The sequence below is a fragment of the Lissotriton vulgaris genome, chromosome 10 (assembly GCF_964263255.1).
Source record: "Lissotriton vulgaris chromosome 10, aLisVul1.2, whole genome shotgun sequence".
Taxonomy (NCBI): Eukaryota; Metazoa; Chordata; class Amphibia; order Caudata; family Salamandridae; genus Lissotriton; species Lissotriton vulgaris.
This window is the reverse complement of record NC_141698.1, coordinates 848835387-848907475: the sequence shown is the minus strand read 5'-3', so window position 1 is coordinate 848907475 and position 72089 is coordinate 848835387.

The window sequence follows — 72089 nt, the reverse complement described above, 5'->3', positions numbered from 1 at the left end:
CATTGCTTTTGTGTTCAGGTGTCAGAAAAAAAGATGTAAAGTAATAAAGTTACTCGAAAGGGTAAGTTACCTTAGTGAATCAGGCCCATCTTTTTCATACTTATGGCTAAAAATGGAGGGAACTTTTTCAGTTAAGAAAGACTACTTTTTTTCTCCCATTCTGTGTGCCTGAAAAACTGACTAACACAATTCCGCTAAATCCATACCTGCCAAGGACTTTGAGGATTGAGGCACAGGAGGAGCCCAGCGAACACACGAGAGGCCAGTTAGCATCTTTTTCACTCACCGCCATCACCAGGCACGCCACCGCCGCTCCGGGACTCCAAATCCCTGCAGCCTTAGCGGCGGCGGCGCGTTCCCTGACGCACGATCAAGGCGCCAGGAGGGGCGTTAAAAACAGCAAGCCCTCGGTGAAGCGGGGGGATTCCACTAAATCCATACCTGCCAAGGACTTTGAGGATTGAGGCACAGGAGGAGCCCAGCGAACACACGAGAGGCCAGTTAGCATCTTTTTCACTCACCGCCATCACCAGGCACGCCACCGCCACTCCGGGACTCCAAACCCCGGCAGCCTTAGCGGCGGCGGCGCGTTCCCTGACGCACGATCAAGGCGCCAGGAGGGGCGTTAAAAACAGCAAGCCCTCGGTGAAGCGGGGGGATTCCACTAAATCCATACCTGCCAAGGACTTTGAGGATTGAGGCACAGGAGGAGCCCAGCGAACACACGAGAGGCCAGTTACCATCTTTTTCACTCACCGCCATCACCAGGCACGCCACCGCCACTCCGGGACTCCAAATCCCGGCAGCCTTAGCGGCGGCGGCGCGTTCCCTGACGCACGATCAAGGTGCCAGGAGGGGGGTTAAAAACAGCAAGCCCTCGGTGAAGCGGGGGGATTCCACTAAATCCATACCTGCCAAGGACTTTGAGGATTGAGGCACAGGAGGAGCCCAGGGAACACACGAGAGGCCAGTTAGCATCTTTTTCACTCACCGCCATCACCAGGCAAGCCACCGCCGCTCCGGGACTCCAAATCCCGGCAGCCATAGCGGCGGCGGCGCGTTCCCTGACGCACGATCAAGGCGCCAGGAGGGGCGTTAAAAACAGCAAGCCCTCAGTGAAGCGGGGGGATTCCACTAAATCCATACCTGCCAAGGACTTTGAGGATTGAGGCACAGGAGGAGCCCAGCGAACACACGAGAGGCCAGTTAGCATCTTTTTCACTCACCACCATCACCAGGCACGCCACCGCCGCTCCGGGACTCCAAATCCCAGCAGCCTTAGTGGCGGCGGCGCGTTCCCTGACGCACGATCAAGGCGCCAGGAGGGGCGTTAAAAACAGCAAGCCCTCGGTGAAGCGGGGGGATTCCACTAAATCCATACCTGCCAAGGACTTTGAGGATTGAGGCACAGGAGGAGCCCAGCGAACACACGAGAGGCCAGTTAGCATCTTTTTCACTCACCGGCATCACCAGGCACGCCACCGCCGCTCCGGGACTCCAAATCCCGGCAGCCTTAGCGGCGGCGGCGCGTTCCCTGACGCACGATCAAGGCGCCAGGAGGGGCGTTAAAAACAGCAAGCCCTCGGTGAAGCGGGGGGATTCCACTAAATCCATACCTGCCAAGGACTTTGAGGATTGAGGCACAGGAGGAGCCCAGCGAACACACGAGAGGCCAGTTAGCATCTTTTTCACTCACCGCCATCACCAGGCACGCCACCGCCGCTCCGGGACTCCAAATCCCGGCAGCCTTAGCGGCGTCGGCGCGTTCCCTGACGCGCGATCAAGGCGCCAGGAGGGGCGTTAAAAACAGCAAGCCCTCGGTGAAGCGGGGGATTCCACTAAATCCATACCTGCCAAGTACTTTGAGGATTGAGGCACAGGAGGAGCCCAGCGAACACACGAGAGGCCAGTTAGCATCTTTTTCACTCCCCGCCATCACCAGGCATGCCACCGCCGCTCCGGGACTCCAAATCCCGGCAGCCTTAGCGGCGGCGGCGCGTTCCCTGACGCACGATCAAGGCGCCAGGAGGGGTGTTAAAAACAGCAAGCCTTCGGTGAAGCGGGGGATTCCACTAAATCCATACCTGCCAAGGACTTTGAGGATTGAGGCACAGGAGGAGCCCAGCGAACACACGAGAGGCCACTTAGCATCTTTTTCACTCACCGCCATCACCAGGCATGCCACCGCCGCTCTGGGGCTCCAAATCCCGGCAGCCTTAGCGGCGGCGGCGCGTTCCCTGACGCACGATCAAGGCGCCAGGAGGGGCGTTAAAAACAGCAAGCCCTCTGTGAAGCGGGGGGATTCCACTAAATCCATACCTGCCAAGGACTTTGAGGATTGAGGCACAGGAGGAGCCCAGCGAACACACGAGAGGCCAGTTAGCAACTTTTTCACTCACCGCCATCACCAGGCACGCCACCGCCGCTCCGGGACTCCAAATCCCGGCAGCCTTAGCGGCGGCGGCGCGTTCCCTGACGCACGATCAAGGCGCCAGGAGGGGTCTTAAAAACAGCAAGCCCTCGGTGAAGCCGGGGGATTCCACTAAATCCATACCTGCCAAGGACTTTGAGGATTGAGGCACAGGAGGAGCCCAGCGAACACACAAGAGGCCAGTTAGCATCTTTTTCACTCACCGCCATCACCAGGCACACCACCACCGCTCCGGGACTCCAAATCCCGGCAGCCTTAGCGGAGGCGGCGCGTTCCCTGACTCACGATCAAGGCGCCAGGAGGGGCTTTAAAAACAGCAAGCCCTTGGTGAAGCGGGCGGATTCCACTAAATCCATACCTGCCAAGGACTTTGAGGATTGAGGCACAGGAGGAGCCCAGCGAACACACGAGAGGCCAGTTAGCATCTTTTTCACTCACCGCCATCACCAGGCACGCCACCGCCGCTCCGGGACTCCAAATCCCGGCAGCCTTAGCGGCGGCGCGTTCCCTGACGCACGATCAAGGCGCCAGGAGGGGCGTTAAAAACAGCAAGCCCTCGGTGAAGCCGGGGGATTCCACTAAATCCATACCTGCCAAGGACTTTGAGGATTGAGGCACAGGAGGAGCCCAGCGAACACACGAGAGGCCAGTTAGCATCTTTTTCGCTCACTGCCATCACCAGGCACGCCACCGCCGCTCCGGGACTCCAAATCCCGGCAGCCTTAGCGGCGGCGGCGCGTTCCCTGACGCACGATCAAGGCGCCAGGAGGGGCGTTAAAAACAGCAACCCTCGGTGAAGCGGGGGGATTCCACTAAATCCATACCTGCCAAGGATTTTGAGGATTGAGGCACAGGAGGAGCCCAGCGAACACACGAGAGGCCAGTTTGCATCTTTTTCACTCACCGCCATCACCAGGCACACCACCGCCGCTCCGGGACTCCAAATCCCGGCAGCCTTAGCGGCGGCGGCGCGTTCCCTGACGCACGATCAAGGCGCCAGGAGGGGCGTTAAAAACAGCAAGCCCTCGGTGAAGCGGGGGGATTCCACTAAATCCATACCTGCCAAGGACTTTGAGGATTGAGGCACAGGAGGAGCCCAGCGAACACACGAGAGGCCAGTTAGCATCTTTTTCACTCACCACCATCACCAGGCACGCCACCGCCGCTCCGGGACTCCAAATCCCGGCAGCCTTAGTGGCGGCGGCGCGTTCCCTGACGCACGATCAAGGCGCCAGGAGGGGCGTTAAAAACAGCAAGCCCTCGGTGAAGCGGGGGGATTCCACTAAATCCATACCTGCCAAGGACTTTGAGGATTGAGGCACAGGAGGAGCCCAGCGAACACACGAGAGGCCAGTTAGCATCTTTTTCACTCACCGGCATCACCAGGCACGCCACCGCCGCTCCGGTACTCCAAATCCCGGCAGCCTTAGCGGCGGCGGCGCGTTCCCTGACGCACGATCAAGGCGCCAGGAGGGGCGTTAAAAACAGCAAGCCCTCGGTGAAGCGGGGGGATTCCACTAAATCCATACCTGCCAAGGACTTTGAGGATTGAGGCACAGGAGGAGCCCAGCGAACACACGAGAGGCCAGTTAGCATCTTTTTCACTCACCGCCATCACCAGGCACGCCACCGCCGCTCCGGGACTCCAAATCCCGGCAGCCTTAGCGGCGTCGGCGCGTTCCCTGACGCGCGATCAAGGCGCCAGGAGGGGCGTTAAAAACAGCAAGCCCTCGGTGAAGCGGGGGGATTCCACTAAATCCATACCTGCCAAGTACTTTGAGGATTGAGGCACAGGAGGAGCCCAGCGAACACACGAGAGGCCAGTTAGCATCTTTTTCACTCCCCGCCATCACCAGGCATGCCACCGCCGCTCCGGGACTCCAAATCCCGGCAGCCTTAGCGGCGGCGGCGCGTTCCCTGACGCACAATCAAGGCGCCAGGAGGGGTGTTAAAAACAGCAAGCCTTCGGTGAAGCGGGGGATTCCACTAAATCCATACCTGCCAAGGACTTTGAGGATTGAGGCACAGGAGGAGCCCAGCGAACACACGAGAGGCCAGTTAGCATCTTTTTCACTCACCGCCATCACCAGGCATGCCACCGCCGCTCTGGGACTCCAAATCCCGGCAGCCTTAGCGGCGGCGGCGCGTTCCCTGACGCACGATCAAGGCGCCAGGAGGGGCGTTAAAAACAGCAAGCCCTCTGTGAAGCGGGGGGATTCCACTAAATCCATACCTGCCAAGGACTTTGAGGATTGAGGCACAGGAGGAGCCCAGCGAACACACGAGAGGCCAGTTAGCAACTTTTTCACTCACCGCCATCACCAGGCACGCCACCGCCGCTCCGGGACTCCAAATCCCGGCAGCCTTAGCGGCGGCGGCGCGTTCCCTGACGCACGATCAAGGCGCCAGGAGGGGTCTTAAAAACAGCAAGCCCTCGGTGAAGCCGGGGGATTCCACTAAATCCATACCTGCCAAGGACTTTGAGGATTGAGGCACAGGAGGAGCCCAGCGAACACACAAGAGGCCAGTTAGCATCTTTTTCACTCACCGCCATCACCAGGCACACCACCACCGCTCCGGGACTCAAAATCCCGGCAGCCTTAGCGGAGGCGGCGCGTTCCCTGACTCACGATCAAGGCGCCAGGAGGGGCTTTAAAAACAGCAAGCCCTTGGTGAAGCGGGGGGATTCCACTAAATCCATACCTGCCAAGGACTTTGAGGATTGAGGCACAGGAGGAGCCCAGCGAACACACGAGAGGCCAGTTAGCATCTTTTTCACTCACCGCCATCACCAGGCACGCCACCGCCGCTCCGGGACTCCAAATCCCGGCAGCCTTAGCGGCGGCGGGTTCCCTGACGCACGATCAAGGCGCCAGGAGGGGCGTTAAAAACAGCAAGCCCTCGGTGAAGCCGGGGGATTCCACTAAATCCATACCTGCCAAGGACTTTGAGGATTGAGGCACAGGAGGAGCCCAGCGAACACACGAGAGGCCAGTTAGCATCTTTTTCGCTCACCGCCATCACCAGGCACGCCACCGCCGCTCCGGGACTCCAAATCCCGGCAGCCTTAGCGGCGGCGGCGCGTTCCCTGACGCACGATCAAGGCGCCAGGAGGGGCGTTAAAAACAGCAACCCTCGGTGAAGCGGGGGGATTCCACTAAATCCATACCTGCCAAGGACTTTGAGGATTGAGGCACAGGAGGAGCCCAGCGAACACACGAGAGGCCAGTTAGCATCTTTTTCACTCACCGCCATCACCAGGCACGCCACCGCCGCTCCGGGACTCCAAATCCCGGCAGCCTTAGCGGCGGCGGCGCGTTCCCTGACGCACGATCAAGGCGCCAGGAGGGGCGTTAAAAACAGCAAGCCCTCGGTGAAGCCGGGGGATTCCACTAAATCCATACCTGCCAAGGACTTTGAGGATTGAGGCACAGGAGGAGCCCAGCGAACACACGAGAGGCCAGTTAGCATCTTTTTCACTCACCGCCATCACCAGGCACGCCACCGCCGCTCTGGGACTCCAAATCCCGGCAGCCTTAGCGGCGGCAGCGCGTTCCCTGACGCACGATCAAGGCGCCAGGAGGGGCGTTAAAAACAGCAAGCCCTCGGTGAAGTGGGGGGATTCCACTAAATCCATACCTGCCAAGGACTTTGAGGATTGAGGCACAGGAGGAGCCTAGCGAACACACGAGAGGCCAGTTAGCATCTTTTTCATTCACCGCCATCACCAGGCACGCCACCGCCGCTCCGGGACTCCAAATCCCGGCAGCCTTAGCGGCGGCGGCGCGTTCCCTGATGCACGATCAAGGCGCCAGGAGGGGCGTTAAAAACAGCAAGCCCTCAGCTTCGCAGGACGCGAGCGGGACGCCCGGGGCTAAGCCCAGGCAAAGGGCGGGCCATCTGAGGCCGTCCGAGGGCGACTGAGGACGGGACGGGCCACCCCACTTACCTCCACGCTATCCCAAAATTTGCAGGCAAGATCTCTCCACACGAACTATTTATTTACACCCGTCTCTAGCAGGTGACTACCCCAGATAATCTCCGCCATGTCCACAAGGGGCAGTCGGAGCAAGACTGCAGCAGGAGTAGGTAAGGTTACCGGCCCAATTGACAACTTCATTTCTAGGGCCAATGAGGCAATTGACCATGGAATATCACTTTTAGAGCGTAGAGTCTCCTTGGAATTGGCACAAGCTAAACGCTCTTCATTGGGACTACTTCCCTCAGCCAATACCCCAAATAGGGACAATCCTACCGACGGTATTCCTGTAGTTAGAGCTCGAGCAGAGATCCATACTATGCCCAATATAGTGGACTTATCAGTAACACAGCTATTATCAGACTCACTACGGAGTCTGGAAAAATCCCCAAACTTAGATGTAACTGATAATTTTAACACACAATTAGACCTTGTTACTAACTCGATCCCAGCTGTGAGTTCTGATGAGAACTTGGCTACATTCCCCATAATGGAGTCCCAGTTACCCCCTATTCCGACAACAGATACCACATGTGCTCCCGCTACCGACCCGATTTTGATTATAGACTGTGATTTGATGGCCGCTACCTCGACCCCCCCGCCAGAATCGGCCATTACACACACACTGGAGGGTTCAACCCCAAATTCAAGAGCACTGCGAGGTCTAAGGGAGGGAGCCATACAGAAACACCCTAAAGGCTCAAATACATCTATACATAAGGGGAACCCTCTACCCCAGAGAAAGCAGGGGAAAGGCCCATTCAACATCTCAAAAAAGGGCAATAAGAAAGTTAATACAGGGTTGGATCATAAAGGGGACTCGACCATCATGGAGTCACTATGCAAAGACTGCCCCTCAAATAATCAATTGAGAACGAAGGTTGCGGAACTTATAAGCGCCCATCTGGCAACTATAGACGCGAGACTAGGGAATATAGAAAAACAACTAAATGAATTAAGTACCCTAGTCAAAATTCCCCCCATAAAAGGAACTTCCACTCTAGTGACAGCCAAACCACGTACGCAACAACCCCTGGGCCAACCTGCGAAAAAACCCGTTGCAGCTTCTAACATCACATCCAAACCAACTTCACCACCCAAGGACGCTGTGAAAAAACCGACCCCTCCCACTACAAACACAAACCCGCAAGGGAAACAATCAAACCCGCCACAATCGAAGGGAGGGAGTACTAACAACCATAAGGACGGGAATAAAGGAAATCAAGAGAGATTTGCCGCCAATCTGCCCCCTGGATCAAGCCCTTACGTAGTCGTGATGACGGGAATCCCCGAGATATCAGATAACACTGACGAACCTACTTGGTCCTTATTAAATAAAGTCAATTACTGGTTAAACAACAACAGACCTCTACCCCATACTGCAGGAGTAAAATTCTAACAGTCAGGAGAGTACCGTGGGTGGGCCACGAGATAAAGAAAACACACGGTGACTGTGTGATTATCAATTTCGAGGACCCACGCACGGTAGATTACATCTGTTCCTGGAGAAGTGAGGGGTATAGTGAGGGCATAGAGACAAGGCATCTCTCCTTTTTCTATCCATCCAGGAATCATGATAGGTTTGATTACCATGACCAGGCCTTTGATGTAGGTTGGTGTCGGTTGGGGCAGAGGGACACGGGGAATAACTGGGGTGAGTGGGGGAGAGACAACTATAGATACCCTCAGAGAAACACAATAAGCAGGGATGCCCACTAGGGAATTCCAGTTTTTAATAAATTTAGCAGCCTAGAGATGGTCGATTGACTCCCATCACCAACCTGGGCGCTAAATACTGAACCGGATGGAGTCAAACAGGGTAGTCACACTGAGACAATAAACATCAAAGAGGCGTCTGTTAAGGAGGCCCCCAGCATACATCCAGCTCAAATTAGTTTAAGGATGACACCAATAAGAGAAGAGCAAGTAGGTGGTAATATAAATGAGCCCGTAGCACTCGAACTCCAAGACCCACGTAGCCTCCAAAAAGTTCCCGATACATATACGACCCACGGGAAACAATACCCGAATAAACGATCCAATAACGAACTAAGGATCATTAGTTGGAATGTCGCAGGACTCCAACAGCGGGTGTTGGATTTGGAATGGCTAAAGTGTATATCCGATAAAGACATAATAATGTTACAAGAGACATGGGCTACCTCTGCAGTAGCCATAGAAGGCTTCGAATGTCACAGCATTTATGCACAGAAACCAGTCTTCGGACGCCCTATGGGAGGTCTCTTGATTGGGTTCAGGATAACTCTAGGGGGGTCCATTAAATTAATACCTACCAAAAGCCCAAATATTCAAATAATTGAGTTCACACGCAGGTTCCCTCTGTACTTGATTAATTTCTATAACAATGATTTTCATTCGATTCCCAATAAGAACTTTATAGAATTATTTGGGAACATAGCAAAAATAGTTGAATCCCTTAATAACTGTGCGAACAATAGGATTATTCTAGCTGGGGATTTCAATGCAAAACTGCCCAACGCTAAGAAAGGTGTCATTCAATCAGATAGGGCCACTAAACGGGGAAAGGAACTAGAAAGTTTTATAAATGCGCACACCCTAATGGATATTATGGACACAAGTAAAACTAATGAACGCACATATATTCCAACCTTTAGAGGCAGAGACTTTTCAAGTACGGTGGACTATATCTTTATGTCCATAGAACTCATAGATAGAGTTATCCTGGCTAGAGTCCTAGAAACAGCCTTTGGCGACCATAACGCACTGGAAGTCACTATTAGACTAGGACCTTCCCAAGCCCCTGCTCGCACTCTCGGAGCAAGGGATATCACGCCTTCAACTAACAACCTAAGGCTGAAGTGGAAAGGGGTGGACAGTGGATGCATTACGAATACAATTATAAATAACCACCAACCAATAATTGGTTCCAAAGCAATTTTAAAGATATATAGACTGCAGTGTGCCCCGGTAGCAACTTATGGCGCCGAGATTTGGGGATAGTAAAAACACCCAGCCTGCAGACAGAAGAGAACCGGTTGTGCAGGAAACTACTGGGAGACCCAATTTCCTCATCCGGGTACATCTGCCACGCTGAACTCAACTTGCCCTATATAACTGATTTCATCGCTACAAGGCCTGCCCTGTTCTGGTTGTCTATTTGGGTCAATGACCGTGCCACCTTAACACAGGAAATCCTGAAGGAGTGTTTAGACTGCGATAAAGGAATGAACATCCCGTGGCTTCGGGCGACACAGGAAAGCCTGAACAGCATAGGCAAAATCCACCTTTTCAACGAACCCTCCCAGATTAAGATTACGGACAAAAAGGAAGTACAATCGGAACTTTATGCCCTTTTCAGGGAAAAGAGGTTGGAGGAAGAATTGCAAAAACAAACTGTTAAGTCATATGTGAATAACGTAAACAATGACCCATCTCCACAACAAATTCCTTTATACTTAAGACTACCAATGACGAATTGGGAGAGATCGTTACTATTTCGCCTGAGAGCAGGGACTATAAAATTCTCACTCTGCTTTCCTATGGGCCACAGTATGATGAATTCTGGAAACACGCCTTGCCCCTGCCCTTGCGATGGACTTAGTAGGCAAAACGATTTACATTTCTTTTTTAATTGTAAATTTTATATGAAATATATCAAATGGTTTTTAGCCCCATATTTTAAAAAACACAGACCAGTTTCCCTGATTCAATCCTACTCCATGCTTTTAAAACTAGATAATGATGAATTGATTTTTCGTGTAAGTTCTTTTTTGAAAGTTATCTCTCACACACGCAAAACGATGGAATCCCCCTGAACCGTTTATGCGTTTCTCAGCTCCCAAATGCCTTTGCACTTTAGTAATTGGATTACACCGACTGTTTACATCTATGTCTGTATGCACTTTTGAAGTCCTCAGCTACTTGTGAAAATTCTGTAAATTCTTTTAATGTATTTTTTAAATGTGTTGCTTTTATGGATTTGTTGAAATCCGAATAAAGTATCTTTGAATTGAATTGAATTGAATTGAATTGACTAACACAATTGAAACTGTGAGTCCATGTGCAAATCAGGTTTTGGAATTTGCCCACTACCTGATTTTCATATGAGTATTCAATGTGTGTATGTACTAGTAGGTCACCCTGCAATTTGACCATTCACACTGGTTTGTAAAATATGAATGTAATGAATATAAGACAGTTCTCAATTTTTTATGCTGCTGTGAATTGCTGTGAAGGCAGGGATGGTGGCTTGCATAGGACAATAAACCATTTTCCATGCATTTACTTTTCAAAACAAGAACCACATTTTTTAAAAAGCCTCTCATGTGCATTAAATTAATAGGTACTGTTTTTGAAAGAAAAATGGTTTCCAGTTGGGAACACCTTGTTGTACAGGCAGTAGACATTGAGACCACTACCTACTTCCCCGAAACCACTCAAAACGATTGCAAAGGTGAATCTGTTGGATAAGGACAACGTACCCACAGCGAATCAATAACCACCTCCTTGGAGAAGCTATTATTTTGATCAATGGTGTGTGATTGCAATTGCAGCCACAAAGCATTGACATATTCCTTTACAACTCGCAAATAGGAACAGGACACCCCTAGCGTCCTAGTTCTGAATCGTAAATTGTCACACAACCCCTTTTATGAGTTGGTAACACTTTTCTCAGCCACAAGATGTGCTTGGTCCATTTCAAAGCAATCTTTTACAGTCACAAACACTGTGAGTTTGGAATCTCAGAGTTTCGTGACCACAAAAGTGTTCTGTGGATTGAGTCCTACATCACTTTATCAAGGTTAGATCTCAGTAAAACATTGATATATGGCTCTAATGCTTTTTCTCTTCCGAATGCCCCTTGTAGCTCTCGCTCTGCACTTATTTCGGAATTAAACATGGCAACAGCAAAGTTAATCTGGCTAAACAATATAGCACGTTTTGCAATAAAGATGTGTAGAACTTAACCAAGGAGGGTGTTGGATTTGGTTTTCATGATAAATTTGCCTACCATAGAGCATCCTAATTTATGGTTATGGTAGATAACCTCAGAGAAAGTCTAAGAATGCAGCAGGCATTTTTAAAGGCTGTATCATCTTTACTTAGAGTTAGGAATATCCTCTGGGTAACACTACAAGAGAAACGAAATTCACATGGGACATTTGGAGGGCTCTTTCTCATTGGACATAGTGGACTTGTTTCCCTGGCCTTTCTCATGCAGTTTCTAGTGGAGTTTGAGGTTACAGCTTCAAAACTTGAATCCAATCAGAATTAGGTCTGGATATGCACAACATATGTTTTTTTGCAGATTTATATAGCGTGAACTTGACCAGAAAATATTGGAGCACTTTACATGGGGATATTAATTGATTTGCCCAGAATCACAGGAAGCTGAGCCAATGCCAAGGATAAAACCTGGTTCCATAGTTCCAGAATCGGCAGCTCTAGCTGTAAGGCCACAACCTCTCCCCAAAGGGGAGCTTTCTTCTCATGTTTTAGAAGGAAATGAGGACAGTGAGTGTTATGGTATTAACCAATTTGCTTAATATCATGGACAAGATAGATGATAGATTTAAGTAGTGTGGTCATGCAAATGTCATGACCTAAGCCTGAAGGATTACTATTTTTATGTAATTTAAAAATGCCTGAAGCTCAGCAGGCTGAATATAAGTGTATCTGTGAGTATGACTGTGTTTGAGGCTAGACCAGAGGGGAAGTGTGCTTCTTATTGGAACAGAACACTTATACCTGGATGATCCAAAATGTAAAATTAGCACTAACCTCATTTCTGATTTGGCAGCATTAAACATTAATTTACATAATTCTGGCCCCACGCATGCAGCGGGCCACTTACTGGATCCTATTTTCTCCAATCTATCTAGCATTTACTGTTCCCCAGCACTCCCTTTATACTGGTCTGACCATTTTATAAATAGGTTGTGCCTGGAACCCCTAGTTAATTCTGTACCTACTATTCCCACCTTAAGGACATTAACTAGAGATTGGAAACAACTAGACACAACTGCTTTAAACAATATTTTGTGTTCTCATGTGCCCATCTCTAAACAAATGGTGAATATGCTCTCGGTTTCTGTGCAAAAATGACTTCTCAATGACATAGATACCTGTTTCCCTCTTTCCCAAAAAAGGGTTAATAATCATCCCCCTCCAGCGCCCTGGTTTACTGAAACGATGAAAACAGAGAATGCCAAATGTAAGGCAATGGGACGAAGGTGGAGAAGGAACTATGCTTCCAATTCTTAAACTAATTATAAAAAGGCAAAAAAAGTAATCTCTGCAGGTCAGCCCACGCTGAATATGTATCAACTACCTTCTCCGATGCTCTGAATTGCTCCAAAACGCTTTTTAGTATGGTCAAGGAGCTCGCCGGATCTAAAACCCAATCTAGGCCCCCCTCATTTAATAAACGACTATGTGAGGACCTGGCTACTTTTTTTCCCAGAAATTTGAAAATATATACTCGGATATAGTGAGTTTGCAGTGTGATAACCCGCCTTCACTGCAACTTACTAAATCCCTCCAATTAGTATCTGCTCCACCCTCACCAGACAATATCCATTCTGATCAGGATAAGGCGCTTTGTGCACCTTCTAACTATCTGGACTCATGGCCCTTATTAAACGCAGCTTCCTTTAAAGGACTTTTAGACGGTGTCAAATCAGGATCACCAGGGACCCTTTGCCTATATCTGTGCTCCAGCAGCTTGAGCCGCCATCTTTGCTGGTTATTATGGACCCTTTAAATGCCTCCTTACAGGAAGCTACAGTTCCACCAGATTGGAAGCACACTATGGTGCTCCTTCTTCTTAAAAAGGCCAACGCTGACCCCGACTTACCCCCTAACTATCGGCCCATTTCTTTGCTACTGGCCTTTTCAAAAATCTTGGAGAAACATATCCACTCTCAGCTCTCTAATTTTCTTGAAACCCAAGGGTTCCTTCATCCCTCTCAATCGGGCTTTAGAGCTGATTTTTCAATGGAAGCAACTCTATTGGGGGTAATGGAAAGATTTTGTCGTCATCTGGATGCTGGAGACACAGTTGCCCTTATTTTACTGGACTTAAGCGCAGCATTTGACACAGTGTCTCACACCATGTTAGCAAAAATGTTAAGGTCATTAGGCATCTGTGGCTCAACTTTAAACTGGCTCATTTCTTTTCTTGCCAATCGCACTTTCCAAGTCTTTTCCCCAACAGCCACTTCTGATATCCATTCATCACACTATGGGGTACCTCAAGGCTGCGGAAGAGGCCGGGTTGTCCCTGTTTTCTTGTGCGCATGACTCCCAGATTATCTTCTTTCTTTCTATGGAGAGTGTGGCGGGGTCGTCCCCCCTCCAGCTGGGTTTGAGTAAAATTGCATCATGGATGCAGTCAAATTATCTCAAGCTCAACGGAGAGAAAACCGAGGTTTTGATTCTTGGCAAAAATTAGGATCTCTGGGGCCTACAACAATGGCCCAGTGAGATGTGTGCACATCCTATACCCTCCTGCCAAGTCCGTAACTTGGGTGTCACCATCAAGGACTTGCTAACTATGCATCATCAAGCTGTCAAGGTGGCCGCCACATGTTTTACCATCCTGAAGTGGCTAAAAAAGATCATCTGGATGCTACCTGAGCCCACCCAGAGAACAGTAGTCCAGGCATTAATCACCTCAAGACAGGACTACAGTAATTTTCTCTACCTAGGATCCAACAAGGAGGTGACTTGTAGGCTGAAGATGGTTCAGAACTCTGCCGCAAGACTACTTTGCCAGTTCCTAGAGCCACCTCTGTCTCTGGCCACCTACGGGACATGCATTGGCTCAGGGTAGAGAACTGAATCAAGTTCAAAGCCCTGAGCTACATGTTCAAAATTAAAACAGGGAGTGCCCCTCAGTACCTGTAGTCTCTGGTCTGCCCCTATTTCCCTCCCCGATGACTTCGCTCATCCACTCAAGGGAAGTTCTCTGAGCCTAGAATCAGACTTTCCCGGATGGGTGGTAGATTGTTTGCATATCTTGGCCCTTCACTTTGGAATACCCTTCCCACAGCTATTCGGAACAAAACGGTGTATACCCAATTTTGCAAATCATTGAAGACATGGCTTTTTAACCAGTAATCCTGTAAGCTGTTACACAGTCTCTGATCTGCCTTGGCCCGGGAAACCCTTTTTGGATAGCTGCTGCGCCTTATAAATTCAATACATAAATAAGATAAAATACATAATAAACAGAAATATGGAGCAGTTCTATCTCATACCAAGCGTAATTTGCATGGCATGATTACAACTGTAGATAGCTTGCAAACAAAATTAAGTAGAATATTACAAAGCTGTCAATACAGTATAAAATGACTCACTCCAAACTCTAGTATGCCATGATGGTTAAATTATTTAAGGTACAAGACTCCCCCTTGTCCCAAATCACATCTATTTGTAAATGTCTCTAATCCCCATAGCAGCCTCAAGAAATTATTTAACTGCAAAAAAGGTATATATCAAAATAAACAATTTTTAGTTGTGATCCTACCTCAAGTTGTATTCCATGCACTTTGCTAAGGAAAAAAGGGTGAGTACTCAAATAGTAGATACTAATCCATGGGAGGGGATATAGGATTGCACTTGGTCATGAGGAAAACATCTTGTAGCATTGTTGGCCTCACACAACCTAATACGAAAGAAGTAGGAGAGTAGAGTTTGTGTTGTTCTGCGAAGAAAAAGTAGGTCACTTGACTTCTTAACATCAAGAGTAAAGGGTACAATTAGATAGCTGCACTCCTTTAAATACCAAGATGCTTGCTTGTGAACCTTGGTTATTCCAGGTGAAGGAACTGTTTGCTTCTTAAACTTCTTAAGAAGGAGTGGCCATTAACCAGATATGATTGGTTATGATGAGGAGTATAAATGCATCGTGGCGCCATACTTTCTATATAGTCCTGGTCACGAATGGGAGAAATGTAGAGCTATGGTCTTACGTGCAAGGTGAGGCTGAATGTGTTCAAGCTCTTTGAGGCGGAGGGCTTCGTTAAGGATTCTTTCTTCTATGAGTAAGCATGCATCACTTCTGAAAAATCTTGAGCACTCATCAGTCACACCTAAGATAGATGTTTCCCAATTTATTTTAATAAATGAGCTAGAGTAATAGGTTAAAATTACCTTCTATGTGCTATAGAACATTTCGTATTATATAAAAAAAGATTTAGCTGCAACATTCTTTTCAAACCAGATTTTTTAACTCAGAATAACTGATTGTACAATTTGGACTCAACAGAGACAATTTCAAGTTGAGCACATCTATTAATACATGTAATGAAAATATAATTACTAGCGACCATTCTTGAAATATAACATCTTGTTTTAATCGCCATATGGAAGGGGGTGGATGGAAAAGAAAAACAGAGAATATGTTACATAAAGAATAAAAATGCTCTGCTTCATATAAAATGCCATATGTAGTCAGGATTTGGCAGAGAATGTCATTTAAATAGATGTAATAGGATTTTAGTTTATTGTACTTGAAAAGGAAAAACACTGCAAGGAAAATGTAACTAATGGAGACAGTTAGAATTCTCTTTTACCTTTAAAACTGTTGAAGAGTTTGTCTATTTAAAAAATAAAGTTTTGGAAAACTATAATTTGAACTGTTAATGATTAAAAAAATCGAAATTCTTTTGTTAAAGGTAATCAGTAGACTTCATTGTATGCAACTGGTTTCCATGACTGAGCTGTTTTATTTAAAGAATATATCTGCTGGCTGAACAGAACAGTGCACATAAAGCACTGTAGGGAATAATATTGTCTTGAAAGTGGAAAGTGAGTGTAGCAATCCTCCCCGGCCAGGAGCATGCAAAACAATATGCCACATGAGATCTGTGGTGTACATCTTTATTCCTCAGCATACAATCTCACTTTGCTCTTCTGTTATGTCATTTTCATTAATGACCCCACTTTAACACCTCTCAACCAGTTACGTACTTCCTCGAGTAAGTCTTCCAAGAGCTGCAAGGGCCCTAGCATACATAGTCTCATAACATCACTTCTCCTCATTTGTTAAATAAAAAGTACAAACAACAGCAAAATTATATTTTTTTGATGAGTCGTTGAGGTGCTTGCACTAGTTGACCAGATCGAGTGACAGGGAGTGGTGGAGATACACTCTGTTCAGGCACCTATGGTTCAGGTTCTGATGGTTGATCTGGGCTGTCAGGCAAGAAGGCCTCATAAGTAGGTGTGGGAGCTGATGATCGCAGGTGTAGGTGTTTGAATTATGATTAGTCCCATATGATGGACTGTCCGGGCCAATGTGCAGTCACCATGTGCCCTTTGCATGAAACAACCCTCAGGGGATTGACAGCAAATTGATTGTGGGTTTCTCCTTTCAGTTCTGCCTTACCAGGACTATGTCACCTTCATTAAAGCCTGTCTCTTGTGCACTCCAACGCTGTTCAGCGAATATCTTCATCTTGCACTTTCAAGAAGTGTCGGTGTCATGAAACTTGTCAGCAGTCAAGGATCGCTCTGCTGTCCATTGTGGCAGTTTGGTTCTGATGGCTCTCCTAAACAGCAAGGTGGCAGGGCTTCCACCCATTTTGGTGTGAGAAGTTGAACAATAAGCACTGAGAGCTTGACACATAATGTGCTACAATTCAATCCCCTCAAGGGATGCTCGCTGAATAACTCTTTTGAGGGTACCCATAAAATGTTCCACAACACCATTTGTTTGAGGCCACAAAGATATACTATGTTGATGCTTGGCATTCAGTCTGACTATGCACTCTCTGAAAACTTTGCTGTTGATCTGTGGACCATTGTCAGATTTGAGAATGGCAGGATGTTGCCTAGTTGCTCAATGGCCTTGCCATGGGATGTTGATGAAAGATCCTCTTACAAAGGGAAACGTGAATATTCATCAACAAGTTCCATGAGATGATGTCTGTTCCCTAGGGGCCCAAAGAAATCAAATACATTCCTTTCCCAAGCCTTCTTAGGAAGGTGTTTAATAGATATCTATCAACTCTTGCTCATTTAGTAAAGAAAGAGGGTGCTAAGATTATCTCTAATTCTGATGACACACAACTGGTTTTTACATGTGAAAAAGGAACCAACTTTGATGGAGACTGTTAGAACTGGGGGTCTCTAGTTGGCAATGGTATACACCTTTGACCAAATAGGGACCCTTGCTTCTAAGTCAGGAAAAGGGGATTACACTACTGGATACCCCCCGCTCACACCCTTGGTAGCTTAGCACGAACAGACAGGCTTATTTCAGAGGCAGTGTGTTAAGCATTTGTGAACACATACAGTGATACAGTGAAAACACTACAGATGGACACCACACAGTTTTATAAAAAATAGTATTCTTTATATAGACTTATCAGAAGACCACAAACTACAAAAATCCACAATACTGTAATAAAAGTAATTCTTCAAAAGGGAAGGAATGTTTAAAAGTAGGCTATTCACGTGAAAGCAGTCTCTAGCAACAGATAACCCCAACGGGAGTTATCATGATTTCAAGTTCAAAGAAATCCCCAAGTTCAGCACCGACCGCAAGGTGCAAAGCGACGGGCCCAGAGTCAAAACAGAACCACAGAGTACAGTAACTTGGAAAAGCAAAAACAAAGACAGCTCACGGCATCGTGGAGGGGCAGCGTCATTGGTGCATTACGGCGTCAGTTCCTTGCTTTAGGGGAGATGATGCTTCAGGGTCCTGGATGCTTGCACAGGCAAGGGAGTTGTCGGTTCCTGACCAATGAGGAGGTGACGTCACGATGGCGCCAAAACTACGGTTCCGTATGATGTCACAATGTCGATAGATTCTTGACCACCCACCCACGTCGCCGATCGGCTCCCCGATGATGTCTCCTTCGGAGTCGATGTGTCACGGTGGCAGGCGTCGGGCCTACGTCGCAAGTCGGAGCAGCACTCACTGCTTCGATGCAGATGATGGCGACGCTCGCCGGCGTTGGTGTTGCAGAATTCCTTCTGTAGCAGCTAGAAATGCAAGTTCCAGATGCAGACAAACAGAAGGGGTAATGTCTGGTACCCCTGAGACTTTGGTCAGGAGGCAAGCTTAAATCAAACCCTTGGAGTAATATTCTGCAAGATAATGAAAGTTCTTTTAAAGGTCCTTCTCTGCTCCTTGGCACTGAAGACACTGAAGACACCACTGTAGGCCAACACAGCACAGTGGCAAGGGGGCAGTCCAACTCCTACAGCTTTCTTGGTTCTTCTCCTTGGCAGAGGCTTGTCCTATTGTTCCAGAAGTGATCCAACATTTTGGGGTCTGGGTCCCCATATTTATACTGCAAAATCCTTTGTCCTCTGAAGGTAAGGGGCCCTCTACCCAGTCCAAACCAGTTCTGTGAAGTCCTGGAGCACTTTATTTACATGACTCCTGCTGAATAAGGTAATCAGGCAGGCCTATATATATATAATATTTATATATATATATATATATATATATATATATATATATATACATATACATATACATATATATATATTGCCCCAAGTTTGTTTAACACCATGTCCGCCAACATGTTACGTACCCGAGAGGTGGCTGCCTCTGACTTGTTTGCAGATGTCCCATTAGGGGCTCCAGTTTCCGATAACAACATAACCTCTAAAAATGATTCGTCTACTGATTTGCGGGAGCTGTACAAAAAACTCGAAAAGCTAATGAAAGCGGAACAGGCCAAGTGGTGGGAGCACCGCTCCCTTAGTCGCTATTTAGAGGTGGGGCACATACCGCGGGGGCTACGCATTATGCTGGCCCCCAGCTATGAAAACCCCGACCCTAACATGCTGGCCGATTGGGCAGAAATTAACCTCGACTCCTCAAAGAGACTAGTGGTGTTAGGTCAAATACGCTGAAAGCGACAGACTGAAGCTACAAAGCCAAATTGAAACAATTAATGAGGAGATAGCTAAAGTTGAATCAGTGCCAAATGCCTCATCAACATCCACCACAGTGTTGCACAAGTTTAGGGAAGACATGTTGGCACGCCTGGCCCGGGAGGAAGAGATAATAAAGAAACGTAAAAGTTTCAAGTTCCAGAGGGACCGATGGGACTATGAAAACGGGCAAGTGTTCACTTTTGCTAAGAGGTACAATTCGGTTAAGAACAAGAAACAGCAGAATCAAACTCAGCAACAGGCGACTCCGCAATCATCTGCACCAAATGATTTAATGACTGCAGCAAGTGGCTCTATGGCTGGCGCTTCTACTGACCTTAGCTCAGCAATTGAGATTGGATCTGATAACGAGATTTCACGCATGCAGAGAGCGGGTTTTCAGAAACTCACCTTGGCGCAGGAGGTGGATTGTATGAGCCAGGACAGACGACAAACTCTGCACTCCAGGGCTCAAAGTGCACAAAGTGTGCAAACAACAAGTCAAGGTACTACAGGAGGTGGGAACGCCGGCAATGTCACAAACAGCGGCACAGTTCCCAAAAAGCGCTACACCAAGAAAACAAAAAAGCAATGGAATCAATAATGGAATGTTCTACTATACAGGGTAAATCCCAAACCATCATAAATTTGACGGACATACAACTCACAGAGAATGAAACATCTGTTCTATCATTGGGCTTGTCGTTTTGTCCCAAAGGTAACTTTAATTATGCTGACTGTCGAGTAGCCTTTTTTAAATTTGTGAGAAAAATTAAACTCAAAAAGTTTCATCTACTCCAGGGCAGCACAAAGAACAAAAATACAATCATGAATACAAGTGAGGAAATACCAGACATCGCAGTTCAAGACATTGGCCTGATGCAAAATCTATATCAATTACGTGAAGAGGGAGATGTCACGGGAGAGGAGCTGAGTCAAATGCCAACAATTACAACTCGCAAACCTTTAACATCGTTTAAGGCAAAATCTAAATTTTGCCCAATCATGATTCGTGACAATGTGGATATCTTCCATGATAAGGTGACACAAGAATTGAAAACCCTTCACAAAAAACAGAATGAGACAAAAAAGAGATATACGGCCAAGGACAATGCCTATTTCAAACTCATGGCCAAGCTCAATAAGAACAATGAGATTGTGGTACGCCAATCAGACAAGGGGGGCAACATTGTCCTCTGGCCTCGGAAAATGTACTGCGAGGAGGCAGAAAGACAGTTGGCTGATAAAAACTGTTATAGGCTTTGTGATTTGAGCGTGGTGAGAGCATCATGGGACAAATTCTACTCCTGCTTGATGGCCTGGAGAAGTGCGGGGCTATTGTCAGCAGATGAGTATAAATTTTTGAAAAACGACAACCCCATAATACCGGTCCTGTATTTGATACCTAAAGTCCACAAGAACACTTTGAAACCACCTGGCAGGCCCATTATTTCTGCTTGTGGTAGCCTGATGGAGAATGCCAGTAAGTACGTGGATCATTTTTTGCAGGACTGTGTACGAACATTGCCGTCCTTTATACTAGATACAGGTGACCTATTGAGAAAGCTGGAAAATGTGACATGGAGTGAAGACATGGTGCTCATTTCTATGGACGTGTCGTCATTGTATACTAGTATACACCATAGGGACGGCTTGAAGGCTGTAGAGTATTTCCTTCAGAAACGTCCCATGTGCTACATGGAACACAACAGGATGTTAATAACTATCATTACCATGTGCCTGGAAAATAATTACTTTATTTTTCCAAACAGATTTACCAACAAATCAGGGGCGTAGCTATGGGGGCATGTTTTTCCCCTAGCTACGCCTGTCTGCACATGGGGTTATGGGAAAGACAGACACTCTTAAATGGAGATCTTTCATTTATTAACAGTCATGTAGCATATATGTTCAGATATATTGATGATCTTTTGTTTATCTGGCGTGGGACTGAGGGTGAAGCGCAGGATTTCGTGAACTCGCTTAATGTCAATGACATGAATTTACAGTTCACCAGTTATATCAGTAAATCCTCTGTAAATGTAAATGTATAGGCATTTATATAGCGCACTACTTACCCGTAGGGTCCCAAGGCGCTTCGACCGCTGCGAAACCCTTCCTGGCTTCCCTGAGAGATGGTCCCTTAATGGGTATCTCCAGGGTGAGACTAGGCATCCCCGGCGGTCTGGTGGGGCCGTTAGTGAAGATGAGGCAAGCTAATGCCCAGAGTTGCCGAGTGTGATCGCTGATCAGAGTGGGCACCGAGGTGAGAGAATTATCGAGTCCGCTGACCCTGGTCCAGAAACCTGCCGCGCCGGGAATCGAACCCTGGTCCCGGGCCGTCCTCTACTCTCGGGTCTGCCGCCTCTAACCAGTGAGCCACACTACTTCACTATTATGTTATGTTCCTGGATGTAGAGATTTTTGTGACTGAGAATTCTCTCAACACTAGATTAAACAGGAAAAGCACGGCGGGCAATTCACTACTACATGCAGATAGCAATCATCCGGCCCACCTGATCCGCAGCATCCCCTATGGGGAGATGTTGCGGATCAGGAGAATCTGCAGTAGGGAGTCTGATTGCCTCAAAGCACAGCAGGAGTGCAGATTAAGGTTTATTGAAAGGGGTTACAGCCCCAAGGTCATTGACAGTGCGACCAGAAGGGCCAACGCACAAAGTAGAGCACTGGCATTGGTAACCAGAGATAGAACCAAAGACACTCCTATTGATGAGCAGCCCATGAGACTCATTCTCACTTTTAGTGATCAGCATCAGGCCATCAGGAGGATTATAACCAGGAATTGGCTTCTAATTAAGAACGATCCAGTTTTGGGAGAGAGATTGTCACGTTCCACCAATCTGACCTTTAGAAAAGCCAATTCAATGAGTAACACCTTGGTCTCAAGTAGCCCGGAAATCAAATCCTCCGTAGACTGGCTGACCAAAAGTAAGGGCTTCATCAAATGTGCAACGTGCAAGGCATGGCATTAATAAGACTGAATATCATAGCCCATTCCACAGTACACCGAGGAAAATAGACAAAAAGCTCACATGCAAATCAGAGTACGTAGTCTATGTGTTAGAATGCCCTTGCGGCTTGAAATACGTAGGGAGCACGAGACCTCAGTGTCACAAGAGAATTCTCCAACACCTACGGGCCATCAAGAATGGGGATGAATCATACCCTGTGGCTCGTCATTTCTCTGCAGTTCACGATAAAAACTCTGACTTGTTGAAATATTACATTATTGATTGCATTTTACCCCTGAGACGTGGTGGAGATAGAAACGCTAAATTGAGGAGGTTGGAAACGAAATACATTCTGGAGATGGACACTAAGAGCCCTAATGGGTTGAATTCAACTGAAGATTTTTATACGTTTTTGTAGATGATATTCAAAGTAATTTTAAAACTGTAAATATCTTCTAGTGTCCGTCTGCTAGTAACAAGTCTTAGGCCGCATGAGTAATGAATCTTTTTAACCATTCCACTGTATATTATGATGTTTAGTGATAGAAAAATATTTTTTCACAATTTTCTTGGGGTTTAGGGTAGTCACTACACTGTTTGATTTAAGTCATAGTTCATGGATGTATAGTAATATGCCCACTGGGGCTGTATTCAAGAGGAACAACTGTATTATACCTGTGTTTTTTTGCAGTGGCTCTTTACAATCCTCCAAATGTGCTGGTCACAGATGTGACCCCCCCCCTTGTTTTTTTCAAGCAAACTATATCCGTTTTGTGGAAACAACCTCGAGGGCCTTTGTATATAGCATAGAGATTTTTTTCATGCTGACATTTTATCAAGGTTCCTTTAAATTGAGCCGCATCTTTTAATGATGGAATGGTTTTATCAATATTAATGAATTTAATTATTTATTGATGCTTATATTCGAGGAAGGGGATATTTATTGTGAATGTTTACTTGAAATGCGAATTTGTACTAGTTTTGAGCACTTTTTGCACTTTATCATGTATTTCACAGCAATATTTGCACAGGAGGTAAATTGTATTAGCCAGAACTTGTATGGATCTGTATTTTACAGACACAACTGCATTTACGCAGGAATCTAGTCTTTCATCCATGTCTAGCACTTTACACAATTGCACTGTCACTTTAAATAGTGGTGTCCTGCCCAAGTGATGTGTCATGTGATCAAGGTCCGAGAGGGACCGAAACGCGTCATGGCGGTGGTGTTTGGGCGATTAATGAAATAAAGGAATACTTGCACAAAATCTGGGTCTGCATCGTCTCTTTGGATTCGGAATCCTGTGTACTGGAGGCGAAATCAGGGATATATATATATATATATATATATATATATATATATATATATATATATATATATATATATATATGTATGTATGTATGTATGTATGTGCTGGGCTGAACATTAAATAAAATCAATTTGCACCACGTTGGGTCTCGCTGGTTCCTGATTGACGGTGTGGCTGACTGCGCTGCGCTAGGGACTGGACGTACCTCATTATATATATATATGTATATATATATATATATATATATATATTCACTGTAAAAACCATAGGTTTCACACCAGTTATAGTTAGGAATTAGCATTTAAAAAACCTATTAAATTCACTGAAAAAACCATAGGTTTCACACCAGTTATAGTTAGCTGGAAATTTTACTGATATAAAACCATTGAAATTCCCACGTTATAGTTAGATGGACTCACTATAACTTGCGCGTGCAATGCACTGCTGATGACATCACATATTACATCAATCATGACATGGTCAGTGACATCACTCATGACATCACTGATGACACCATCCAGTGAATGTGTGTCTTTCTGAAAAATAAATATATTTTATATATGTATATGTAAAAGTTGATGGAAGAATAAATGTTTAAATAAGTGTCTAAATGGATGGTTTTTAAAAATTGATTGGTTAACTGGCTTATTAAGACATCATCAGCAGTGCATTGCACGCGCAAGTTATAGTGAGTCCATCTAACTATAACGTGGGAATTTCAATGGTTTTATATCAGTAAAATTTCCAGCTAACTATAACTGGTGTGAAACCTATGGTTTTTTCAGTGAATTTAATAGGTTTTTTAAATGCTAATTCCTAACTATAACTGGTGTGAAACCTATGGTTTTTTCAGTGAATTTCATAAGTTTTTTAAATGCTAATTCCTTTGTATATCGAGTTTCTAACCTTTTTTTTTTTTTTTACAATTTGCTGTTTTTTTTAAAGTATTCATTTTTTTTATATAATTTTTTTCTTTTGCGCTCTGGGTGCGCGCTCCGGGAAGCTTTCAGCTAAGCTCTCCGGTAATCTTTTCCGTGAGCTCATCTGAAAGCGCACCCAGAGCGCAACTGTCGTTCGTGAAAAAAAATATGAATGAAAAGTTAATAATAATGCAAAACATTTCGTACCATACAAATAAAATTAGTTTTTTTTAATAAGGAAAATGATTATGCATTTCTGTAAAAGTTTGATGACGTCACTTCGGCGCGCAACGTAAGTGCCCTCGGAAGCGCCTACGTTCGCGGCGCGTAAACGCACGCAAAAGCGCCTACGATCGCGCCACGTTTGCGCCCCGGAAGCGCCTACGATCGCGCTGCGTAAACGCACCGGAAGTGCTCCGGAGCGCGCAGCGTAAACGCGTCGGGTCATGTGACCCTAAAATAACACTTTTCATTGGTTGCTAACAGTTTTTTTTTACAATGAATGAAATCCCCACCCATTTCCTTCACTTCTTCTTTCACTTTTGTGACTGAAAGACCTGCCTTTTTGCTCTTGCATATTTCTTGGATAATCATGGCTGCCAGACCATCCAGCAGTGAAGATGAGCCTGAATTCATTGATGAAGAGCCTCCTCAGCCGAAGGTCAAAGAGCATTTCATCTGGAAATGTTTTAAGTTTCCAGCAGACCAGAAAAAGGTGAATGCACCAAAAGTGGAGTGCAGGGTCTGCAAACAGGTCCTGTCACGGGGTAACCCCCCAAAAAAGTACTCTTTTGGCAACTTTACCATGATTCGCCATGTGGAGAGGAGGCACCCCCAGAATTTTGCCCGGGAAAGTGTCAGGGCTCTGGCACAAGAGGTTCCCAGAGATGGGGCCTCTACATCAACCGGAGGAGCAACTTCTTCTGGGAGAGAGCAATCGCAGGAGCAGGTGGCAAACATACAACCTGCATTTAACCATGGGGTCGTCAAATGCAGATACTGCAATCAACTCCTCACCTATGGGGAGCAAAGTGTCCTGCTCATGGTTCGAGCATTGGAGAACCATCGCTGCCCTTCCCACCCCTAATTTTTTTGTTTTCTTTTTGCTCCTGTTGAGCAGTTTCCATTCCCTGTTTTTGTTCCTGTTCAGTTAAAAGAAGAAAACCAAAAGTTCTTTTCAGAACTACCTCCAATTCTCATCAAAGAGCTATATTCTTAAAAAAATTAAGAGTAAGTGAAATATAGTGCATTGATAATTGAAAGGAGAATGAGTAAGAAAGAACAGAAAGGTATGAGAGGTGAAAGGAAGTGAAGTAGGAGGAATGAAAGAAGGTGAGTGTTAGAAAAGAAAGTTATGACACAGTGAATAAACTGGAGGCCTCATTTCTGAAAAGTGACGCATCGCTACGTGAAAACAGCAATGCGTCACTTTTGTGGACGCACTCCTTATGACATTCCAGATATGTCATATTTAATATATGACTAATCAATTCGCAAGGAGTTACAGATATGTCAGTATTTCTGACGTATCTGTAAACACAAAAGTAACGCATTGCTGGAGTGCGTCACAAAAGTGACGCAACTCCAGTAATGTGTCCTTTCACATGGAAAAAGCACCATGTGAAAGGTTTGCTGTGAAGCAGGCGCAAGATTTTGGCGCAACAGCATCCTAAAAGTGACGCACGGCGTCATTATTACCAAGCTTTTTACAGGGGAACACCCACTCTGCATGCATTATACCTGACGCTATTTTTAAAAAGTGACGCATCTAGGTACATGGGTCACTTTTTAAAACTCTGCGCCACATTATATCTGCATCAGGTATAATGTATGCAGAGGGGGCATTCCCCCGCAAAAAGCTTGGTAATAACGACGTACTGAAATCTATGAGATTTCTCTGCGTCACTTTTAGGATGCTGTTGCGTCAAAATCTTGCGCCTGCCTCGCGTCACTTTCATGTTTACAGATATGTCAGAAATACTGACGTATCTGTAACTCCTTGCAACATGATTCGTCATACATTAAATATGACACATCTGGAATGTCATAAGGAGTGCGCACAGAAAAGTGACGCATCACACCAGCAGTGTAATAAAATGTGCCTCGTTGCACTATATTTAAAGGACGCAACAGCATCCTAAAAGTGACGCAGTGAAATCTCAAACATTTCACTGCGTCGCTATTACAAAGCTTTTTGCGGGGGAACACCCCCTCTGCATGCATTATACCTCACGCAGATATAATGTGGCGCTTGATTTTAAAAAGTGACCCATCTACCTAGATACGTCACTTTTTAAATATAACGCAACGAGGCACATTTTTTTACACCACTGGTGCGATGCGTCACTTTTCTGTGCGCACTCCTTATGACATTCCAAGTAACGCATTGCTGGAGTGCGTCACAAAAGTGACGCAACTCCAATAATGTGTCCTTTCACATGGAAAAAGCACCATGTGAAAGGTCTTGCGTCAGTCTAACACCTGCTGTAAAGCAGGCGCAAGATTTTGACGCAACAGCATCCTAAAAGTGACGCAGTGAAATCTCAAAGATTTCACTGCGTCGCTATTACAAAGCTTTTTGCGGGAGAACACCCCCTCTGCATGCATTATACCTGACGCTATTTTTAAAAAGTGACGCATCTAGGTACATGGGTCACTTTTTAAAACTCTGCGCCACATTATATCTGCGTCAGGTATAATGTATGCAGAGGGGGCATTCCCCCGCAAAAAGCTTGGTAATAACGACGTACTGAAATCTATAAGATTTCTCTGCGTCACTTTTAGGATGCTGTTGCGTCAAAATCTTGCACCTGCCTCGCGTCACTTTTATGTTTACAGATATGTCAGAAATACTGATGTATCTGTAACTCCTTGCAACATGATTCGTCATACATTAAATATGACACATCTGGAATGTCATAAGGAGTGCGCACAGAAAAGTGACGCATCACACCAGCAGTGTAAAAAAATGTGCCTCGTTGCACTATATTTAAAAAGTGACGCATCTAGATAGATGCGTCACTTTTTAAATATTGCATAACAATGCGCATTTTTTTACACCGCTGGTGCGTCACAAAAATTGACGCACAGGAGGCGCAAAACTGGCAGCGCAAGGCCTTCATAAATATGGTCCTGGATTTTCCCCGTGCTTCGCCGGTGCGCGTACCATGCGCTTCCCCCGCGCAAAACGAAAAAAAAAATAAAAAATGTAATGCCCCGCAGGACCCTATTTTAGCCCCTACATCAAACCTAGGGGGTCAGAGGGGGTCTACTCTTCCCCTTTATGGTCATTTGCCCCTTTTTTTTTCAAACCCCTTGTGTCTCGATTTTACCGAGACACAAGATGGCGGCCGCTCCAGACTGTTTAGAATGTTTACAGACACCCAAGAGCCAATCAGCTTCCTGCGCGCAAGTCGCGTGTCGCGCCTGGAGCGCACTCCGGTGCGCGCACCGGAGAGCGCCTATAGATATATATATTTTTTTGCACCTAAATTACTCAAAATCCACTGCAGCACATATCTTGAGACATAGCAAAGGCACATCGGGCTACCAGTCCCTTCAATTTTGCCAAGTTTGGTGGAAATCCATTCAGCCGTTCGGGCTAAAAGTAAAATCGACCGCCCTATGGAAATTTACATGGGGAAAACGCGTTTTGGGACCCCCCTTTTATCTCGGCCCCCGCTTGACGTATCCCCCCAAACTTTCAAGGAAGGACCGGAGCTCGACGAGGCCATTTTCAGGAAATTTTCAGGCAGATTCGTCAACCGGTGCCAAAGTTATTCCAAATAGAATTTTGAGATTTAACATTGAAAAAAATCCTAACTATAACTACCTACTGGCGACCGCCAGTAGGTAATATATATATATATATATATATATATATATATATATATATATATATATATGTATGTATGTATGTATGTATATATATATATATATATATATATATATGTATGTATGTATGTATGTATATATATATATATATATATGCATACATACATACATACATACATACATTTATATATATATATATATATATATGTACCTGCCTGATTACCTTATTCAGCGTCTGCAAGTGGTGCACTATGCTGCTGCTAGGGCAATCCTGATACCAAAGCCCAGATCCCATATGAATCCCATTCTGAAGTCCCTACGTGGGTTGCGTATGAAGGACAGAATCACATTTTAAGCCATTGTGATTCTTTTTAAAGCACTCCACGGCATAGGCGCTAACTACTTTAACAAATGTATCCAACAAGCCAACAAGGACCTTAACATCCACCAATGCTGATCTCGTCCACACCCCCAAAATTCATTTGGCTCGTATGGGGGGCAGATCTTTTGGGTTCCCTGGTGCAAAAGCATGGAACAGTCTACCAGCTTTCCTGAGAGCCACAGCTGACCTTTCAACCTTCAGGAGAATTCTTAGAACATGACTTTTGAAGAACTAACTCCTGTTTTACCTACTTGCATAATGTCCGGTCTCAGCGCCATGACACTCTAGTTTGACACTCTAGTTTGAGTAGATGTGCACTATACCAAATTCATTCTTCATTCATGGTCAGTGGATATTCCCTTTTTGGGAAAGTCCTTTGCCAAGATGGAAGTTCCCTCTCAACCTGCTCGTCTAAGAGCGGAAACCACACTCGGCCTCTTAGGGCTATTTTGGTTGCTACAATACCACAATGTCCTTCATGAGCTAGTTCGGGGACCTGTTGTCTCAGGCTCTCAGGTATGAAAATTCTTCAGCCTTTCTATGCAACACCTTCTTTGGACACATACTGTTCATCCGGTACAATTTTTTAAAATTCGACATTGCCATCAAGATGTTGAACACTGCTTTTCCAGGGTTGAGTCAGAATGATGTCTTTGAGAATATGCAAGTTCTTGTCAGCATTTGAAGGCTCAATAATCAGTTTGATTGATATGGCCCCTGGTGTACTAGACTGCACAGTTAAGTTGATGTGTTCCTCTGTTGTCTTGGACATCAAACTTCGATGATTTAGTGGTACCCGTGAAAAATAATCAGCAGCGTTCTAGTCTTTACCCAGCTTTTATACAATTGTATAGTCATGATTTTGCAGTCTCAGACTCCAACTCTCAATGCGAGCGGACATCTTGGCTTTTGGATTTCCGAAGATGGTCAGTAGAGCTTGCTGGTCTCTTATGATAGTGACATGTGTTCTGTAAAGAAACACATGAAAATGTTTGCAGGCCCACACTACAGCCAGACTCTCCTTCTCCCGCACATTCTGTGTCTGACAGGCTCCAACTGGCATAGGCCACAATGTGTCTCTGAAAATTCAGATGACCAATGTGTTGAGCAAGGATTGCCCCTTGCCCCATCGACTTGCATCCACTGTGACCTTGGAGTGTAGTTTGTGGTCAAAGTAGACAATCTCAGTTGCATTTTCGATTGCATGTAGTAGCGGCTCCTGGAGGGAGTGCTGTGGGCCGGTGGGATAGGGAGGGGTGGGGCAGGGTGAGCGGCAGTAAACCTCGGCATACGGCCGATCAGAATTAGGTAAAGAAAGACATAAATAAAACAAATTAACTTGCACGTGCTGCAACACCAATTTTATTCTTAACCAAAGAAATTGGCCAAACAGGATGCTATCCCTCTTGGCCTAAAATTATCATAGACCAAGAGGCAATTCTTTTCAGTTGGCTTAATGTGTGTAGTTGTTTTAGCTCCCCTCCTTGGCAAAAGATGTTGAGATCTAAGAACACCAGTTCCAGATTAGATATAGTATTGGTGAATTTTAAGAAATCAGTTTGATAGTTAAGCAAGGTAGGAATTTCTGTTCTGTTTCCCTTTTCCCGTTCCATATCACCAGCGCATCATCTATGTATCGTTTCCACAGACTGATGTGACGCAGAAAAGGGTTGTTGTCATTGAGGAACTTATGTTTTTTGAGGTGGTGGACATGTAGTCCTGCTATACTGGGAGAAAATGTTCTTTCCATGCTGGTCCCGTGCTTCTGGAGCTAGAGTGTCTCCTCGAATTGGAAAAAGTTCCTAGTCTGAGATAACTTGCAGCACTTCATTATGATATTCCTTGGTGTCTGATAATCCCAGCCTACTTCGGAAAGGACTTCTTCAATAATGTTTAGTGTTTCATTGTGAGGGGGGCTAGCGTACAAGCTCTCCACATCCAAACCAACAAGTAATTCCGTTTCAGAGTTGAAAGGCTTGTCCTGTAGGATTCGGAGAACATCTTTAGTGTCTTGTAGGTAAGTGTCTGTTTATTGAATTAATGGTCGCTAGAGAGAATCAGTGAATTTTTACAAAGGTTCCAGGATAAACCCTATGCCGGAGACTATGGGTCGCCCCGGTGGATGTTCCAAATTCTTGTGAATCTTAGGTATTGTGTAAAAGTATGGTATGACAGGGTCTCTTTTAACTAGGAACTCCCCTTCTTTTTGTGAGATCCAGTCATGGGCGTGGGCCTCCTCCACCATGCTAGCAATCTGTATCCGTGGACATTCCATTCTGTTGGGTCTATTCTCAGTATTCCATCATTTCTTGTATCTTGTAGGAGTCTCATACATTGGTGGTGGTAGGCCTCTGCTGTTTAGATACATATCGCCCCACCCTTTTCCACAGGTTTTATCACTAGCTCTCTGTTGTTGCCCAACTCCTTTATAGCTTGTTTTTGTTCCTTTGTTGTGTTGTGAAACACCTTAGTCGCATTGGGATTGATGCCCTCTAGTTCGTTGAGTATCGCTTTTTCAAAAGCCACAATTTCTACTGGTAAGGTAACATTTATGGGGGTAAAAGTGGACTTTAAAAGCAATCCTGTGTCATCTTATGTTGAAGTCTGTGGTTCCTAATTGTCAAAATAGGCTTTGAGTTTAAATGTGCTAATGAGCTTGTTCACTTCGGTACACGTCTTGAATTTATGCATCTTTGCAGTCGGTACGAAACCTAATCCCTTCTCAAGGACCTATCTCTGCACAGTGGAAGATCCAATGGAAAGTTTGACTACGCATTTTTCAGTTGCTTATAACTGTATTGGGATTTTAAACTACTACTAATGAGGTGGAACATAATTTCAGAATGTGACGCATGAGTTTGCATAATTTGCCTTTTCTTGCTGCATAATTTAATCAACCCTGCCACTTAATTTGTTCCCCCCTCCTCATCATTCCAATTGCCCTGATTAATGGCTAACCTTGTCCTGTATGTAGAGTGGACACATGCTTTATATTGTACCTTTAATGGGCAAAGCTTACTGTTAAGAGCTGTTTTAATATTTACTCATTTTATTTCAAACTGCTCTGCAAAAGAACTGATTCTCTTACGAAACATTCAAAGGAATCAAGCACGTATCTTACACATGCTTATACTCATGTGTGCACTTCCAAAAGCATTATTTACAATGACATTGTTTACCGTGTTTATTTTTTTAAATAACTATTTACTGAACTTTTCTTATTAGTTATGTGAGTTTAGTAGGCATAGAGTTTGCATGTATATCATTTAAACCGTATACATTCTGCATAAACATTTTTACTTACATATTCGTGTTATTTTTTCATGTCCATTGTGTACCATCATATGACCACGAGCTTTCTAAATTAAAATCAGCATAACAAGTCAAACCAATTTAGTAAATTGTGACAGTACAAAAGCTAGAATGAGACAGCCTATAAGCTATACATCCCACACCTTCGCATAAAATTAAGAGAGAGTAAAGCCTGACAGTGGCAGTGGGGGTAATTCGAAGAAAATGGGGCGTAAAATCAAATAGTAATTTAACCTCCACGAGGTAGCGGAGCTGCCCCATGCATGACAAGCTTATTGAGACCAGCTATTTACTAAGCAATCCAGGACTTGTAGTCCAAATTTGTATATAATGGGCCAACTTTTAAAGACCATAAGTTCATGGATGAAAGTTAAAAACCTGACCTGGATGCCTTGAAAACTTGAGAGTTCTGTATTAAGTCACGTCCTGTAGCTTGGCTCCAATCTCACTCAGAGCCCTGAGTTCACCTCAAACATTACCTTACTCCTCCCAGCACGAGGTGGGGGCAGCATAGGCTTGTTTTCACCCCAACCTGTGACGAGTTCGGAAAACGGATGGGGTTGCACTGGTACACAGGGCAGTTTCGCTGATTGACAAACAGCCACAGGAAACCCACAGCTTAAGACCCGATTACGATGCTGCTTGGAAACTGTCCCTAACGAATCAAGTCTGGACTAGTTTCCAAACTAATCGGGTCCTGTAAGTCCGGATGACTGATTACGATTCTTCTCAACATGGTTCGGTCGGACTCACATTAACTTCAATGGGAGCCTGTGTTCAGAACAAGAACACAGGCTCCCATTGAAGAAAGGAGTGGTTGGGAAAAACCTTGCACCCTGTGGTGGGCATCCCATGGTGCCTGCGACATTGCTCGTCCGAAAACCATGCCCATAGAGCTGTACGATACGGCTCTGAAAGACATGGACTGTCCCGATGCCTGTTGCACCCGATTCAGAATGCTCAAACAGTTTCCGGGCATCATAATCAGTCACTGGCAAAACTGTACTAAAGACATCTTAATTGGCCCTAAATGTTAAAGCACCCAGGCAGTTTTTAGGAAGCAAGGCTGCACCACAACATAGGGGACAGTGTCCTGCTTTTGCCTGGCCTCGCACAGAACGAGGGTCAGAAAATTTTAAAACGAACAATTGAGGCAGGGTGATTGAAGGGGGAGCAGCCCTTTTGTCAAGGTGAAGAAACTGCCCCTTAAGCCTGTCATTTACGATTTCTATGTGTCAAACTTGTTGAAATTTGGGTGGGGGGCTGTAATGCAGAATTAATTATGTTAAATACTAATTATGCATGTTATGCCTCATTGTAAAACAAGAAATTCAAATAGGAGGTATTTGCCACAAGTGGTAAATACCTCCCTTGGAGGTAATGGTGTTTGCCACATGTGGTAAATACCTCACCTATTCCACATAACTTGTAATGAGGCTTTAGTGTGTAGAGGGCGTTTCCGTAGTCCAGCCTGCTGCTGACATGGGCCTGGGTGACCGTTCTTCTAGTTTCGGTGGGAATCCACCTGTAGATCTTGGGGAACATGCAGACGGTGTTGAAGCAGGAGGACAAGACGGCGTTGACTGTCTTGGTCATGAAGAGTGTTGATTCGAGGATAAACCCAGAGTTGCGTGCATGGTTGGTGGGTGTTGGTGCTGTTCCCAGTGCGGATGGCCACCAGGAGTTGTCCCAGGCTGAGGGGGTGGAGCAGAGGATGAGGACTTCTGACTTGTCTGACGGCTTCAGACGGCTGTTCTGCATCCACTTGCTGATGGCTTTCATTCCTTTGTGGAGGTTGGCTTTGGCGGTGAAGAGGTCCTTTGTGGGGGAGAAGATCAGCTGGGTGTCATTGGCATAAGAGATGATGTTGAGGTCGTGCAGTCGGGCGATATGGGTGAGTGGTGCCATGTAGATGTTGAACAATGTCAGGCTGAGAGAGGATCCTTGGGGTACGCCATAGATGATCTCGGAGGCTTCGAAATGGAAAGGGAAGAGGCTGATGCTCTGGGTTCTGCCAGAGAGGAAGGAGGTGGTCCATTCCAGAGCCTTGTCTCGGATCCCTGCATTGTGGAGGTGTGTGTGTAGGGTGCGGTGGCAGACAGTGTTGAGGGCTGCTGATAGGTCCAGGAGGATGAGGGCCGCGGTTTTGCCATTGTCCAGCAGGGCCCTGATGTCATCAGTGGTGGCGATGAGGGCAGTCTCAGTACTGTGGTTGCTGCAGAATCCAGACTGGGACGGGTCCAGGATGTTGTTCTCCTCAAGGTAGCGGGTCAGCCGTCTGTTGATGGTCTTCTCGATTACTTTTGCCGGGAATGGGAGCAGGGAGATGGGCCGGTAGTTCTTGAGGTCCCTTCGGTCCGCCTTGATTTTCTTGAGTAAGGCGTTGATCTCTGCGTGTTTCCAGCTCTTCGAGAAGGTCGCGGTCTTGAAGGAGATGTTGATGGCCTTGTGGAGATGGGATGTGATGGGGGCACTGGCTTTGTTGATGAAGTGTTGTGGGCATGGGTCTGATGGAGAGCCGGAGTGGATAATGTTCATGATTTTCATGGTGTCCTCGTTGTTTATGTGGGTCTAGTTGAGCAAGGGGTCGATATCGGTGGTGGCCGCGGGGAAGGGGATGTCGGTGGGTGTCGGGCGGTCAGGTTGTTGAAGCTGTTGTGGATGTCAGCAGTCTTACGATGGAAGAAGGTGGCAAGGGAGTCGCACAGGTCTTGTGATGGTGGGATGTCGTTGGTGTTGGAGCTGGCGTTGGAGAGTTCCTTCACGATGTTGAAAAGCTCTTTGCTGTTGTGTGCATTGTTGTTGAGTCAATCCTTGAAGGAGGCCCTTTTGGCAGGTCTGATGAGGAGATGGTGTCTACGGATGGCATTCTTGTGGGCTGCGTGGTTGTCCGGTGTCTGTTCGCGGTGTCATTTCTTCTCTAGTGTAAGGCAGGTTTGCTTGGAGGCCTGGAGGTCTGCGTTTACCCAGCTGGCTTTCTTGTTAGTGTGTCTGTTAAAGGATTTCTTGAGTGGGACGAGGGTGTTGGCGTAGTTGTCGATCCAATGCCTAAGGTTGCAGGTGGCGGTATTGGTGTTGGTGGGGTCGGCGGGTGGGCCCAGGGTGAGGGTCGGGTTTAGCTGGTCTTCGGTGACTTTTGTCCCATCTGCGGCAGGGGATCTGTTGAGTGCGGTGGTGTATTGTGGGTTTTGGGAAGGTGAAGTGGATGCAGCGGTGGTAGGTCCAGTGGAGTTTGGTGGTGTGGGTGAAGGTGACGTGGGGGTTGATGGAGAAGATGGGATCAAGCGTGCAGCCGGCAGAGTGGATGGGTGTTGTGACGAGCTGTCTAAGTCTGAGGTTGGCAATCAGGGTGGTGGAGTTTGTGTCGATGTTGTGCTTGAGGTGGAGGAATTTTATTTTGTATTCACTGCAGCTTGCTTCTCCAGAGGCACCACCTCTGTACTCCAGTAAGTGATGACAGTGGTGGGTGGGGATTATGCTGTGCTAATCTGGGTTATCGATTATGCTGCCATCATTCTCTTTGATGCATGTATGCGTATGCGCTGTTCTGCACATGTGCTGTTGTGAACCTCCCAGTTTGTGGGGGGGGGGGGCACAACCAGTTAGATCTCCTGAGACCAAACGAATATTATATGTTGCATCCCTTTTGAAGAAAAGGAGAATGGAGTGGTGTATCTCACTCTTCTCCATGATGAGTTAGGTCACCCTGAACAAGGCTCAAAATTTTAGCGGAACTGCGTAAGGTCCACTGGAATCCTGAATAGAAGCACCTAGCAAAAGCAAAAGGAGCTTTTGGCTGCTACTATGACATCACAGTTGATAATGTATGCATATCTATGTATTTATATATGAAGACACTCATGCTGGTCCCTGGAAATAGTAGAAGCACACAGCTGTTTGTATTTTACAGTAAATGTGTATTATTTATCAATCACCAATGAAACATCTCTATCAGAATTGTGGTATTTATTAGTAAAATTTCAGCATTGATGGAGGCGTGGCTTGGAGCCCACGGAAGATGGCGGCACCCATGTAGTCCTCCGGGAGTCTGCGCAGGATGTTAGCACTTTTACTGCTCTTCTTGCACCCGCTATCAGTCCAACTCGGGTGATGAAGCTGCAGTGATGCCTAACATCGATTCTCCCTGTTACGCTGCTTTTTAATCTGTCACATACCTTTTGTTCTGGGTGATGGCTCAGCTGACGCATGAGAGAATGCTTTCCCTCTGAAAGGATGAGGCATACCTTAGGAGCCAACAGCTATTTACTCTTCTCATCACCTGCTGAAAACAAAGCTATTTGGTCTTGCTCGCTGCAGCTCTTTGATTTTTTGAAGCCCCTCTCGCCTCTTTCTTCAACGGTCTTCTGCACAGTTTCACCATAATTGTGGCTCTTTCCTCATAATTTCCATCTGTATGGGCAGGTCTTTAATATCCTCCTCAATTACAACGCCGGAGTGCATGTTTATGCGCTGAGGTGCAGACTTTTGGTGTCACCTGGGACATCATTAATTACCATCCCATATCCCAGTATCTATTTAGGACATTTGAAAAAAGCAAACTCCTCAGCACCACCTTTAGCTCATAAGTTTATTAAGAACTCCAACAATAATTCTACGTTTTCAAATATAAAGGAGTTTTTGGGTTCTTTGCATTAAGGTAGCTCTTCATCTGGCTCTAACCGAACCCCTGTTTTATCCACTACTGGGAAAGCTACTTCTAAACAACTGAAAAAGGATCCTTCCTCTCCTACAAAATCTCCACCAGCTGTTTCCATGGAGGAAACCAACTCTAAACTGCTGCATCTTAGTGGTCCCATATGGAAGAAATGTTTAATACATCACAGCAGAGCATTGCCTACTTCAGTTCCTCTACCAACAAAATGTATTCTCTTCAAACCCAAGTCTCCTCTCTTCAACAACAGGTTGAGAACCTGGAAAACAGGAGCAGATGGAATAATCTCTGCCTTTATGGTTTGCCAGAGGGATCTGAGGGTTATGACCCTATTATTTTTCTAAGGTCCTTCCTTCCCAAGCTTTTGAACATGCCAGAGGATGCTCATATTAATTTTCAATATGCCCATGAGTTAGGTTACCAATCAATAGCTGTTTCCACTGCACATAGACCAAGAGAAGTTATTATGTACTTTCTTGAATATACTGACCTCCTTAAAGTCCTAGCTGCAATTTATCACTGAAATCTATTTCTTGGTCAGGAAATCCATTGTTTTTTTCACAAGAGTACGCTAAGAGTACTGCTGACAGACATAAACAGTTCCTTAATCTGAGATGCTTTGGCTTATTTCACCCATACCAGTTTAAAGTTACATAAAAAAACAACATTACTACACATGAATAGCCTGTTAAACTATGGATCTTCATCAATGCCTACAAGTTTGAAATTATGGACACTTCAAGACCATCTGTTTCCTGAATGGTGTTAACTTATGTGACCCTGGTTGTAAGAACTTTTGGCTTAGAGCTAAAATGGTTATATAATATGTTTGCTATATTTTGATCTAATCTCTTCTACTCCATGCTGAACATTCAGGAGGCTTTGTTCCTTTATCGTTGCTATTGTTAGGATTGCTCAATAATGTTTGTTTACTTTTCTTACAGGCCTCTAATTTGTGTTTGTCCTCATGGACTCTCAACGTACCACTTGTTTAATGTGGCCTCATCTTCCCACCCCTCCTAGGAATACCACTCTTTATAGGTATGTGTTGTTCGTCATTTTTTCTGTCATCTCTGTTCTCCCTTTCTCTTCATGGTATCTTTCTTCACTTTCATTATTTCTTTCTCTTATTGCAATATTGCTTCTTCTTTTTCTTTCACTCGTTTTTCTCTGTAGTCTCTATCGTCTATGTTTTACTTTTATTTGGTATGTACATGTCATTTTACGGTCTACATTTTTCATCTTTTTTGTTTGGTACACATTGCTGAGTTTTTTATCTTTTAAAGTTTGGTCACGTCCTTAAGAATAATTTTTGGGATCGTCAGAGCTTTCAATTCTCCTATCCAAGACAACATGCCTTGTTCTATTTATCTCATCTAGGTGCCAATTTAGCCTTAATCCAAGAGATGCACTTTACGGAATAGGAGTCGCTCAAAGTGAAAAGGGGATGTGTTTGAAGTATTTTTTTCCCTAGGGGATGGTAAAAGGAATGGGGTTATTATTTTGGGTCATAAATCGTTGTGTGCTTAGCAGATTTCTCAGGAGCCTGATGATGTAGGTAGATGACTGTACACTAAGGGGCCCATTAGGATGTCGGGTGGATCGCCTTCGCCATGCGACCTTGCCTGTCCGCCACCCATTTCCCCTCACCATATTACTATGGCGGGGGGACTGCGGCGGACGGAAAGGCCGTCCGCCGCTTTTCCGCCCTGGTCGCCTTGCTGATGGGGCGGAAAAGGTTTAATATGGTGGAGGTGTCTATCAGACACCACCAGCCATATTAGTATGGGCTAAAACAGATGCCTTTCCGTGGTGGTAATGGCGCCACGGAAAGGCATGCAGTCTTCACTTCGGTGGCCCCCTGCGGGCCGCCATGGTGAAGGCGAGGTGGGGGATGCACATGGGGGTACCTGTGGTACCCCCCTGCATTTGCATACGCAATGCGGCAGGCACTGTGCGGTACCTGCCGCTTTGTGTATGCAAATGCATACATGGATTTTTAGGATTGTGGCGGGCGGTGCTGAGAGCACCGCCCGCCACAATGTTAAAAATGCAGGATGCGCCCTCCATTGTGGCGGGCGCATCCTAATACCCCCCCACGGGACCCCTGCCCTTATGGCGGGTGGTCCCATTATCCGATAGGATGGCGGGTGGACTAAGTCCCCCCATCATCCTAATGACCCCCTAAATTATTGATTGGGAAGGTTCCAGTTTCTTTGATAAATATGCGCATCAGACCCAGTCTTGTATTGAATACTTTTTTGTATCACACAGCATTTCACAATATCTATGCTCTGCAGATATTGGGTCAATCCTAATATCTGATCATGCCCCTGTCTCCCTTCAACTGGATCTACCTTTTTAATCTCACAGATGGTGTTTTAACAACTCACTCCATTTAGATCCCAGCTTCACCTCCTCTTTTGAGTTATTTTCCCAAGTATATTTCCACATTAATCAAACACATAACATGCCTTTTCATGTTATTAAGGATTTTTTCAAATCGTCAGCACGTGATTTTCTTATGACATATGTCTCTAAAAATCAGAAAGCATCACATATTCATACAGTTGACCTTTTGGCACAGATTATGAAACTGGAACATTTCTCTTACACATCTAAATCAAAAGAATGTCTATCAGAACTTATTTGCCCTAAACTCCACTTTAACAAGGGATCTACAGATAGTGCCTCATTATTTTTGTTAAAATCTAGTGCAAAGTTCTATGGAGGTCAGAATAAGTCACGTAAATTATTAGCAAATTAACTTAAGGTCAAGAACAACAAATGTAATATTGAATCAATTCATGATGCAACTCAGACACCTAAATTTCAATCAATCAATCAATCAGTGAATTTGTAGAGTGCACTACTTACCCCTGAGGGTCTCAAGGCGCTGGGAGAAGGGGGGGTGCTGCTACTGCTAGAAGAGCCAGTTCTTGAGGAGCCTCCTGAAGGTGAGCAGGTCCTGGGTCTGCCACAGGTGGGTGGGGAGAGTGTTCCAAGTCTTAGCGGCGAGGAAGGAGAAGGATCTGCTGCCGGAGGTTGTTTGTTGGATGCGCAGGACGGTGGCAAGGACGAGGCTGGTGGATCGGAGCTGGCGGGCAGGGGTGTAGAAGTTGAGTCTATTGTTCAGTAGGCTGGTCCGGTGTTGTGGAGTGCTTTGTGTGCGTGGGTGAGGAGCTTGAAGGTGATCCTCTTGTTGACGGGTAGCCAGTGCAGGTCCCTCAGGTGGGGGGTGATGTGGCTGCAACGAGGGATGTTGAGGATCAGGCGGGCGGAGGCGTTTTGGATGCATTGCAGTCGCCGTAGGTGTTTGGCAGGGATTCCTGTGTAGAGTGCGTTGCCGTGGTCCAGCCTGCTGCTGACGAGGGCTTGGGTCACAGTTCTTCTGGTTTCGACGGGATCCACTTGTAGATCCTGCGAAGCATGCGGAGGGTGTTGTAGCAGGAGGAGCAGATAGCGTTGACCTGATTCGTCATGGAGAGGGAGGAGTCGAGGATGAATCCTAGGTTGCATGCGTGGTCTATGGGTGGCAACTCTGTTCCTAGTGTGGTCGGCTACCAGGTATCATCCCAGGCAGAGGGGGCCGGGCCGAGGATGAGGACTTCTGTCTTGTCTGAGTTCAGTTTCAGGCGGCTGCTTCTCATCCACTCCCTCTTGGAGGTTGGTTTTGGCGGTGTGAGGGTCCTTGGTGAGGGAGAGGATGAGCTGGGTGTCGTTGGCGTAGGAGATGATGTTCAGGTCTTGCTGGTGGGCCACTTGTGCGAGGGGGGCCATGTAGACTTTGAACAGGGTCGGGCTGAAGGATGAGCCCTGGGGTATGCCGCAGATGAGGTCTGTGGCTTCGGATCGGAAGGGTGGGAGGCAGACTCTCTGGGTTCTGCCAGAGAGGAAGGGCGTGGTCCAGTCCAGGGCTTTCTTTTGGATTCCGGCTTCTTGGAGGCGTGTACTTAGTGTGCGGTGGCAGACCATGTCGAATGCGGCTGACAGGTCCAGGAGGATGAGGGCTGAAGTTTTGACGTTGTCTAGCTGGTGCCTGATGTCGTCTGTGTTGGCGATGAGGGCTGTCTCAGTGCTGTGGTTTCGTCTGAATCCGGATTGGGATGGGTCCAGGATGTTGTTGTCCTCGAGGTGGCAGGTCAGCTGTATGTTGATGATTTTCTCGATGACCGTCGTCGGGAAGGGGAGCTGTGAGATGGGCTGGAAATTCTTGAGGTCCTTGGGGTCCGCCTTTGGCTTTTTGACGAGGGCGTTGATTTCGGCATGCTTCCAGCTTTCCGGGAACGTCGCTATGTTGAAGGAGGTGTTGATGATCTTCCTTAGCTGGGGTGCGATGGTTGCATCTGTTTGTTGAAGACATGGCGAGGGCAGGTGTCGGACGGAGATCCTGAGTTGATGAAGTTCATGACCTTGCATGATTAGTCGTCGTTTGTGTGAAACCAGGAGGTCAGCTGGTTGGTGTAGGTGGTGTTCGGGGTGGGGTCTGTTGTGGTTGGAGTGGACGGGGTGCTGAAACTGTCGTGGATGTCAGCGATCTTGTGATGGAAGAAGGTGGCCAGTGCGTCGCACAGATCTTGCGAGGGTGAGATTTTGTTGGTGTTGGCGATGGAGTTGGAGAGGTCCTTCACTATGTTAAAAAACTCTTTGCTGTTGTGAGCGTTGTTATTCAGGCGGGTTTTGCAGGAGGATCTCTTGGCTGTTCTGATGAGCTGGTGATGTCTGTGAATGGCGTCTTTGTGTGCTGTGTGGCTGTCTGGGGTGCGGTCGTGGGTCTATTTCTTCTCCAGCTTCCGACATGTGCGTTTGGAGATCTGTGGTTCCTCGGTGAACCAGGCGGCGTTCTTGCTGGGGTGGTTGATGGAAGGTTTCTTTACCGGGGTGAGAGTGTTGACGCAGTCTTCGATCCATTGTCTGAGGTTGCGGGCGGGAGTGTCTGGGTCAGTGGGGTCGGTGGGTGGGTTTTGGGCGAGGGTGGAGGTCAGTTGGTCCTCTGTGATTTTGCCCCAGCAGCAACGGGGGGGTTGCAGGGTGCGGTGGTGCGGGGTTGGCTTCTTGAAGGTGAAGTGGATGCAGCGGTGGTCGGTCCAGTGGAATTCACATTTTGCCAAATTAGTTTGTCCTAAACTGCAAAATCTCATATCCTTTTTTCACTCTCCTGTTCTTCCTCTGGTACTTTTTTGGATGCTTTAATTTGCTTTATCCCCAAGGAAGGTAAAGATCCTCATTTCTGCAAAAATTACAGGCCTATTTCGCTAGTCAACGTAGACTATAAAAAAATCTCCAAAGCTTTATCCCTGTGACTTGACTCTTATCCTCCTGACTTACTTGGTAGAGAGAAATCTGGATTTGTCAAAGGATGCTATCTTTCTGACAACACTTATTTGTTTAAATATATTCTGTCTAAATCTTCTCTTAAATCTGAATCAGTAGCTGCAATTGCTTTATATCCAGAGAAAGCATTTGATTGAGTTTATTGGCATTTTCATACTCTCCATTGGTTGGCTTTGGTCCCAAAATTATCTACCTCATCGATCTCTCGTACACTGCCCTAAGAGCGGCTATCTGTGCTAATGGCCTTGTCTCTTCTTATTTTTTTAAGGAAGATGTGTTCGTCAAGGCTGTCCGCTTTCCCCCTTTCTTTTTAATTTAGCACTAGAACCTTTTTCTTTCCCGGCTGCGTGAGAACCAAAAAATTCATGGATTTCCCTTTACTGATTTGCAGGTTAAATTTGGAGCTTTTGTGGATCCTTTTTAATGTTTTAATGTTCCTTTCCAAACCCCTTTCATCACTGCAGAATTTTTTGCAAGAAGTGGCCTCATATAGTAGGGTGTCTTGCTATAAATTGAATAATGAGAAATGTGAAATGTGAAATACTACCCCGACTAAATTTACTTTTAAAGAGGATTTCACTATATACAATTTTATGTGGAATCCTCAGCATATCAAATATCTAGGTTTGTAGTTTACCCCTTCTATCTCTGCTTCAATTTCTCTAAGGAACATAGAAAAATGTACACATAAATTAACCACTCTCACTAGTAAATGGCACCCTCAGCATATTTCCTGGTGCGGTAGTTTGGATACTATTAAAATGATGTTGACCCCTTTCATACTGTTTACCATATCTAATCTCCCCCTGTACATACCCCTTAAATACTTTAGGAAGATTAACTCTATTCTCAATTAGTTCCATTGGAATCACAAAAAATCTTGCACGTCCTTACTTAAGTTAACTTGTCCAAAAGGCATATTTAATGCGTCAATCTTCTTGGTGGTTCTCCAGTTCCTCATCGGTATGCCCATTATGCTATGAAGTGGAAAAGACTATCCCCCTCCCCATCTATTTAATCCTTCACTCGCAAACCACAATCTCTCTCTACACCTATTATTAAGCACTCTTGTAAATTACTAGACTCCATTCTTCTTAATACTTCCACATATATTGTTACCTTCATTAGTTCTACCTTTTGACATTATAAGGCTATATTAGTTATCAATAAAACCATTTACTGAAAGTCTTGGGAGAAATAAAGGCTTAATTTTGGTATGCCAACTTTCTGAAAACAATACCTTTATATTTGTTTCTCAAGTTTGTCATCAATGTAATCTTCCCTCTTCGTTTGAGAACAAATATAAGATATTACATAATGCTCTTTGTAGCGCTTATAAACAATGTCAACTTTCCCTTTCTTCGACATCTTCCCCTACTAACCATTGGTCTACCCTGTTACATGCTTCTTCCAAAGCTTATACCATTTACTCCTACTTACTATCTTCTGACTCTGATAGAAGCAAAACAAATGTTGAATAATCTTGATAATCTGATCTGGAGGTTAATTGGTCAATTCATCTCTGGTCAAGAATTTGGACCAAAATCAGGAAATCATCTAGAGCGGAAAACACCACGCAATCCCTTTTCTTTATCTATAAAAGACTCTTATTGACCCCTGCACTTTCGCACAGAATAAATCCTGCTTCCTCTGAAACATGCTGGACTCTTTGGCACAGGTGAATTTAAAACATCTACTTTTTACTTGCCCTGCTGTGTTGTGCTTCTGGGAACAAATTTGGGCTCAGGTGAACTTATTTTTTCACACTACAGTTCCCTTTCCTATCTCTAACGTCCTTTTTAGGTAGCTTATCTGAAGTTTGGCACTCACTTGCCCTTGACACGTATTTTTTATTTATTGTTGGCAGCTTCTTTTCAACAAATCGAAAAGAATAGGAAAGACTTTTAAAAATTATCTTTTCAGGCACAGTGGTCTGTTGTTAGCTATAATCATAGATTGGACACCAGTTACATCTCTCCCTTGTCTTTAGCCGTAAAACGCCAGAGCTTGTGGTTTCCTGTTACACAGTTCTTAGATGATAGTGCACAACGCTCCTTTGCTTGTATACCCACCCAACAAGAAGTTCCACATCCCCCTACTTTCCTTTTTTTCATTTAATATAATTATATATGATCCTTGTTAACATATTTATACATGTATGTTTATATGTATTGCACTTGTACTTCTTCTGCTTGTATAACCAAACTTCTCTTAATTTAAGACCGTGTACAGTTTGTTCAGTTACATGTTATTCTTTGCATAAATATTTGTACTATAGTATTCCATATTTTTATGCTTTATCATGTTTTCAATAAACTCACTTTACAAAAAAAAGGAAAGATTCAGCTTTGATAACTAAAGCAAGAGTCATCCATTTTTTGTGAATGAGAGGCAACATCAATTAGTTCAAATTAAAAACTGTACAATCAGATTGACAAAGAGCATCTTGTGTAGGTATTTTTCCTTTATTTTCAGTCGTGTTACTTGAAATGCACAAAACAGAATCAGCCAACATGTTTCGCCCACAGGATGGGCTTCTTCAGGACAAGGTTGTAGATGGTGTGCGTACTTCGTCAAGGATTAGTCATTAACATCGAGATGAGTATAAAATCTCTGTAGAGTTGCGCAAGCTCCCGTGTTGGAGAGTATTTTGTATTGGAAGAAGGGACCTTTCGATCTTGGGTGCTTTGTCTATACGAGGAGCCATGTCCAGTTGGAATCCTTCTGCCTTTAGAAATGAAGCACAATGAGGACCTCCAATGGAAATGCCCAAACATGTCTATTCCTATTAGTTCCTAAGAATTATTCAAAATATAACTTGACTATATTACATATCTAAATTAAAGCATGCTGAGCCATGCTTTTTTCCGCACACACCTTACTTCCCTGCTGGGCCAGTAGTCAGAATACAATCTATTTATCAGTCCACTTTGGCATCCGGTCAATGTATCTAACTCCTCCATTTTCATATTGTTTTTATATCCTTGCTTCCAATGATTTCTTAGGTAGAGGGCACTCCTTCTCAACACATTTGTTGCTACTTCTTACATGAACAGTCCTCCCAATCAGAAGTGCACAGAAGGCAGTGATGTAGCAATGTAGCAATGTTGCTTCCTTACAAGCTAATTTTCTAGAAGGCGAGATGGCCTTGTAGCTGCAAGCGCTACAAAGCTCCGAGACAAGGAAAATTCAAAGCAGCATTTTAAAAATAAAAATATGGCAGTTGTGCACACATTTGTTAGCATTACCATTCCAAAAGTTACCTTGAAAGGCCTTAAACCTAATAAACACATACTCTAATAATGTATTAGTGTGTAAGTAACAGGCATGTATTTCCAGGAAGTCCCTGCAATACACAACACAATATAGTGATCCTGCTTTGTAGTGAGCCAACTGCTTCCATTAAGCTCAATCTACTGCACATGCCTGGTGCACGCAATAGCGTTTTCCTATACATACATGAGGGCTTGCCTGTGGGCTGAATTGGCTTTTGGGTTGGTGAACTTGGACCAGAGTCAGTGGGGGAGAGCAGCTGTTTGGAAATGCTGAATACATGTTCATGTAAGACTTGGTGCAGGTTTCCAGAGCAGATGGTGAATGTCTGGGAGTAGTAATGGGTCTATGGGATGACACCAGCAATCAGAGCTATTTGACAATATGATGTGGGGATTAGTAATCTATGGGGTGGAGGCGTTGGTGGACTGCAAGAGATCACAGGGCAAGGTTTTAGAAAATTAAATTAATGGACAGCCTTAGCCATTAATGCCCCTCCAGTCTTTGACTAATCTAATTAGGAAAAGCACCAATTGCTTCAGTATTGTCTCCAGGGAAAGTATAATCTACCATAAAATAATTACACAGTGTGTAGAGAGTAGTTTGGTTAGAGAGTTTAGTTGCCAGTCACCCACAGTTGTGTGACTGCTGCCTTTCCAGTTTTGGTAAATACTTTTGACAGTCAAAACAGCCTCTTGGAGCCAGACCGTTAAGAGTACATTGTCTAATATGATCGCATACGTTGCTGAAAAAAACATTTTTTGTTCAGAGCTAAGATTATTTTTTCTCACAATCAGGCTAACTTTTTACATCACCACATTCCAAAACGCTAACATTATATGACTATCACATTATATGTCTTGTAAATTCAAACATGATTTTTGCATTTCAAACAAAGGAGGAAGATGGCGGTACTGTCATTCAAGATTTAGCAATTGGAGAATGGGATGGCAATAAGGCATAGTCTGCTTAGTCAAATGTGTCTCTATTTTTCTTCGCAAATAGGTAACAAGAGAAAGCCAATTTCAATATTAAATGCTTACCTAATATTTGTTTCTTACATCAAGTTATATGTAAGTCATCCCAGATAATATTACTTAGAATAAAATAAAGTGCATTACTAAAAAAAGACCCAGGAACTGAGCCATGATGTGTTTTGTAGTTAACAGTCCTGAAATCACTTCTGACAATGACTCAGTCATATATCCTGTTGATGCCCTAAGGGTAAAGCAGAATAAAGTCAACAAGGCCAAAAGGGAGCAAGGAGACATAGGACTCAATTAAAAAAGTCGAGGATTTTAATTGTTTGGGAATGTGTCCTTTCCTGTTTAGGCATTTTGGTGTCCTAGCACTTTGCACCTGCAATTTCAAAGCCTCCCATTGGTGCAGTATAGCTAACCACATAACTGGATGATGGTGAACATGACATGCTAGTGAACTGTACCTACTGATACCTGTTGCTGCCTGTACACTGAAGCCTGGCTTCCTCCAGGAAGTATTACAATCATTCAGCACTAGGTTTCATACAAAAGCTTTGGACTTCCACCTCCTGCATCTTGTTATGCTTTTTTTCCCTCGTCGGATTATCTAAGGTTTACGTTTGTTAAAATGTTCAAATATTAAGGTTTATACATGTCATAATTTGGGCCTTTTTGTTGTTCTAATTCTCTTTTTGCACTATTTATTACAGTGTCTGATTCATTTCTCGATATTTTGCGTTTGTATATAATGTTACATCAATACTAGAAAAACAAATTTGAATGGCAAATATTAACTTACTCTGGGCTTACAGATACTTTTATAGGAGCCATTAGCTGTATTTTCAACCAACTACTGAAAATATAACAAATGGCAAAATCTAGCCACTCCTTACCACACCCCATACTTTGCGTTCAAGCAACAGATCTCTCTTTATAGTTCCCAGAGTTAGACGCACCTGGATGGGCGGCTGCTCTTTTTCATCTGGGGCCCCCAAGTTATGGAGCGCTCTCCCGGAGTCTCTGAGATGGTGCACCTCTTTATTCACCCTCCGCAAAGAGCTGAAAACCTGGTTATTTTAGGCCTCCTTCCTAGACTGTCTTGCCTGTCTTCTATGCACTGGGAAATGCATAGAAAACCATCAATTGTTTAATTGCAAGATAAAATAAAAAAAATGAACAATTGTAACATGTTTGTTGTCTCATTATTTTTGTACTTTTGTAGAAATCCCAGTTATACTGTTGTAACCTAGAATCATAAAATCTTTATTTACGGTATTAGCCTAGTTGATCGGAAACATATGCAATCCAATATAACGTGTACAATGATTCAATGGTGATGTTGTAAAAACGCTTATATATACTCCCTGAGTACAGCAACACACCTCTAAATAGGTTCAATTGACTGACTGAACTTCAGTCACAGTCATTTCTTAATTTTAACATGGTATTTTAATCTGTCATAGTTATTTTAAAAAGGTTGCCAAAGATATTTTAATCTGTAGTTTCAAAATATCTTGCTTCAAGAGATTGAGGCTATATCTGCTTGAAGAGAATGGTGTGCTGCTTCCTTTGGATCTGACTTTGGCAACTTTATTTACTTATTAGGAAACATTTTAGAAGCTCATATAATGTATTAATTCCAAGCAATAACACAAATAATCTCTGTACCACTCACCAGGAGGTAGCTGGAGTTCAGTCCAAATTTAAAATAGCAAAAAATCATGTGAGAACCTATTCATTTGCAAGAACCAGGATAGGGTGGATATCAATGTAGCAATTCATCCAGACATGAGTCCTAATCCCAAACAAAATTTTCATTAGGCATAGTAGAGCTCATCAGGAGCTGAAAGCACTTCCTTCCATTTAATCAATTCTTTCAGGGAATTTGGTAGCCAGATTCCATAACCCTAAGTTACAATCACAGTAAAATGGTTGCCATGGGTTGGAATTACAGGGCGTAGGAAAAATATGCCATAATAGCATTCAATTTTCACTGGTTATTACTAAGTATTTTCATGTAATAATCAACTTTAGCCTTCATAAGCATTCCCGTGTAATTTTGGAGTTGAGTTATAAGCCCAAGGTACTTGCAGTCAGTCGTGTAAAGCAAAATGATGGGGTCCGCAGAATGCAATAGGGGGGCCCTGAGTCTTACATGTTTTACAGATATTCATTGACCTTGGGCTTAAGGGTGCCCCCTTAAAGGGTTAGGAGTCCCTTTGAGGGCTGTTCCCCCTGTACTGCTAACATTTTTTAATGTATTTAATTTCCGACCCAACATCTACTTCTACATTGTACAGACCAAACAATATTCCTTCAGTTTTAATGAGGTTAATTTTCATTGATTCTATAGAGAGTAAACTAAAGTATGTGTAGTGTTCTGTTAGTCCTAAAGGGGTTGTATCTATAATCACTTGGTCACAGGAATAGGTCACTGCTCAAAATCAAGTACACCCACGTTTGGGGTGGAAGATTTATGTAGTCATAAACAAAGAAATGCTAATGTTAGCAACAGGTATCCAGTTAATTACATTACTCTTGATATGTCACTAGGTAGACTATTCAGAATGTAAACTATTTTATTTTGTCAGTAGTGATGGGTTAATAGTGCTAAATTCTTTAGAGAAGTCCACAAATACACACTGAAGCAGCACTACATCCCCATGCAAAGATGTCCTAACAAGGAGACCAAGGCATCTACACTGTACATCATGGGCATCTCTTGTGTTGAATGTAGGTCTCTCTAGAAAATACTTCAGTGGGTGAGTTCATCTAATATAATTTCGACATGATGTTTGTCACAGAGCACTACATTGCCAGGATGCAAAAGTCCCCAGGGTTGTGTTGATCCCAATCATCAAAGACAGTGACCAGGAATGAGCCCCTTGAATTTCCCACCATGATTCTGGCATGAAGGATAGTGTAAACAACTCAATTGATTTTCAGTGTACTTGAAGGCTGAACATCAAGGGACTTTGCTGTTGAGGACTTGGTTTTAACAGTAAGATCACAAAAGTAATTCATCTAGTGAAGAGTCTAAGTAGGGTTACTTTCTTGTCCGTTGCTAGATCTAAAGGTTTTGTGTGAAAAGCCACATAAAGATCTGTTATACACATAGATCTGTTCTATCAAGATATATAAACTGCAGAATGTATTTTGGGGACTATGCTGATATTTATTACCACTAGAGACCAACAGAACTTGGCTTCATGAGTTTCAGCTGCTGTCTTCATTAAATTTCAGCACTTGAGGTTATGGTTCTTATTTAATATTTAATACTTTTCCTTATCGTCTGTTGCTGATGCTTTATTACACAATACAATTTGTTTATTGAAAGAATATTAGTTTTAATATTGGATGTGCCAACACTTCCTAATTTTGATGATGAAACCACCCATATCCAGCTCGTGCACTTCATAGCACGTGGCACATTTTAACTAAATAACCCCATGTGCTTTCTGGGATTTGAACTAAGTGATACCACGTTTGATTCTTTGTGCATTATTCTACCCATAACTGTCTCCTGCATGGTTTATTTCCAATTGCAATACATTTATTAGGTGTCACATTAGTCAAAAATGCCTCAGAGTGTCTTCCAACCTCATATGCTGAGTCATCCTAGGTTCTACACAGGCCATTAAAGAAATAAAAAAAATAGGATGATGGTCACGCTCCTGTTGTACTTAGTTGTGGAAGGCAAAAATAATGTCATACAAAAATATATCAAGAAACTATTTACAAAAGGTGTTCTAGAAGTTGTAAAACCAGGAGAATCGTTATAAGAACTACCATTCAAGTCCTTTTAGTTACTACCATCTCTTGACATTGTTTTTTTTCCGTTTTTTTTAAAAACCTTTATTGATACTTCAACCAGTTACAAGTATGGGCCTACAACCACCAGGGCTGGCCGCTAATCAATATAATTTCAATCAAGCAATTAGAACCAGACATGGCCCCCCGGGAGGCGAACACAGTATGACTACAATTAAAACTGGCAGCATGGCATACTATACGAATAACAAAATAATAAAGGTTCCATTTTATAATATAAAGATAGAAGGATCAGGTGCCGTACAGTATCACAAAGGTGCATAAAGGGCGAGCAAAACAGTAAGAGGTCCACAGTAAATTCGATATTATTCAAAACCATGGCGCTGAGGAATACGAATCAGGATAAACAAGCATACAATTAATGTTCGCGCCAGTGGAGCGCCCGCCCGATGGTACTGAAGTACCGTGAAAGTATAGGCACAGATAAAGAGACGACAGTTGACAAAAGAATAGACCCACTACGCTGACCCGAAAAAGAGGAAACAAAAGAAAAGGCGAAGAAAGATAAGAAGAAAAAAGGCCATAGAAACAAATAATAAAAACAAAATCCCCCCCCTCCAACCCTCCACCCTGCACCCCTGCAGATGACTATGGCCTACCCCCCTAGCAGCGTTCCTGTCGCCCCGTAAATGAACCCGAAATATAGAAGAACAAAGGGAAAGAAAGAAAAGAAAAAGAAAGAAGGGACTAAAACCCTACCCAAAAAGGGAGTAATGGAGGAGGGCTATGTCCAACGCACTCCCGGACTCTCCCCCCGTCTCAAGGAAAAATCCCCCGCCATGATAATACGATCAAGCAGACCATAGTGAAACAATACAGCAGAGGAAACTAGAAATCCCGCCCTGGACTCCGCTAACCAAATAAAGCAGTCCCGTTACCAAGAAATCAAAATTGAGAAACCTCAAACAACAGTCTCAACCTTGGCCCCGTCGAGCAAATTCGCTGATCCCCTCCGATAGTGAGAGCCCCACCGTAAGATTGTCAAAGGTCAAACAGAAGTTGTCGAACCATAGTCTATAAGTCAAAGTAAGGGTGGCAAGTTCCAAAATAGACGCTCGAGTCCAACGATGCCCCTTCCCGACTCTAAGACCAGGCACTATCCCATCCGCCATCTTGACGGACCCGTTGGGATGGGGGGTCGACACAGTCCCACACGGATCACAATTACGAGCAAGCGTCTCCAAATCAGGAAAAGCAGTGAAAAGTTCCGCCAATTGCAGTTCCAAAGAGTCCAACGTTGTAGGTGTATCGCCGATCTCCACATGTTCGAACCGTTCCACTTCCACAGGAGCATGGAAAGCTACGAGCACCGGGTCAAATTGCATCAATGGGGTAGCAATAGGGGAAGGAACTGGCCACCGGGTCTCGGGCAGCAAATCAGAGTCCGGACCCGATCCTCTAATTCTGTCCGCCGCCGACATCAAATTCCGGGCCTGGGTCTTCATAGTCGCCTGAAGTGCCTCAAGGGCCGCCATCACTGACCGCAATGACAGGCCGCATTGAACCCGCACCGCCAGGCTTCGCATGGCATCAAGCCTATTGACCCCCATGGAGAGGCGCCTTCCTCGGGGTAAGATTAGGCGGTGCAGGAATGAGCCGTGAGGGACCGATCATCAATAAGCGGTAGTGCGCGCCAAGTCTCCGATCCGACGGCACCGGTGCTACGTACGCCAGGCCCCTGGATCTCGGACCCCCACACACACCACCTCGGGCGTCACTCGTCACCTCACCTCCGATACAGTTCCAGGCAGCAGATCGGCAACAAAGCAATCAGAAAGACGTCGGAGGTTCCACGGACCGGACCCTGCCGCTCTCTCCGGTCCGCTGTTGTTCAACTCGGACCCGGCTAGACCAACACTGGAGACCCCGGCTTCCAGACTGGGCTAGGCCTCAAATTAAACCTCAACATAACTCCTCTCCACCATGTCGGAAAATTCTCGGGATTGCACCATCAGTCCGCAGAATAGTTCACGCACCCGGATATGGGGCGAGAAATCGGGATATACGACAGGATCTTCGAGCAAAGGATGGGGGTCGGCGGAGCCGGGAGGCTATGCGGCCATCTTGCTTGCTGTCGTAGCTCCTCCCCACATCTCTTGACATTGTTAACATTAAAATTATCCAACTTTGTTCAGAGGACCCGGTGATCAGACTTCTAGGTGCCAGATTGACAAATCATTGTAGTGCCACAATCCTTGTAAATCATTAAAAATGTAGAAGTGTGCCCTGGTAACTTTTATTTTATCTACCTAACCTTTTGTAGGAGTCTTTATTGTTTTACAGATTTCTAAACTGGGTCTGTGATTGGGTACCGAATCACAATTTGATAGAGCGATGCTGCGGACATCCCTTCCAAATTGTGATTCAGTATTAGATCTCTCGATTGTTACCCTGTATAATTCAGGATGAAAACCTTTGAAAAGTTAACAACTCCTCAAAGGAGGTTGTAACTGACTTGGAAAGGGAAAGGATGCCCTTTGTGAATTTTTGAAAAAGTTTCAAGTAGAGGAGAAAGTGGTCAAGCAGAGCATCGCCAATTCTCTGTGAAACTTCGTGTTGCAAAAACAAAAACCCGTGTCATTTAGGAAAAAAGACTGTTTATTTTTTCTTTGTTTGCCTTATGTAAACACAATCATCTGCATGGTGTCGGCATTCCTGTGACTGTGGCCAATTGAACAGTATCACAATTTGCAGAGTACCTGATGAATATTAAGATTGTGACCCATTCCTAGTTGGAGTTTTGTGACCTAATAATGCATAGATCTGGCCCCCAATCCCTAATATAAATATGGGGTACATGTATATTCAATTTTGAAGCAGTGTGAGTCATTTTTCTAATATTTCCTTGACAGAAAGTTCCAGAATCAATAACGGTTCCACCATCCAACATTTTCATTGTTCTCCTGCTAAAAGCAGTACCTACATCTAGTTCAATCTGCCAGCCAATCAGGTTCAGGGAGGAGTGGCATGCACAAGTAAATGTTTATGTTGTTCAGAGTAAGAAAGTATGTATTTAATGTACTTCTCATACAGTTCTTTGTTTGATACATGTCATCTAATTAACAGTAAACTCTAAACAGTTATTCTGCCACAACTCAATGGCCTACACTAGTATTACATAATTGATTGTGCAGATTACATTCCATAGAAAAACCAACTTATATGTGTGAGTTCTCAAATCTGGACATTTAGGGTAACAATTCCTCTGTTAGTGCTCCAAACTAAAACAGACGGTCCAATTGTTATGTATGTCTGCTTTAGAAATGCAACAAAGTAAGCAATGATGTTAAAAATTGAAAAATCTCAACATCTTTCATTATGTCTTCATGGTCCAACAAGATAATGATGTTGTGTTTGCAACAATACGTATATCTGAATGTGATGGGAAAGCACTTATGGGGCTATTCACAAAGCTAGCTCAAATCAAATCAAATCATCTTTATTCGGTTTCCGTTATTTTTGAAAGCCATAAAAGTACATAAAAACACAATAAAAAATGTTTTAAAATTCACATTCTTTCTAGTTTCGAAAGATATTATAAAAACATGTTTTTATCAGTCCTTCTTGTTTCGGAAAGGCTATTCAGTCATTGTTCAGAGGTTCGTTCGGTGCCTAACACACAATTTGAGGAACTGTGCAATAGATTTTGCCATCAAGTTGTTTTCCAAAAACTGTAGGGCCAGATAGGCCGGGCGGCATTTACGGATCTTTAAGACCTTTAGTAGTGGTATTATCCACCGCCTACGTAGTGGTATATAGAATTTGCAAAAAAATAGAACATGAATTGTGGACTGTGAAGACATTGAGTCGCAAGGACAAACAGGAACATTATGTGACCAGTCATTTTGGTTAGGAAATGAAACCATGTGGTGATATAAATTAAACCTGAAATGGGTATGGAGGTATCTTTCATATTGGGTTAGATTGTACTGTAAATATGGTTGAATAGTGGGGACAAACTGTATTAATAGACATTGCTGGACTGATGACTTCCCTATTTCGCTCAGCAGCCGCATTTGAGATAGGTGCGACAGACAAAGTGCTTTTAGTTCTTTTTTTGATATGTCTGTTACCGATAAGGGATCATCAAAAAATCTTGCGTATCCAATGTCTGTGAGGAAAGTTTTCACATAGACCAACCATCTTATTTTTCTCATGTTCTCGAGTTTCATACAATCTAGGGCTATTGTTCTTGTAAGCTGGCATTAATCCATTGCCCAGATTCTGCGCCACAACATGATCGGTTGGGTTTTGATAATGTCAGAAATATAATCCATACCGAGTTCGAGGTGGCACCCATATGTAGTTGTACTTTTCGGTACGGCCAGTAAAAATCTTAGGAAAGAGTTTTCAACTTTTTGGAGCTGGTCTACATTTGCCCCTCCCCAGACCCCTGCTCCAAAGGTTGCTGTGCTGAGACATTTAGCGTTGTATATTTTTATCATCTCGGTCGGAGGTCTTTTGCCGAGCCGAAGGGACAAAGCCTTTAGTGCGCCAACAGTTCTTATGAAGGCCAGTTTGCGGGAGTTGATAGCTTCCTTACATTTAAATGCCTCATCGATGATAATACCTAGGTAAGGATACGTATCTGTTCTTTCGAGGGGTGAATTATCCACGTACATTTTCTTTGGTTTTTTTCCCCTTTGGGCCAGCGTGCATCACGTATGTTTTCTTTATGTTGACTTTTAGGCTCAAACTGGTCATAAAGGAGCAATAGTTGTTCAGTACCCGTTGGAGCTGGACTGGGGTTCGGGCTAGGATTACCGCGTCGTTGGCGTATAGTAATGCTGGAATCTGCCGATGACCGACTGCTGGAAGATCTTTTACGCTCTTTAACATTGTAGCCTCTAGCCCGTTGGTGTAGAGCGTAAATAAGAAAGGGGCCAGCACACACCCTTGTCTGACCCCCTTCTGTATTAAAAAACTATCAGTTAACTGGCCACCAGTCCCAAATCTCACCTTTCCCGTAGCTCCGGTATATAATTCACGGAGGAAATCAACTATTGGTGGGTCAATCCCCATTTGCAGCATTATTGACCATAGTTTCGAGTGTTCGACGCAGTCGAACGCTGCTGTGAGGTCGACGTAAACCATGTGTAGAGAAGATCTTTTTGCGTCTACGTACTTTCCGGCCAATAATGTTAAGTTTAAAACCTGGTCCACCGTACTCAGTCCCGTCCTGAACCCGTATTGTAGGTCCGAAATTGCCCCTTGTTCTAACGACCACTCCTGGAGACGATCAAGAAGTATGCGCCCTGCCATTTTTCCGATCGAATCCAGGAGGGAAATGGGACGGTAACAGGAGGGGCTGTCTCTGTTGCCCTTCTTAAAGATGGGGACTAGTATCGAGGTTGTCCAGGAATCAGGGAGACCAATCTCCTTCGCCGCATTTAATGCGTTAGTGTGCAGAGGGCACCAAAGGTCAGGTATATATTTGTAAAGGTCCATTGGAACCGAGTCTGGACCTGGTGCTTTGCCTGATTTCCCAATTTTTATGGCCTTCATCGTTTCATTTATTGTGAAATGGAGAGCTAGTGGGTATTTCACCGGCAGAAGGGGGTCCGGATGTTCTGAGTCTATATGTTTGTCCTCATTGAAAACCCCTGAGAAATGTTGCACCCAGTCCCCTACGTTTATTGCAACATCTAGTGAAGGGACCTCGATCTTTTCTGTTAGGAAGGGAGTTTTCACTATCTGCCAGAAAGCAGCACTGTCTTTTTGAGTGCTGCTTTTCTGTAGTTCGATCCATAAATTTGCTTGCAGGTCCTTTTTTCTTTTTCGAATTGCAAGCGTATAGACCTTCCTTAATTTGATCACTTCTTCTCTATCTCTTTCTTTTTTGGCTAGGGCCTTCTTTAGATTAGAATAAGCTTTTGTGCATTCCGTACTGAACCATCCCTTTCTTGTGGTCCTGTTTTGTGTGTGGGGCTTGGTTAATTCTTTTCTTATGTTTTCCACAATGTCAGTATAGTTAGTCAGGATTTCAGTTGGAGTTGTAGAAGGGTCTAAGCACCTGTCTATTTCATTTCTGCATGTTTTTATTATTCTTGTGTTTGTAGTTTCCTGGTCTATTTTGCCCCATTTTAAGGTGTAGCCGTTTAACCTGTCCAGTGTTAGTACTTGCTGGTGTAGCAGACTGGGATGCGCCCTGTCTACCGTGTTCTCGGGTTTAGGTTCCTGGAACGTCATTCTGATGGGGGAATGATCACTGAGTGCATTGTCGTGTACTTCAAAGGTCTTAATGTTTTCTGCTTTGTTTATAGATACTAAAATATAATCTATTAGGGTTTTGAAGCCTCTGCCGTGAAAAGTTGGAATGAATTCAGTTGCGGGCGTTTTTATCATATTAGCGAACCCTATATCTAAACCAGTCATCATGGCCTGTATGTTGTTACCCTCTGTGGTGTGAATGAAATGAGTTAGACAGTTTCCATCTTTGTCTGTGATCCGGCAAATGGGAGTATCACTTCTGTTACATAAATGGAGATTAAAGTCTCCTCCCCAGATTACTGTGTGGAAATCCTTTGCATATTTTGTTTTAAGATCATTTGTTAGGTGGAAGATTTCGTTTAAGGCCTTAGTCAACTCTATTGAGCTCATATTGTTGTAGAAATTAATAATAGTGTAGACCTCTTGTCTGGTTCCACGTATGTTAATAATCTGGAAGTTCTGATCTAACGTTACGGGGGTTATTTCGCGGCAAGGCCAGAGATTGGAAATGTATGTTATTAGGCCTCCTTTACTTCTGCCTGAGTTGGATCTTATGGCTTGAGAAAAGAATGTTTTGTAGCCCACAAGATGGATTGGGTCATTGAGCCATGTATCCTGGAGGCAAATTACGTCGCTCAAGTTTACCAAGCTGAGGAAGCTTTTTTCAGAGTATTTTGTGACTAGCCCGCCACGTTCCAGAATAACAACCTTTTATCAGAGTTGCAGCCTATTACGATAGGTGTCGTACTCTGAGCGCTGATTTCTTCAGGTTGGCTTGGTTGTGAATCAGATGCCGGGTTTAAGACGCTTTCCTGTGCCTCTGTGCCAGTTTGTGATGGGGAGAGAGGTCTGGTAAGAACCTTAAGAGGGCGTTGCTGCTCTTGTGTCCGATCTACCATTTTTACAGTTCTAGTCATCACAATTAATTCATGTGGCCAGTTGGTTAATGTAAGGGGAACCTTGTTATGTTTAATGTTTTCGGGATACTTGACTGATTTATTGGGTGAGACTCTGTTGTTTGGCGAAGGAGTCGTGACGTGCTTCTTTTGTGGTGGTGGTCAGTCGACCATCTCAAAGCAGCTGTAGCAGTTGAACGTTGGTATTACTCCCCATGGTTCCCTGTATGGTAGTTGTTGGGCCCTCCTACCATAGATGTTCCAGTCACCCCGATCTTTGTTTTTGTGCCCCCATTCTCCCTGGGTCCAGCCCCTTTGATTGTTTCCGTAACCCCAGTCTCCCTGGTTCCAGCCTCTTTGTCCATGCTCAGGCTGGTTCCAAGACCAGTTTGAGGACCAGTTAGGGCCCTCGGAGTAATGACCTTGTCGGGGATAGAAAAATGATAGTTGTTTTACGTTTATGCCTCCGCTACTACCTAATGAATCCCAGGAGCAGATATAATCCACTGCGCGGGGTTCTCAAAATTGACTATTATACAGTCACCCGGGATAGTTTTTGGTTGATGTCCTATCCATGAGGCTCTTCTTACTGTGGTTATTCTAGTAACATGATTATGCTGATTTGGTCTGTTGATATTCAGCCAGTGACGAGTTTTAGTTAGTAAAGACCAGATTGGTTCGTCTGTGTCGTTGCTTAATTCTGGAACCCCTGTTAGAATAGCTACGAAAGGGGCTGCCTCCGGTGGGAGGTTTACTAGTTTGGGCCATCTCGTCTTTGTACGTTCTGGCTGGGTATTGTGCCTCTGGGGTTGTTCATGGTGGGGGCTGGTTGTTACGAGTGGTCTGGGGGGAACATTTGCTGGCGGGGGATTTTGTGGGCCTGGGACTTTCTTAGGGGGTTCTTGGGGGGTCTTAGTTTTTGATATAGCAGGTGGATTATTTGAGTTATTCACAGGGTCTCCTGTCCTTACAGTTGGAGTGTTTGTAACGGTCGTGTTATTATTGGATGGTTGTCCTGGATTGTTTATAGGCTTAGTATTATTAATTACGGGCTTAGATCCACCCAAATTTGGCAAACCTTGATTTCTTGGGTTTGCAGGTTTTTTTGCAATGGCAACTAATATTGCATCTTGCTTCTCAATGACTTCCAGGCTTTTTTGAATAGGTTGTAGCTGATGTTTGATTATGTCAGCTATCTCTTTCATCAGAGAGTGTTCTGGCTCAGTTTTTTCGTTACTTTTAGCTGGAAGCAAAACTAAATTTTCTATGTGAGCTTGGTTGGAGTTAACTGCATTTGTGTGGTCATCGACCACGACAACGTCAGGGTTAATGTTTCTGTTAGCTTCTGTTGTTTCATTGAGTTTGTTATTATCCTGACTTTTTTCGTTAGGTATGTTAGGCTCTCGACGTTTTTTAGAGTGTAACTTATGTTGTGAAGTTTCGGGGGTTGCGGTGTCTTTAATATCTTGGTTTTTTGGGGTTATTTTCTTGTATTGCGGGTGTTTCGGGATTGCACCCTCCCTTAGCCCCCTTGATTCGCTCTGTGTAGGATCATTTTCCAGTAACTGTGGGCTCGCAAAGATGTCAGGAGTTTGTTCAAGGCCCTGGGTCAGTTGCGAGTCTGACAATAATGAGGACACTGACAGGTCGACTGAGTTGGGAATAACATGGATGTCCGCGTTTGTTTCCAGCGCGGGTGTGTTTTCTGATTATGTAATTGGCGTTTGTGCTAGAGCCAATAATCCCATTGACGAGCGTCTTGCTTGATCTAATTCGTAAGATACTCGTTGATCGATCAACATTACAGTTTGGTCAATGGTTTGATTAACTTTGGTAATAAATTGATCTATTGGGCCTACGGATTTCGCCATGTTTTTAAGCGTTTTACTTCTGGAGCCCCTCGGTGACATTGTTTGTAGTTTGACGAGGCGATTTAGCAGTCTAACAAGTTTCAATTGACAAGGAGCTATGCAGCTGGGGTACTGTATGTTCCCTTTCTGGTTAACGTGTAATACCTTTAATAAAGGGTTACCTTGTGTGAGTTGTTAGAGGATGGCCCCAGCCCAGTCTCATCCGGTCTGTGACGGGCTAGGACGGGCCCGGCCTTGGCTCGGGCTTCGCCCGGCGGCCCGCGAGACGGTGATGACGCCGTATTTATGCACCTCCTGGCGCTTACAGATGAGGCGGACCCCAGTAGGGCTTCTGGGGGTTGTGGTCCTGCCCCTCGCCGGTCTCCTCCCGGAGGCTCCCGCTCCAGTTGGTAAGAGAGCGAGGAAGCGGCTGGAGACTGGCGAGCGGGTCCGCAGTAGGCAGCAGTACTCTTTAAAGATAAGAGGTCAGTTATTTACGGCAGCGACGGCAACACGGGCAACACGGGCAAACAAAAGAAATCCCAAAGCTAGCTTACAATCGTGAGTGATTTATAAAGATAGTTTACTCTTACATTCTTGAGTAACTTTACTACTTTTGACTATTCACAAATGCTGAATGTAAGGTTACTCAAAATGATAGGCTTACACATCTACCCCAAAAAAAGAATTTACAAGTGTTACTACTTTCGAAAAGATGCAGTTGTTCCTCCGCCACCATATATCCCAACCATTGATGCTACAACAACCACCCAAAGAAAATAATTGAGACAGGGATTTAAAATAAAACCCCATAGGAAATAATGTTAAATTAAATTACATTTGTTAAAATAGTTACAAATATAAATAAATATAATTTAATGTTAAAAATGTAAAACAAATCAGATTTATTTTTTAATTTAAATGGTTTTTGAATTTGTAAAATAATGTAACATTACATTTTATATGATTTTTTATGTTGGAATTTACTTCACAATTTAAACTTAAAAAAAAAGCAATTTTAATTGATTTTACATTATTTAATTTAATCAAATATTTAAATACATATCTAGGGGCCGATTACGATGGTGGGCGGACAAAGTCCCCCCGCCATCGTGGTGCAAAAGGGACCGTCCGCAATAGGTGTGGCGGTGCCGCAACACAAATTAGGATGCGCCCGCCACTGTGGCGGGTGCATCCTGCATGTTTAGCATTGTGGAGGGTGGTGCTCTCAGCACCACCCGCCACAATGCTAAAAATGCACGAATGGATTTGCATTAACAAAGCGGCAGGCACCGCGCAGTGCCTGCCTCTTTGTTAATGCAAATGGTACCCACCCGTGTGCACCCCCCACCTCTCCTTCACTCTGTGGGCCCGCAGGGAGCCCCCGAAGTGAAGACCGCAAGCCTTTCCGTGGCAGCATCGCCGCCACGGAAAGGCATCTGTTTTGGCCCATCATAAAATGGCTGGCGGTGTCTAATAGACACTGCTACCAAATTAAACCTTTTCCGCCCTGGCAGCAAGGCGACCGGGGGGGAAAAGCGGCGGACGGTCTTTCCGTCCACAGCGGATCCCCCAGCCATCCTAATGTGGCGCGGGGTCATTTCAGTGCGCATGGCAGGCGGATTGCCCCCGCCAGGCCGGCGGTGGCTACCGCCAGCCTGGCAGGGGCAATCCGCCCGCCATCCTAATGGGCCCCTAAGTTAGTAGTGCTGCAATATTTTTTCTTTTTCCTGCATTTAAAATAAATATTTAACATTAGATGATGATATTTAAAATAAACCTATTTTTTAGGTTGAAATCTTTTTATTGATTTAACAACAAACAAGAAGCAGTGAGAATGAAACCCAGATCATGGGTTAGCAACCACCTGAGTGCTTCGCAGAGCATCAAATTAAAACTAAAATAAACCTTCCCGCAACCCTACCACTACCCTCCCTCCTCACCCCACTCCCATCTCCTCCCCTGTATGAGCTGCTTATACATGAAAGTGGAAATTGGGCTCAGCACATTGTTGTTCAATGTGGTGATGTATGGGTTGCATCCAGGTCCAGCGCGGGGAGTCGCAAAAGCCACAGGTATCTAGGGCAAAATAGTTCATGAAATTCAGAACATAATAAAGTGGCAAAGGGTCGCCACACATTGGCGAAAACAGCCCCATCTCCCTGGAGCGAGAAAAAGATGCACTCCATATCTAGCACATACCATAGGCAATGAAGACATCTCTGGAAGGTTGGGGTCTTATCTGTGCCCCATAAGGAATGTATGTTCTGTAACGCGCCTCGAAAGCTATGCGTAGTTGCTTACCTTTACGAGACTTGAGGGTGTGGGTAAGCCTATCAGAGACTCCTTGGACTACGTATTCAGGAAAACGTAAGAGTGTGGTATTGAAGTGTATTGAAGTGAGGATCTACCTCATCTAGTACCTGTGTCCAATAGGATGTGAGATTGGGGTATTCCCATAATAGATGTAATAATGTGCCATCCACCTCCCAACCCCTCCAGCAAGTGGGAGAGTGATCGGGTCACTTTTATGGAGTCTGGATGGTGTGAGATACCAATATATCATAATCTTAGTGCCTGTCTCTATGCTAGAAGTGTTGCGTGGACAGTGTCGGGTTCTGTAATTGATATCTGCTCACTCTTTGGGGGTCAGTGTCCGTCCAAGCTCAGCCTCTCATCGTCTTTGGCCCGCTGATTTGATTACCTGTTTGGGGGCGCGCAGAATGTGATATAGTTCTGTGATGAGTCTCTTGGAAGTTGGTTTGGAGAGCAACCAGTGCTCGTAGGGAGTAAGGAACTACTCTGCTCCAGGACGGATCTGTGGCTGCAGGAGTCAGTGTCTTATTTGCAGATAGTGATAACGCTCAGCTTCCAGCATATTAAAATCTGATTTAAAATCCTTGAAGGATCGGAGTCCCTCCGTATAAAAAAGTGCCCTATAGACCTATGTCCCGCTTTGTCCCAATGACTGAATGCCACCCAATCAAGGCCTGGGGAAAAGTTTGGATTTTCAGTAATAGAAGTGAGAGGAGATGGGAAGGTTGTCAAGACATTGCGTATGGCTGTGGCATGCTAGGCTTTCAATGTAGCTCCTGCTACCGGGGAGCCATATAGCCAAGGGGGCCTAGAAGTCTTGCAAAGGAAGGGGACCTTCCAAAGGGACTTTCCCGCCAATGCACGCTCCAAAAAGAGCCAATTCTACTCGGACTCCGGTTGGGCCCATTCCAAAAGAATTCGCAGCTGAGTTGCTTTATAAGAGCAGTCGAGGTTTGGGATACCCAGACCCCCCTCTTCATGCAGTCTGAAACTCAGGTACCTATTTATTTGCGGCCTCCTATCCGCCCAAACAAAAGCACCAAATTCAGATTGAAGTTGCTTCAAAGCGCATGATGGTAGTTCTACTGGGAGAGTTTGAAACAAATACAGGACGTTGGGGAGTATACTCCTCTCAAGAGCTGCCATCCTGCCTAACTAGGAGAGATTGAATGGCCGCCATAATTTAAGCTCTTGTCTAGTCAGTTGCAGCAACCTGGTGTAGTTCAGGGAAAGCGTCTCGGCCTTGGATACTGAGAGTAATATGCCCAGGTATGGAATGTCCTTTTGATCCCAGCAAATAGGATATGCTAGGGCCAGGGTGTCGACAGTTGACTGCCGCAAAGAGAAGCCTAGTTCTTGAAACTTTGTCACATTGACTTTAAAGCCAGAACCTGTAGAAAATTTCTCTAGCTCGGCCAAAAAGTCGGGACCGAAATCTGGGGAGACTCCAGCATTGCGATGACATCATCTGCCTAAAGTCTAATGGTATGCCGTCTCCCCCAAAAATGATCCCCTTAATCTGCTGATTTTCCCAGACCCTCTTGGCAAACATTCCATATAGAGAGCGAATAGGAGGGGAGAGAGCGGAAAGCCCTGTTGTGTGACCTTAGTGAATTCTGAACACCCATTGGCGGAATCTGCGCCTAATTCCAAACTCTCCCAAAACGGTCTCTAAAAATGGCCAGTGGACCCTGTCAAATGCCTTTTTGGCGTCTATCGACATGAAAACATGCTCCTCAACCAGATGGTGGGACTTGTTCGAAAGGTGCAGTAGCCGTCTGGTATTATCACTACATTGCCTAATTGCGACAAATCCAACCTGGTTCGGCTCTATCAACCCACGCATCAGGGGCCCCAGTCTGGACGCTAAAATCCCAGTGAAAATTTTAAAATCAATGTTTAACAGGGATATCGGCCTATAAGATGCACAATATATGTCGTCCTTCCCTGGTTTGGACAATACTGCTATTGATGCCAAGAGCATTGTGGGAGGTAGCTCAGTGGTGTTGTCAACAGCATTAAAAAGTTGGGTCGGAATAGGGGCTAGAACGGAACAAAAGATTTTTATAAAAGATGGCGATGAAGCCATCCAGACAGGGAGATTTAAGAAGTTTAAGACGAGCTATGGCTGATATGACCTCTTTGGTACCAATAGGGCTATCCAAGGCAGCTGCCTGATCAGGTGACAATCTTGCATGTGTTATGCCCGGACAGTACCTGAAAGGGTTCTGATCAGGCAATGACTGAGCACTGTATAGAGCTGCATAAAAGTCACTAAATGTGTTAGCTATATCTTTTTCCTGTGTGATCTCCGCACCCCCATCATCCAGGAAGAGTGGGACTGATGCCACCTGCCGCTGCACACGCAGTTTATGAGCCGATAAACTGCCACATTTGTCCCCTCCAGTACAAAAAGTATGTTTTAGGCAGAGAGCGACATATTCTGCCCTATCAAGGTACAGACTGGGCAGTTGAGCCCTCGCTGCTTTTAGTTTCCTCCAGATATGAGGGGCTCCTGTCCTCTTGTGAATACCTGCTAGTTCCAACACTTGTTTGGAAAGTTCATCTCGTTTTTCCCTGCGTGTCTGCGGATGATGTAGCTATGAGCTCACCCGAATTACCAATTTGAGGCTTTTCCAGAGGGGGATAATTGAGGTGTCCTAGTTGTCGTTAGTAGCTAAGAAGTTTTTCAGTGTTTTGGTAAGGCGTGTCACAACTTCAGGGTGATGGAGTTGCGCATCTCTGAGCCTCCAGGAATATGGTGAGCAAGAAGTGGGGGGAAACAGCAAATTGGCCACATGGTCAGAGCGTGCCTGGGGTCTGATTTCCAAGCCCTGTGCAGTCAGAAGTAGAGATTGAGTCATTACAAATTAGTCTAGTTGTGCGAATATAAAGTGTAGTCAAGTATGTGAGGGTGAAAATGCCACCACAAGTTTCCCAGCTCCAGGTCCTGCAACCACTTGTGAGAAGTAGCAGAAAGAGCCCCTGTTAGCAGAGCAGTCCAGTTGACTATCAAACACAATGTTCAGGTCCCCCCTATAAAAATTTGGCAATCAGGGGTTGATGTCAAGTTCCCTATCACCTTATGTAAGGACCCCTCTTGGCCTTCGTCTGGGGCATAAATAGTGGCCGGAGTTAATGTCCCCTTTCAGTCATAGAGAGTGACAGGAGTCATCCTTTATTCTCTGATACGTTATCCACCACCTTCCCGGGGAACGTATGAGCAAAAAGAATGGTGACCCTAGCCCTCTTGGTGGGGAGAGAGGAAAATGATTGCTGTGGGAAAGCCTTAGAACGCATCAGATATGTGTCACTATATAGAAAATGGGTCTCTTGTAATAAACATATCTGGGTGCCGGAATTTCCAAGATAAGCTCTACATTTGATGGGGTTATGAAGCCCTTTCACATTTAATGTCAAAGTTGTGACACTCATCTACCTAAGTGTGGTGGGCATCATGTTCTGTTGGTGCGTTAGGGCCAATCTAAACCCTGCGAGTGAAATCCTCCAGTACCCCAGACATGATGCCCATAGCGTGAAAAAGTTGCGTTGGCGTGCACAGGTCAGGATGAGCGCAGCAAGGGGGAAGAGACCCCAACAATGAAAACAACAAAACCCCCATTGAAACAAAAACATAAACATGAGTCCCAAGAGCAGGAGTCAATGTCCAGAGTGTCCTGCTCTTAGAGGAAAAGGAAAAAAAAGGGGTACCTTTGGCCCGCTCCCACCAGGCATGCCCATGCAAGCATTAGCAATAATATTGGCGTAGATCTAAGTTGCAATGCCAAAGCAGAGGCTGTGACTGGTGCAAAGTCTGTTTCACTCCGAACCTGTGAGGGTCAACAGCACTGCTTGCCATTCCTTGGCCATAGTGTCGGGGTCAGGGCATGCCGCCGGAATTGGAGGCTTATTGGTGGTCCATCCATGGCCGCTCCTATGTCTGCAGGGGCGAGAGTCTGTGCCAGGCCTGTCAGGCATGGGTTCCTAGATACCTAAGAGCTTGTAGGCAGCTGGAAGTGATCGGATTACCCTCAATTGCGCTGTGTAGGGAAAGATCAACCTGAACGGGTGCCCCCAAGAGTATTTTATGACGGATTCCCGAAGATGTAGTGTGATCGGCTGGAAAGATTTGCGTTTAAGCAAAGTAGAGGCGACCAGGTCTTGAAAAAAGAGTGAGTTTCTGGCCCTGATATGTAAAGTCTGGGCGGTTATGAGCCTTGCGAAGAATCCTTTCCTTCAGCTTGTAGTCGTGGACACATGTTAATATGTCTGCATGTGGCGCAGAGGCTGCTTTCTGCGGGCCTACCTTATGAGTGCGATCCAGCTTAATAGGGAACTCTAGGGATTCCCCGAGAATGGAGGCGAAGAGGCGAAGAGGCCTGCCACCAGCTCCTCGATGTCACCATCGCCCTCTGCATGTGCCATGCCTCAGATGCGAATATTGTTCAGCCAAGACCTGTTTTCTAGGTCCTCGGTGTAAGCCTGAAAGGTTCAAGTTCTGTTCTTGCAGGCTTAGGACTTCTTGTTGGAGGTTTTCAATTTCCTCATCGTGGCCTGGTTCATGCTCCTCTAGTGTGTGAACTCGCTCGCCCAGGTAGTTCACATCGCGAAGGACGTCTCATAAGTCAGCCAACAGCTCGTGTTTTTTGGTGGACTGATTGTCTTGAAGAGAGGAAAAAGTGACTCCAGGAAGGATCAGTTAATGGGGGCCTCCGGACTCTCACTTCCTTCTGTCTCATCTGCACGCCCCGCTCCCGGCTGGCTCTTAGACTGCTGCATTGATTTAGGTACGAGGTCCTTCACCGACGTGTCGTTCCTGCCCATAGGGGCCGCCATGACCCCAGCTATGAGGGATTCGCTGTTGTGGCGAGGGCGAGTACACCAAAAGCTGAAAGCGCAGGAGGCTGGGAGGGGGAGCAGAGGGGCAATATCCCAGCTGGGGGCCACTATAGCATGCCCCTCCCCCACAAGACTCCAGCTCTCACCTCGGGCCCAACCTTGTGGGGTGTAAGCTCTGTTGGTGCTGGGGGCCCGCTGCCGTGGTTCCGGCTCCCCAGCGTTGGCACAGTATCATCCTCCTCCTGACAAGACCAACCGATGGTGCATTGGCTTATCTCATGGGCCCTCCATGTGCAAGGAATGTAAGTGTAAGAAACAGTGGCCCTAGGTGTCCTTCTGACCAGGACTGGCAGATGGAAGGCGTTCCCAAGACTCCTCACCAGGGCGCCCCTGCCTGCAAGTGTCTTTGTGTCAGGGGCAGGACTCGAAGGTGCTGCGCAGGTGTACCCCCCATGCCAGTTGCTGTATCTGTGCCACTGCTCACTGTCCAATCAGGCCCTCCTGTGCCATAGTGCGATGATTAATACGCTCTGCCTGGGCACGGGATGTTAGCAATGACCCCGGGCGGGCCCCAAATCCGGGACAGCAGATGGATATATCCAGCTAAGCACCTTCTCCAACAGCATGGCCGCACTCGTAGCCCAGATGGCCTTTAGGCTCCTCCAGCCACACACGTACTCGTGCTGCTCACCCCCTTCAGGATTGTTGGGCAGATTTATGTGTGCCCCTTCGCTAGGCCTTCAGGTGGGGGGATGCCGTGGGGGCTGGAATGATGGCAGGATACCCAAGAACTGTGAGGCTGGCCGCCCCTCCCCCACTCAACCTCCAAAGCTGCAGCGCTCTTGCAGCAGCGGAGCCGGAACCTCGTATGGTGGGTGCGGTCCAGGCCCCTGCTCGCCCAGCTCAAATGCGGACTGGTTGTCAGCCTCTTTGGAGGAGGCTTGCCACTATATGCACGTTGCGGCAGTCCCCAGGTCTGGAAGGGACTGCCGAGTACTGCCGCAGCTGTGTCGTTTGCGCCAGAGGTAACACTGGGCCTCCGGGTGCCCAGCGGCTCTGTGCATAGCAGACTATTGCGGCATTAGACCTAGCGACTGGACTCAGTAGCCCCTACCTCAATGGCTCAGTGTTGCGGTGCTGCTCGCTGGCTTGTGTTGTGTGGTTTGAGGCCAGTTCGCCACCCAAATTGCCATAAGAGGCCCGGTGGGAGCAGAGAGCTCCGAAGCAGCGTCTTACAGCAACACCATCTTGGCCACGCCCCCATTTTTACAGTTTTATTGTAAAGTTTAATAAACCCTAATTTACCCTAAGTAAAAATGAGGGCATTCAGAAATTCTTTATGTCTTTTTTCGGATCTTTGGTTTTGGCAATAACCTTTACAATTGTGTTAACATTCAGTGTCTGCCTGCCCAACAAATATAAATCAGCATACAAGGAGTGAAAGCATTTCATTAATTATTGTTTTACAGTAGTGTTTCTGTCCCAGTTGATCATTAAATTAATTTACTGGTTTCCAGTTATTTTAATTTGTAAGGCAAAACCTTGCTCATCTTGCCTCTCTCTCTCTGAAGGATGCATGTGGCTGTAGAGGGCCTTCTGCACTTCATTAATAAGGAAGACATTAGTTCTTAAAAATGTCTCCTTTCTTACAGCGATACTCCTTTGGGTGACGTTTGTGTCATCTTCCTATATTTTCAATCCTTTTTCCAATTATGCCTCATTAAAATGTGTATTTGTTAAAAGTTGTCACCTCTATTACAGGGTTTATTGTTCCCCAATCCACATATATACCATTAACTGAATCAATAGTTTCTTTACAAAAATTCGAAAACTGTATTTCACAAAAGCATAGCATCCACACTGTGTTATTCGCTTCCTATTGTTTGATTTAGTAATTGTTCTACCGGTGTATGGTCACAGGTTAAGATTCAGTCTATGATACTATTTTGGCTTATCCACGAAGAAGCAGTTACTTTTAAAGAAGGAAGCAAGGGACGTCGAGTAAAATGCATAATCTTGTGCAGCTGGATTTATAAATATTTAAACAATCCTATGCCTGCTTTAAAGCTTAAGAAGTTGCACTTTCGGTTCCATTTCCTATTTTGTTTGGACTTTCCACTTTTATCAAGCAGATGGTATAGGTTGATGTCGTCATTAATGTCTATTGTCTTTTTATCTAGTGCTTGAAGGTCCGGTGAAGAGTTATTTGGAAGGTTCACATTTCCTAGGAGCAACTAATTTCCATTCAATAGACTTATAAGCCACCTCCCAATAGCATATCCTTTTTTATGTATTAATTGGATTGACTGGGTTTCATGAAATAGTATACATTCACTCTTGGTTGTTTCCTAACTGCTGTATATGAATTTCATGATCAGTTACTTTTCTTTTCATTACTTCTTCATCTTCATTTCAGAAGTGTCATCTTGAAGAAGTGTAATATTTATTCTGTTAAATGTTACACAGATAAAGTTTTTCTTACTTTACATTTCAAATTTCATTAACATTACAAGATACCTTGTCTATTGCTATGCTCCCAGTTGTACTATTTTTCTAATAATTTTATTTAAATATTGTGCGAGTTGTAGGTTGGAATTGATTACAAATCCCATTTTGCAAGACGGAGAGTGTTTTTCAGCTCGCAAATTAGTTTAGTAAATAGGTGTTGTGTCGCTGGGGGCCAGTGACAGCTAGGGGCCAAGGCTATTGGGGGCCTACTCTCAGGGGGCACCTGGGTGTTTAACCTAGGCCTTCACTTGGCCTATCATTAACAAAGGCTCGGACACTGAGTGATGCTTATGGCACTGCGCACCGTCGCCAAGTGGCCAACGTACATGCGGGGCCCCTCTTTATTAAACAAGGTCACGTGTGACTTACGCTGCATGCCTGTTACGTCACAGGCGTGCATAAGATGGAACACAACATTCCTCCTAAAAAATAAAAGAAACAAAACATGCAGACACAGAAAGGCACTTCAACGCAGTCTCTGGATTGACTATTCTGTTCTTTGGATGATACTGCAATGTTCGGGTTCATGATTAGCATACAGGTTAAGTCACTGTAAAAGTACATATAAATATATTGGAACAGTCTTACATGAAATAGTCACGAAGTCGACAGGAAGGTTCTGGGTTGCTCCTCAGCTTATAGGTGGAGGACCCACGAGTCTTGGGGACATCACCACCGGCCGGGGAAGTTGGGCTTCGGCTGGCAGGATCACACTGAGGACCTTCTTGTTCCGCACTGGAGCTCTCAGCGTCATCTGGGCCTTCGCTTGCCACGGCAGGAGAGGTGGTCCTCAGAGGATCGTTTCGAGATTCCTGGATTTCCTCAGCCACTGGACTCGCAGTCACTCGAGACGCCGGACACTCCGGGCGTGTGGCTGTTTCCGCCTCCGGGTGAAATAGTTTAAAATGGGATACATTCCGGGTCACTACTTCGCGACCTCTGGTGGCAATGATGCAAGTGCCCTTCACACTGATAACCTTCCAAGGTCTCTTTTCATATGTCAGTCTGAATTTTCCACTGGTTACTTTGTTTTTCAACAGTACAAGATCACCTCATTCGATTCGAGTATGAACAGCTCTCCTCCTCCGGCTGGCCTGTGCATATGACTTTTGTCGCTTCGCCTCTATTCTGCTTTCATTGGCCATCGCAGGTGTCCGCTGGGGATGATGGGGAATGGAGTCTGCCACCACCCGTCCCATGAGAACATGTGCCGGAGCTACCCCCGTGGTGGTGTGGGGTGTTTGTCGGTAGCTTCGCAGGAATGTGAATATCGCCATTTCCAGCGACTGTCCTTTGTCGTGCGCGATTCGGATGACCTTGTTGAGAGTCCGCATGAAGCGCTCAGCTTCGCCATTGGCTTGTGGCCAACGAGGGGTGATGCAGCGGTGCCGGGTTCCTAGGGCATTCAAGTAGTTGGCTAATTCCTGGCCTTGAAATGGAGGGCCATTGTCCGTTCTTAGTTCTCGCATCACGCCATGAGCCGCTATGATTTTCTCCAATTTGGGTATTACTTCGGTGGCACTGGTGGTAGCTATTATCTCTACTTCAGGATATTTGGAGTGATCATCTATTACAACCATGGTGTGTCGCCCATCGGGAAGACTTCCGAAGTCCATACTGACGCATTCCCAAGGTTGTTGAGGTCGAGGCTCGACTATGACTGGTGCTTCCCGCGGGGCATCCCCCGTGACTTGGCAGGCTGCGCAGGATCTTACGGTAGCTTCCACTAGGTCATCCATGAGTGGAAACCACACTTTGGTCCTCAACCTTGCTTTGGTTTTCACCATTCCTTGATGGTCGACATGGGCCAATTGCACCACCTGATCGGTCAAGGCAGAGGGTATCACCAGCTGGTGACCCCTTAGCAGACATCCTGTATTATCTTCATTCAGTTCTCCTCTCACATGGTGCAGGCTTTCCATGATGCGTTGGGCGTCCGGTGTAAGTATTTTCCATTCCTCCTTGGCCCGACGCCAATTTCCGCTCTGAATGGCTTTCCTCGCTCTTTGTAGACAGTCATCCTTCAGAGTAGCCTCCGCGACGTTGCTGATGGATAGGGGCCGTGGGCATGATGGCGCAGTGACACACCTGACATAAGCTTCTGTATCCTCGGCCTCCTCCATCTCCGCCGGGGTGGCTGCCCTCGGATGGCGTGAGAGGTAGTCCGCCGGATTTCGTGACCCTGGTTGGTATTCTATCTGGCAGTTGTAATCTTGAAGCTGTAGCATCCATTTTTCTTTGCAAGGTGGGGGCTTCGTTGAGGTCCCCGGAAAAAGGGTGACCAGTGGTTTGGGATCCGTGACTACTGTGAATGGCTTCCCGTAGAGATATAGATGAAAATGTCTGCACCCCCAGTGTATGGCTATTGCTTCTTTTTCAATCTGGGAGTACCGTTGTTCAGTGTCAGTGAGTGAATGGCTAGCAAATGCGACCGGAGCCCAGTCCATCTCATCCCGCTCTTTTTGCATGAGCACCGCCCCTAATCCTGCTGGACCAGCGTCCACCGCCACTAGGGTTTGCTTCCGGGGGTCAAAGAATGCCAGGGTGGTGGTGTCTGAGAGGGCTGCTTTTATGCCCTTGAAAGCCTTTTCTTGCTCCGGTCCCCATGTCCAGGGCATGGAATCTTTCGTGAGTTCTCTCAGTGGTAGTGTCAGATTAGCAAGATCCCGGATGAATCTCCTGCAGTAGTTGACCATTCCCAGGAAACTGCGGACTTCGGTGACGGAGTTGGGGGGAGCAGCTTCTTGGGCAGCCTTCACCTTCTCTGGGTCAGGGTTGACTCCATCAGCGGAGAACGTGTACCCGAAGAATCCTAGTTTCTGCCTCAGGAATTCGCATTTCTCCCTGTGTAAGGTGAGACCAGCTTCCCGCAATTTTCGGAACACCTGTGCCAACCGCTGGTTGTGCTCTGTTATAGTGCGGGTGTGTATCATGATGTCGTCACTGACGTTGATTACACCTGGTATGTCGGCAATCAGTTCTTGGATCACATTCTGGAATACCTCTGCGGCACTGGACACGCCGAAGCTGAGTCGGATGTACCTCCGGAGTCCCACATGGGTCGAGAATGTTGTTATATTCCGTGACTCCTCATCGAGTATCAGTTGGTGGTATCCGGACCGGAGGTCCAGTTTCGAAAACCAGCACGCCCCCGCCATTTCTCCGATGTGGTCATCAATAGAGGGCGTGATGTGGCGCTCCCTTTTGATGGCAACGTTAGGAAGACGCATATCCACGCAGATCCGGACGGCTCCCGGTTGTTTCGGCTTCCGGGTGACCACAATGGGCGATACCCACGGCGTGGGGCCCGTCACTTTTTTTATAATGCCCGCTGCCTCTAGCTTCTTGAGTTCTTCTTCTA